This window comes from Prunus persica, chromosome G4 (genome assembly GCF_000346465.2).
Source record: "Prunus persica cultivar Lovell chromosome G4, Prunus_persica_NCBIv2, whole genome shotgun sequence".
NCBI lineage: Eukaryota > Viridiplantae > Streptophyta > Magnoliopsida > Rosales > Rosaceae > Prunus > Prunus persica.
In genome coordinates this window covers 14,822,577-14,893,495 of record NC_034012.1, presented here as the reverse complement: position 1 = coordinate 14,893,495, position 70,919 = coordinate 14,822,577, and the positions used below count along the sequence as shown (strand labels likewise).

Here is a 70,919-nt window from a genome sequence, read left to right as displayed (position 1 = left end):
TAAATGTGTCAAGAATGCTCAACCCAAACCCAATCTATTTAATAAACGTGTCATGTCGGGTTCGGGTCATCTTTTATTGTGCGGGTTTCGAGTCGTGTAACGGGTTTATAAATAATAACATGCATGTTACGAAACTCACAACTGAAAAAATTTAAATTAAAAAAACAGAGAGAGTAGAGAAAATATAAGGAAAAGAAGAAAAAAAAAGATAGAGAGAGGAGAGAAGGAAAAGAAAGAAAAAAAAAATAGAGAGAGAGAGGAGTGAAGATTGAAGGAAAGGAAGAAAGAAAAAAGAAAGATGAGAGAAAACTAAAGAGAAGGAAAAGAAAGAAAAAAAAGAGGAGAGAAGAGGAAAGGAAAAGAGAGAAAGAAAAAAAAGGAGGAGAAAGAAGGTAAAAAAGAGAGGAGAAACACAAAAGAAAAAGAAACATTATAAATATCAAAAGGCATACAATAAAATTACAAAGTTATTTGTAGCATGGTGAATAAGATGTTTGAGAGAAATAAGGGTGGTAGGGGTTTGAAACCCCTTGTATGTGTGCTGAAGTCTCCATTTCTCTTCAGTTTTTAGCGGGTTAGCGTGTATTATACGGGTTGACACGACCCGTTTAATAAACGGGTTAGACAGATATTATAGCAGGTTAGCGAGTTGACCCAAAACCTACCCGTTTATTAAACGAGTCAGAACGGATTGATCCGAAATTAACTTGTTTTTTTATCGTGCAAATTAAACCGACTAATTTCTCATGTAGGTTTTAAATCGTATATCAAGTCGTGTCCGAATTGCCACCCCTAAGGAAAAAGGCACAAGCATTCGCAAATGTATATGTGATCCACATTGCCTAATGAGTGGGTGAGTGCGTAGATGCAACGTGGCCCAATATGAAGCGGTGGTGACCATTCAAAAACTTCTTTTCTATTGATACCCTTCACTCCTATTCTAATAGGACAATTTCTTGGCAGAAAGGCAAGGATTGTTGCACGTGGAATGGAGTTACTTGTGAAAAGATGACTGGTTATGTGATGGGTCTCAACCTTGGTTCTGGCAGGCTTCAAGGCAATATCCATTTCAATAGCAGCTTATTCTCTCTTGGCCATCTCAAGAGGCTAGACCTCTATGAAAATGATTTCAGAGGTTCCTCAATTTCGTCCAAATTTGGTGGCTTTGTAAGTATGACTCACCTTGACCTCTCTGACTCCAATTTCAGTGGCCTAATCCCTTTCGAAATTTCCAACCCTTCTAGTTTCACTCAATCAGTCCCTAGCTGATGGCTTGAACAGAATTGTTCAAAACCTAACCAATCTTAAGAAGCTTCAACTGTCCGTTGTTGACATTTCTTCAGTGGCACCTGATTCCTTCAAGAATATCTCTTCTTCTCTGCCAACTCTTGGACTCTTTGATTGCCACTTGCAAGGAAAATCACCAGAGAGCATTTCCACCGACCAAATCTTCGTCTCGTAGATTTAAATTATAAGTGTTTTCAAAAGCATGCCTAAGCGCGCTTCAGAGCGTGCGTCGGAGCGAGGTGGAGGGAAATCGCCTTAGGCGTATGGATGTTTAGCTTGTTGCACGCTTAGCGTAGCAAGGCGTGGTGAGGCGTGGCGAGGCATGCGTGGCGAGGGATGGAAGGCGCGAAGAAGCGCCGCTATCTGCAAGCCAGAGCGCGAGGAAGAAGACGACCTCGCTTGAATTATTTTTTGTAAGGGTTTGTTTTAACGAAACGACGTTGTTTCATCTAGTTACTTAAGTTTTTTTTAACGGAACGCACGTTTTGGGTGTTTTTTTCTTATAAAGCAAACATCATGCCTTTTAACCCCCCACTGAAACAAACAATACTTCCCTTTTATTTTTTCTTCTAAATAAATACATTAATGGATAATCTGCATCACTTTTAATTCTCTCCATCAATTTTAATGGACCTATCTGTATATCCCTGTATGTAATTCTCTTTGTACTAGATTCATGTTAGTTTTTTATTATATACATATATATATATGTTACATATATATATATGTTAGTTTTTTATTTTATTTTATTTCCAAACAACACAATATTCATAAAATCCACTAAAAATAATACTCAAGTGCACACATAAATGCCAAATATTATAGCATTTGATGTTTCATGATGAGGAGTGGGATGCATGAATTGAGTTTTTCTTTTGATGTTGAATAAGTATTTTATGTTTTGGGATTGATTATTACACTTGAATGATAATTAATACTTATATTTGATAGAATATTTTGGCTTAATAAGAATTAGTAGTACAATTTATCCATATTCTATTATTTATAATTTATTTATTAAATTAAATTAATGTTCAAAAGGCTTACGCCTCATATAGCGGATTAAAAACGCCTCCCCTTTTAAAAGTACATAACCTCACAGGTTATTTCCCCAAGTCTAACTGGAGTAGTCCACGGTTCTCTCTCGGAGCATTTGGAATCCCCATCTTGCTCAGTCCGTAGCTCTCTCTTTCGAGGGCTGGTGACGTGTTTCGAGCTTCACCTGCTCGTTTCTGTGGTTGATAAGCTTATCTTTTGTTTGTTGCTCAATTGTGCATTTTGCTGTTTTATTTCAATTTGTATTGTATGTTTTTAACTTCTGTTTCTCTGTTGGTATCAACATCTGGGACAATCTTGGTGTTCTTGTTCATGTGATATCACAGATTAGTTATTCTGTTGTGCTTCCTTACTGGATTGCTGGTGTTGTAATTCGAACACCATAAACTTATTTGATTCTTCGTCGTTCGAACATCTTTATACCTCAACTTTGAGATGGTCCCCGTCCGTTGGTTGTTTGAAATCGACAAATAAGGAAGCATTTTAAGGCCAGTAATGGCTGAAGAGCTGAACTCACCAACCAGGCCAGCATCATTTACAGTGATTGATGTCAAACAGCCATTACTACAAGCTATCCTAAACCAATTCAGGGGGCATCCATTGGAGTCAAACGTCTTTGAATCCATGAAACAAGAACTTTCCCATAAGGGTCTGCATTACTCCTTGTCTGTATAATGTATTGACGTATATGGCCAAAATTTACATGGAAAGTAATAGTCTATACAGGAACCAACTTCCTCAAACACAGAAAATATGGAGCCAGAAACAAATTCGAATTAGAGAACAAACAGAAATAGAAACTTCAATAATATCATTACAAAATTAGTGAAACACCCATTCCTAGACACGAAACTATAAATATACCCTACGCAATTTAAAACATAGAAACACACCCAAAATAAACCCAAAAATCAACAATTGTATATTTTTTAATTTAATTAATAAGATGAAATATCTTTATTACCCTTTTTAGCATTAAGTTAGTTTTGGATCTCGTTTGAAGCCTCCCTCAGGTTTGAAGCATCAAGCCCTCCCTCAGTTTTGAAGCCTTAAGCCCCTCTCCTGCTTCAAACCACCATCTCTCCTCTGTTATCTCCCTTCTTCCCTCTCTTTGCCTTCAAAGTAAACCAAACAGTCTCAAAGCCATGGACCAACACAAGACCGACGACAATCTCCGTTACGTAGGTGGCCTCACACGTGTTCTCGCCGCCGATGCCTCCATTTCCTTTGCAGGTTTGTTCCATCTGCTTCAATTCGTTATTTTCATTTTGATTTTTGCTTAATTTACTTGAATTTCTACTTGATTTCTCTTTCGCATGCACCAATCCCGACGGATCGCCGATTTCCACCGACGATATATTCCAAAATGGCCAGATCTGTCTTGTGTTCCTGATTTTCAACCTGGATCTCTTCTTCGCAGATGCCGACAACAATGATTTTTCCATAGCCAAAGGGGCTGCCGCTTCCTCTTCCTCTCTGCAGCCGCCATTGAAGAAGCTCTTCTTTGAAGAGCGGAATACGCCGAACTCGGCAATGTCGTTTTAGAACTCAGAAGGTGGACTCAGGTCCTGATCCATGAGAGCAACCAGCTTCTGAGTTTGATCATCAACACCTTTTACAATTTGTTATGTAAGTTGATTTGTAATGTACAATTTGTTATCTGTAAGTCGTATGAGCAGTTGTTAACTTCCAGTAAGTGGTATGAACAGCTATTATATTGTTCATACCCTGCAACTGAGTTAATTTATATAACATAGTATTAACAGTGTACTTCTATGACATAGTATTAACAGATTTTCAGTAACAAAGCACGCTCTATATTTTGCTCTATATATGGCTGTGCACTTGAAGTTTATGATATGCAAAATGTGATTTTTACTAGGACAATAGTTCTATGACATAGTATTAACAATGTACTTCTGTGACATAGTATTAACAGTGTACTTGTTTTTTCCTTGTAAAGGTATTTCCTTTTGCCTTTGCGATTGTATCTGGTGAAACTATGGACAATTGGAGGTGGCAGCAAAGGATATCGAATCTCTTGTTAGGGTTTTTTGGATTTTTTGAATGAAATGGTATTTACAATGTTTTTGTATGAAATTGTATTAAGAATGTTTTTCTATGAAATTGTATTAACAATATACTTCTATAGCATGGTATTAGTAATGCACTTTTATGACATGTTATTAACAATGTACTTTTATGACATGGTATTAACAATGTACTTCTATGATATGGTTTGCAGAGGTTTGATGGAGAATGAAGGGTCGTGGGGACAGACCTTTGGTTTTCGTGATTTTTTATTTTATTTTATATTAAGTTTGGGTTTTTTCAAAAAAAATCTAATTTGGGCTTGCTGAGCTTGTTTTGGATTCTTTTGGGAATTTTGTGTTGGGCTTATTTTAAGTTAATTAATGGCAGAGATGTAATTTATAGGAACTTCAATACTAATTTTATATGTAGTAAATGGTTTTTGGGTGTGTTTCTAAAGTGCATTCTATGTAGGGTTTTTTTATAATTACAGCCCCTATTTTGGGTATATTACTAAAGCTCCCTAATATCATTCGACTTGGAAAAAATTTGTTAATTCAGAATCACATCCTCAATTTCTTTATTCTTAGAAATTAAAGAATTGGTAATCAATTAATTACAAAGTGGAAACTCTAACCTATACATCATATCATATACAACAAATAACAGAGCCAAGGTGGCCTATAACCTATGCTCAGTTTCTATACTTCATGAACAAATCTCGCCTTCCTCCCACCAGATTTCTCCTTCCTCCCAATCTCCATTCAAAAAGGCTTCCTCATCTTGACCTTGCAACTCATCATCCTTGCTTGAGGTATACATCCAATTTCTTAAGAGGCAATCCGAGGCTGACCTCTTCACTGCCACAGCCGCACAGCATCTCCAGTTGTTTGAGATCCTGTAAAGGGTCCTCAAATTGCACTGACTTCTCCATATTCGAAATGGTACAGCGACCCGACTCCCTTTGCCTCATCCTCTGCATCGATTTTCTCCTTGGTGGAGAATCAGGTACACCCTTAAGTATCTTATTTGCTTTCAATATTGTACCTGAAAAACGTAGCTTCAGTACATGAATTCGGCTAGCCTTACATGGAGGAAGATTCTCTGAGGCCTGATCCATGGCATGATCAACAAGGGTGGGCAAGTCATCTTGTTTGGTTGAATCAACTGACTGAGAATCAGAAACCTCAAGCCGTTGACTTTGAAGAACGGTAGAAGGAGAAGAGGTCTTGCCCTGTTTCAGTTTGGGTGACACTGCCAAACCCTTGACTTTGGGCAGAAGAGGAGGACAAAAAGACTTTCCACTTGCTCTCAAAAACACCACTGAGATGCTTGGCTGCTGCACGCTCAATCCTCCCATGCGGATAATATCTTAAAGCATTTGACAAGCTAAGCCTCACATCAGCCGCAAATCCATCAGCGTTGGAGTAGACACCCCTCTCCAATTTGGATTTCACAGTACAAAAATCCATGGGCCTCCAGATGTCGTGGAAATAACCCTGCATATTCTTGGCAGGCTTCTCAAAGTACCTACTCACATGGCGGAGGTTCATCAGATAACCCAAAATTTCAGAACAATCAAAATCAAAACCTAGTTTTTGCCTCTTGCTCTTCTGGGTCTGACAGAGACCATCAAACCCCAGCTCCTCCGATTGTCTACGCTTTCTAGCAGACGAAGCCAAAGGGATGGTCTTGCCCTGTTTGGGTGAGAAACCCTTGCGCAGAGGAAGAGAAGCAGTCGCCTTTTCATCCACGGCTACTATCCGTTGGCTCTCCAAAACCCTAGAAGACCTCTCTCTCTTCTGGGTCTAAAACCGAAACTCAAACGGAGCAACGCCATCCCCCAATTGTTTACGCTTTCGATTTCGAGTAGACGACGCCATTCTCGATTCTCTGACTCCAAAACCCAAAATTCGCACAATTCTCGGACAGTGAGTGAGAGAGAGAGAGAGAGAGAGAGAGAGAGAGAGAGAACCCGCTCGCTACTTTTTAAATCCAAAAATCACAAATCGTTGCAGAGAAGCAGAGAGAAAGAACTCGCTCCTTCTTGAACCTAGAATAGAAAACCACTCGATCGTGGCAGAAAAACAGAGCGATAACTCGTTTCTTCTTAAACCACTCAACCCAACACTCGGAACAGAGAGAAAAAGAGAGAGGCGAGTTTTGGAAACTAAGGAGTGCAGTGCAGTGATCGGGGTTTAGGGTTTGCAGAGAAACAAAGAGAGAGAGAGACGAAAGAAGCAGGGGAATGTATGCGTTGTGGCGCTAACGCTCTTCTTTTTTATGTTCAAAATGCCTAAATGAAGGTCGGTGATGTGCCTTGGTGGTCAAGCTCGGTGAAACTTGTATCCGTAAAACCGTGACAAAGTAAAACCCACGTGGAAAAATGAGAATAAAAAAAATTATTTTTTCTTTCCTATTCCCAAATGGAGTTAATATTAATTTAAGGAAATTTGTGTTTACACACAAAAAAAAAAAAAAAAAAAAAATCAGGAAAGTTTGTCTATGATAAAATAAAAAAAAGAAGGTGAAAATTCAAAACAATTAATTATGTAAAACTTCTGCCATGGATGGATGATAAAACACCTTGATAAATTAAAGAAAATCAATCTACCTAAAACTTCTATCAGTGATGGTAATAAAACATCTTTTACTGAGAAAATGGATCAAGTTCTTTTCAATTATCAAAGAGAACATTTAATGAAGTACTAGTAAAAATTAAATTGCATAATTTGAAAAACAAAAAATCATGAATTATTTGCCATCAATAACCCGACTTAAATATTTTTTATTATTTAAAGGTAAATGAATAATTTATTAAAACCAAAGAATCAAAGACAAAAGTGTCACCATGTATATATGCAACTTATTGATGATATCAGTTTCTAACGTATTAGTGAAAAATAAATAAATAGTTTCCAAATTAACCTAGATACAAAGAAAAAGAGAGCAAGATAAACTTAAGCCACAAAAGATAAGTAAAAAGAGAAGATCATGGGGTTCCTAAAGATTATAGGTATAGAGACACTCACTTAATCTCCGAAGACATGCTCGATTTTTGTACTAATTACTTAGTTTTATTATCGGTGAGGACCTATTAACAATATATCATATATATACACAATTGGTCCAATACGTTCCCAAGGAGCTCTAATTCTAATGGCATTGGGGTGGTTGGTTAGAGAAAAGATAGACTACCTAAGTCCTAGCATAGTCTTTGTGGATAGTTGATTATATCTCTTATAGTGAGCTGTGACTTTTTATCTTCTTTTTTTTTTTTTTTTTTTTTTTTTGGCATAACCGCAATAGTAATGTTGGCTAACTACATTTTCTTCTACTTTTCTACCTCCCACCTTTGTCGATTACCATTGTCACCATTTTCAATTCTAATAGCCAATGGCTTATTTATTTGGGGTCGTGATGTATTTCTTATTTTATTCCACAACTATTAAAAAATAGGTGGAAATAATAACCATGGCCCCTGAATTTTGTTCCACTTTGCCGTCCGAACTTTCAATTTATTTTTTACCCCCTCAACTTAAAGTTTGTGTTAATATTCCTCAAACATTCAGCTTTGTTACAGTTTTCTGCTAGTTTCCATCATGTGCAATGCACATGACTAATTTTTGGGGCCATTTACTTCAATTGATGTCTTAATCAAGCATTGACTTCAATTTTCTCAACCACAAACCTTCATTCTCGATTAGATACGCAAGTCATGAAATCGGGTGAGAGGCTCGAGTCATACATGGTGAAGATGAGTTAAAACAAGTTTGAACTAAAAAGGACAAAAATGAGCCTCAATTTGATGGATTAATGGACATAACTAAGGATAGGAGGGGATTTGAAAGTTTTAGGAGTTTTAAACTAAATTGGAAGTTCAAAGGGCAAAGTGGAACATGACTTATAGTTCAGAGGGCATTGCTCAATTTTTCCCCAAATAATATAAATAAATTACAAAATTATCACCTTTCCAACGAACCCTTGCATTGTGAGACTATTATTTCATTGTTTATGTTTACGTTGTGATTTGGATTTTTCTTTTTTTCTTTTTCTTTTTTGGTAGAGTTATGGATGGATTTAGAGTTGCTAAGTGCACCAATGAAACTGTCCCTTGTGTTGTGCCTATCTTTTTCTTTACTTGTTTGGTGGTTTTGAAATTAAAAGGGAACTAGGCCACTGTTTATATATTCAGGATTAGGGATGGCATAAATTCCCGTCGGGTCCCTGATCCTAACGGGGGAGATTTCGGGGTCAAACAGGAATTGGGTACCGGAATTCCCGAATTTAAAAAATTCCCAACGGGTACGAACCGAGGATGATATTAACGTCTTCGTCCCAGAACCTGGCCCGATAATTATATGTTTCTTTTTAAATAAATAAATATATAACATAAGAAATCTCCTCTCTCTCTCTCTCTCTCTCTCTCTCTCTCTCTCTCTCTCTCTCTCTCTCTCTCTCTCTCTCTCTCTCTCTCTCTCTCTCTCTCCATAGCACTGACCCTCCCACTTCCTATTCTTGTAACTATTGGAGAGTTGAATGCCCTGGGCAATGTTGATTTGAGTGAAAATCGGCTCTCTCTCTCTCTCCATAGCACTGACCCTCCCACTTCCTATTCTTGTAACTATTGGAGAGTTGAATGCCCTGGGCAATGTTGATTTGAGTGAAAATCGGCTCAATGGAAGCATCCCTCTGGAAATTAATGGGACTTTTTCGTTGAAGGAGTTGAGATTTCTTCTCTAAGAGTAAGCAATATGGTTCATTAGTTCTGTATATGTATGTAAATTAATTAGATAATGTGTCACACCAAGCACGGACCCACAATTCAAAGATGATTAAGGCTAATTTTTAGGCCAATTTTTTCTACCGGAATTTTTTTATTGAAATTTCTACAAAGTTTACTTTATTTTTCATGACATTTTCCATACAGTAGATAACAAGCATATCAACCAATAAATTATAGATAGTAATAACTTAACAATAACACAACTTCTATTAATTAAAAACAAAGAACTTGTTTGATAGTATCATCCATTGATCCCTAGATTAGGCCATCTCCAACCTATGAGGCCAAACCCAAAAAATCCCAAATTATTGCTCAAAACCTCTCCTAAGGCCATCTCTAACCCAAGGGGTGGAAACTCAAATTATGAGTTTTGAGTCCAAAAATCTTCTCCAACCCATGTATTTTGGGGATGGAAATTTGAGAAGTATCAAATGTGGGATGGAATTCTAGTCCAAGTATTGCCTGGACTGGTATTTAAGTGGGCCCAAACTCTACTCTTTTTTTTTTTGGCTTGGAAGCCCACATGAAGACCAAAGTAAGCTGGGCCGGGCCCCACGTGAAATGTTTTATGTCTGCCCATCAACAACTGGGCCCCGTGTGAAATGTTGGCTTGTGCAAGTTGATACCAACAACGGCTATATTTTCAAAAGTTGTGTTGTGCTGTTTTTTTAAATTTTTTAAATTATTTATAATTCCAACAGCTATATTTTATAATTATCCCTTTGTTTTCCTTTCTCCTTTTTATTTATAATTATCGTTTATTTTTATTTATGATTATCATTTATTTTTTAAAATTCAATGATAAACCACATAATTTATTAAAATCACACAACCACTTTTATAATTTATTCCAGGCATACATATGGTGTTGTACTTGTTTTTATTTTTAAGCGAAATTCTATTATGTTTTGGATTTTTAATTTTTTTAGGTAAAAATGTTTAGAAAGTTAAATCACGAATATTGAAACAAAAATAATGTCAAGAAAAATTAACGAGAAAAAAAAATTTATGGGTTAATCATTCTTAAACAATTTAATAAAATTGCAGACTCAAATTATGAGTCTGCAAGGTTGAAGAAAAAAAAAATTGAGTCTTGAAAATACATGAATAGTTGTATTTTGGACGGTGAAAATTTGAGTTTAGCCACAACATGGTTGGAGATGGCCTAACCCAAGAAAATAAAGGGGCCAAAATTTGGGAAAACCTAAACTTGGGGCCAAATAGCAGTCTGGCTATTGCCTGGACCCAAAAAAAATTTAGTGAAGCCCACCTACTGCGTCAGCAACCCATGTGCAAGCAATCATCGCTGGGCCGGCCAACAACCCATAGCTGGTTATTGAAGATGCTGCCTTGCCAAGTGTTGGCTTGTAGTGATGTTATTTGTTTATTGGTTTATTTTTAATATGCTAATATTAACTTAAATCGACAATATATATTAAATCTAAGCCATTTTAAAGTAAAGAAAAAGATCTAACGGCTAAAATTTAAATCCAGTGATCAAAATAATATTTTAAATTAATCTAAATCAAATCTAACCCCAAAACTCACCCCAAACTCTATAAATACCCACTCATTTATAAAAGAATATACCAAAAACATTATATTAGTGGAATTTCAATTTTTTTTTTAGGTCAGATTGTTCAAAAAATAAATAAATTATGAAGTTATTTAAAAAGATAAAATGAAGAAAAGTTATCCATAAGAAAAATTAAACTTAAACCATTCTTAAACAATTTAATAAAGTTGCGGATTTGAAATTTGAGTCTGGGCAAAACCCAAATAGTTACTTTTTGGAGGGGAAAATTTGGGTTTAGCCTCCAATGGGTTGGAGAAAGCCTTACATATCAGTTTTAAAAAACCTCTAATAATTTTTTATTTTTTTACAAGCAAAAACGTAATCACAAGAAAAATAAGAGTACAATAAGAAGAGAGAAGATAAAGAAAACGAAAAAAGAGAAAAGAAGAGAGTTGGGTTAAAGAGTCACAGATGTGCAAAGAGGGAGGAGGAGAGAATCTTCTTTTTTTTGTTTTTATCTTTTGTCTTGAGTAATAAAACTGGACTAAGTAAGAAATAATTGGTTGAGGAACTTTTTTTCTTCAGAAGTGATGGGTTAGGTCGGGCTTCAGCCCTACCTAGACAAGGCTCGGACCGTGCATGTGTCACATTCAATTTGCATATAGCAATATTTTGTCACATCAGATAATTCAAATGACCTTTTTGTCTATTACAAGTCAGCTCACAATCTATTAGGTTTGGTTTTGCAGACGAACACATATCAATTATGGATGCAAAATAGGAAGCATCATGAGAAGTATTTATCTACTTGGGTTCAGCTTGGTTATTTTTTAGTTTTGTCTCTATTTTTATATGAGTCAGACCAAACAGGCTTGAATCGGTTCGGCTATGGTTTCAGTTTGGTTTAGAATCGAGAGAATCCTGAGCTCTCTTATTCCTCCTCTCTAAATTTATGTTTTAGTTTTATTTTATGGGGAACTAACTCCCTAGCTAAGGCTAGGGAGAAAGCTTTTAATATGAGTGCGTAATTTTATTAGTTTGATCTGTGAATTTGTAGTTTTTGTTCAAATGGAATTTGTAGTTTTCTTTTTAATTAATTGATGTATGTTTGATAATCTATTTCATGGGTTCAATCAGGTTTTTCCCATGTGTAGTAAAAACTTTCATGCTTTTAAAATAGGAGAAAATTACTAAGATTAATAGAATTTTGACGAATATTATTTTTTGATAGTTTGTTGCCAATGGTACAAGTTATGCTTAGAATAATTCTAAAGGAAATTAAAAAGAGCTTTAATTATTTTGAACAACTACAATGGAAAATATTTTTTAGATCAAATTATTAAGAGTTGCATGCTTTTGTTAAAAGTGGAACCCCAATGCCTTAGTGTTTTAATCAATTGAATTTTCTTTAAATCAAATCTTGTTTAAATCTACTTTTCTATCTCAATTGTTCTTTTTCAGCTATGTTATTTTCTTTACACCGCTCTTTTTGGATACAACACTCGAACTTCTAGCCTGTACAATTGCGAGTTAACAAGATGCCATCTTTATATAGAGTCTCATTCTTCGCTAGGGTTTAGGGAGATATTCCTATTATAAATCAAGGATAATTGACTAATTAGATCAGATTTAATTAGCACAATTGTTTGACCTAAAGAATATTCTCATATCCACATGTCACCTTGTGATTGGTTGTCAAAATTCATGTTACCTCATATTTCTTTTGAATCATACTCATATTGAAGTTCCCCATCACCTTTTTTACCTCAATCAAATCCTTCTCCCAAAAATTCTATCTCTAAAACTTCTAATTTTTCTAGTTCTACCTCGCATTTGAAAGAATTTGTTGCAATCTACCCTCTTTTCTTTTTTTTGTCATGTTTGTTCGATTAGCATATTTGTTTGATGTTATTGGCATTGCTGGAAAACTTGTTTTCCTTAGATCCATCACATGTTCTACAATTGCTTGAAAGCTAGATGCAGTGGGTTTAACAGCGGCGCTTCTTCAAGTGGTGGTTGTAGTATTCATTTAGGCTTATGGGTAGTTTTATAGGGTTTTGGTTGTTTTGGTTGTTTTGGTTTGTGGACTCTACTTGATATCATGCTCAATCATAGTGATGTGTGCTATGTAGTGCGGCTTTTGTCTTTTTACCATGTTAGTTTTATTGTTCAGGTGGGGTTCAAATTTTGGATGTTTTGTTTATGTCTTAGTTTTATTATTGAAAATGATTTAATAAAGTTGCTCTTTCATTAAAAAAATTAAAAATTATAGTGACCAAAAATATAATTTAGCCTATTTAACTTGTTGCATTATTAGAACAACTATCTTTGCACTTAGGGCCAAAAGTTGAGAGAGAAAAAAACCTTAGCCACTAGGAAAAACTCCATGGAGGGGGGAGGAGGAAGAAAAATCACTATCTCTCCTCCCCTTCTTCTCTTCTCATCTTTTCCTTTTAGGTTAGTGAATAAGTCCACTAGGGCATTTTGAATAAGAAGTCCTTTGTGGTAATTTCTTCTGAGCCATCCTCAGATTGAAGTTCTCCATCACCCATTTTAGACTATGTTCTCAATCAAATCCTTCTCCCAAAATCCATTTTCTAAGACTGTTCATGTTCTCTTTTGGTTTTATGTCTTCTTTGACGGAGGTTGATGTAAATCATTCAATTCTTCTTTGGCAAGGTTATTGTTTTTGTTCATTTGTTCGCTATTATGCATAGATAGATCATTGGAAACCATCTTTTCCCCATATATGTTACGGATGCGGTGGTGGATGTGGCCGTGAGGGCCAACGCTTCTTCAGGTGATGGTGGTAGAATTTATTTAGGCTCATAGGTTGCTTTATGGTTTCGGTCATTTTGGGTTTGTGGACTTTGTTTGGCTTTATGGTTAATTGTAGTGATGTGGGCTAGTAATTTTAGTGTGGCTTTTGTCTGCTCTAGTTTTGTCTTTCACATGTTAGTTTGTTGTCCTCTTGGGACTGGTACTTTAGATTTCTTGTTGCGGCTTATTTAATGAAATTTACTTTGATAAAGAAAAATAAAAATGAAAACTTAAAAACTTAAAAACTTCTTGTATTATTTTCCTTGCCTACTACATATCCTTGTGAATCTACCAATCTCGTGGAGCTCTCAGGGGCTGCATTATTTGCTAGAAAAAAATGAGTAGCTTCTATATATTTCTTAAACAAGCTTGAACATAATGAAAATTGAAGGAACCAGTTGTGATTTCACATGCATAGCAGTAGAGTGAGTGGATGCCGTCAAGTTGCAGGATCAATCACATGTTTCTTCATGTGTTTCATAATTCTGTATATGCAAAAGATTTATATCACAAGAAAACACAAACCTACAAGGGCTACTAATTAAAGTTTATATATGTTTCCAAGATTTATGATTAATCTTCCTAATATTGCTCCACGTGACCTCAATCAGTTTTAGCTCAGTGAGAAGGTTTTGTTTCGACTTGAAGTGGAAGTAAAGAAAATCGATTCCTAGAGCTTAGTTGTTAGAATGCAGTCAACACCTTTGAAAATTCGTCGGAAACTACCCATCTCACATCTCTGCATGAATTTCTTCTGTTCTGTTTTTCTAATATTCTTTTTGTTTTTTGTTTTAAAAAGAAAAGAAATTATTGTATTCATAAATTAGACACAAAAATCATAAGAAAAAAGGGCCAATACAAATACCCACAAAAGGTTAATACAAAGATAGAAGCATAGTAATGTTAATCCAGATACATAAAAACACACTGACAACATCAAGCACACAAGATGTATCTCCACGAATAACCTCATAATAGGGAAATGAAACTTTAATTTGATCCGGTAGTTTTACCTTAATTTTAATTCAGTTGTTTGAATCTAAGTCCCACATAATTTCAATTGGGTCAAAATCTATGATTCCGTCAATTTTTAGACTATGAAATCATGTGCAATTTTGTCAATTTCTCGTTACAAATGATCGTTGTACTAATTTGTTTGAAAGAGTTAACGACGCATATGATTTAAACGTGACTCTGCACTACAGAAAGATAAATAAAATTTTAATTAAGATTTCCCGTAAAAATTTGCTTTTATAATACTAGGAGAAAATTGGTCGGACTTGTTCATTATTGAACAAGTTTGATCAGCAGAACACTTTATTCAGCCACAAAATTATATCAGAATACTGTCAACAACATGAAGATTTTGAACCATTCACAAAGGAAGGGGATTTCTATTGACCCCTCGCAGATTTTCTCTACATCCCTAAATGCTTTTTTGTTGTTTGATAATATAGGTTGGATGGATGGTAGGGCGTATTTAACGGGATGTCAATAGAATTCTTCAACAAAGAATGATCTTCTAGCACCTATAAATCAACGTCCACAATGTTATGTGAATTAGATTTATTTCATTGTCACTTCGATTCCAAATACACAAGCATGCTATAGTACTATATAAAACTCAATGCAATCTTTGCAAAATTATTCTATGTACCAGCAAAAAGCATCAGTCACTCACACAGAAAAACATGGTGAGGGTAATTATAATTTTTTTTTTTTGGGTAAAAAACCATGGTGAAGGTGATTAGAGATAGACTAAGGATTTCAAAATGGGGTGGGCTAGATTTTAAGTACGGCTAAACTTTATAAGGAGACTTATGGAATTAATCATAATATTATAAAATTTTAATTTAAAGACACATCATTTTTATTTTATTTATTTAAAGAGTCCAATTTTACACCAACAATGTCATCAACAATTGATTATATATGTTTAAAATTAACATTAATTGACAACTCACGACTCATATTGCAACTTATTTAGTATATGTGTTTTATACTAACAATAACAAAAGAAAAACACTTGACTGGGCTATAGCCCAGTTTGTACACACTGCAGGTCTGTCCCTGAGGGTGATACGCCATTCTTTCTAAGTCTAAATTGTTCGTAAAAGCTATTGTGAGTTATTTTGAGAGAATCTCGACGGTATAAAAGCTATTGTGAGTTATTTTGAGAGAATCTCGACGGTATAAGGAAAACTTTATTAATAAAATGAAGAATTTCAACGGAATTTTTAATATTATTAACAAAGCTATTGTGGGTTATTTTCTTAACTTTCTATCATCTTTTTCTTTTTCATTTTGGTCTTTAATTTCCACCTCGTGAGCGTGACAATTAAATTAAGGACATGTGATTTGATTTACTGCTAGAAACATCCAGACCGTCAATGTCGACTTATGTGGAAGATTATCAGATCCTCAACCCTGATGTATCAAATTTGACTTCGGATTGAATACAAAATACAAAAACAAAATGGAAACCAATTCTGAGTTAATAATGATAAGATCTATATTCCATAACCAATTGGAGTAACTTTCATTTTAGAAATTTACTATCACTTCACTTCGATCTATATCTATGTGGAGGTGGCTTATCTTTCCAAATCCAATCTGATCAACAATTACCTACTTATCCTTAAACGGCTCAATCTTGTTTATTATCTCAATTAATCAGGATTAACCCCCCTATACATACCTACCTACTCCTTCATTCACTTTTAACCGCGGCTCACCTCCTATATATACACACACCTCTCTTCAACCCTATTTCTTTTCATCACTTTGCTTTCGTTGTTTTGTGCTTACTTGTTTTTTTGTTCCCTCACGTTTTCTTTTTCTGCAGAAAAATATTTGCTTCTGATAGCCTACAAGGTAAACCATCTTTCTCTTTCCTCTCAACTATTTCTTATGTGCTGAAATATATGCTTGAAGCTCTAATCTTTGACTTTTATTTTCTGGGGTGATCCGAGATTGTATATATTTTCTTTGTTAATTTGTATTTATAATTGAGTTTCCAAAATAAGTATTTTCATTGGTTTTTGAGGCCTTTCCAAACTTTTTTATATTTTCATCTTCTTCTTCTGGGACTAATATTTATTTCTTGCAGATGCCGAGTGAAAACCAAGAGCAATCTGACAAAGAACCGTTCGTCGAAATCGACCCCTCGGGGCGATACGGGCGGTACAACGAGCTCCTAGGGTGCGGTGCAGTGAAGAAGGTGTACCGGGCGTTTGATCAAGAAGATGGCATAGAGGTGGCATGGAACCAAGTCAAGCTACGTAACTTCACCAATGACCCTGCCATGATCGAACGGCTCTACGCCGAGGTTGGGTTGCTGAGATCCCTGGCAGACAAGAACATCATCACCTTGTATAATGTGTGGCGGGACGCAGAGAATAACACCCTCAATTTCATGACAGAAGTTTGTACAAATGGGAATCTGAGGGACTATAGGAAGAAGCATAAGCATGTTTCATTGATAGCCTTGAAGAAGTGGTCAAAGCAGATCTTGAAAGGGCTTGAGTATTTGCATACTCATGAGCCTTGTGTTATCCACAGAGATCTCAATTGCAGCAATGTCTTTATCAACGGGAATATTGGCCAGGTACTGATAATTGACTTCTTCAATTTTATTTCATTTTTACCTTTTTTGGGGTTTTTTTTTTTTTTTTTAAATATTCAGTTTTGTTAATATATTTTTTAAATTTATGGTTCAATAGGTGAAGATTGGTGATTTGGGATTGGCTGCAATTGTGGGGAAGAACCATTCAGCGCATTCAGTGTTAGGGACTCCAGAATTTATGGCACCAGAGCTATATGAAGAGGACTACACTGAAATGGTGGACATATACTCATTTGGGATGTGTGTGCTAGAGATGGTGACCTTGGAAATTCCCTACAGTGAATGTGACAATGTTGTCAAAATATACAAAAAGGTAACCTCTGGGGTAAGACCCCAATCCTTGAACAAGGTCGAGGACCCAGAGGTGAAGGCATTTGTTGAGAAGTGCCTCGCCCAACCTAGGGCTAGGCCTTCTGCCACTGAACTTCTCAACGATCCATTTTTTGATGAAGTCGAAGAGGATGATAATGAAGAAAATGTTTACTCTTGATCAATCATGGCTAAGTAATTATGTTGTTAGGTGTGTTTAATTGACTAGTTAAATATCCGTTAGTGCTAATTATAGTTTTTTTTTTGTTTTGACTCCATGTACGAATCGGGGTTGGTTTTTAACTTTTGAATTGGTTCCTCTTTTTTAGAAGGGAAAATTATATAAAGATAGAATTTTGGGATCATGGTGTTGATTTTGTACATAGGATTTTCACATTACAAATTAATTGTTGTTGTTAGATGAAGATTGGGTTTCTTTTTGTGGTTTTGCTTGAATTGTTTCCAACCTATGCCGATTTCTGTCATATATTTTTGTGCAATCAAAATAGGTTAGTGGATGGAGGTACCAATTGTTTATCTATATTTTCTTTTTCCAACTCTTCACAGAAGTCGACTCTTATGTAAAGCGCCTCCTGCTTTTGAAACGTTTGCTTGTAGTGTTGAATCAAATTAAAACAAGCATGGATTAAATCTTAAGTTAGATTATTCAAGCAAAGTCAAAGAAAATAAATTAAAATTGAAGAGTAATTAATGAAAAAAATTAGTGAAGTCAAATGTTTGATTAAGCAATAACCACAAGCAAAAGGGATTTTAAAATTTGAAAAAGGGTCCCTTGGCGTGAAGCAAAACACAATGATGAACAAGGTTAGTGGGTAGGGGTGGCCAATTGCCCTTTTTCCCCTTGTGGCCTTTGCTGTCACACACACACTTTGTCTTGTTAGGAAAGACATGGCAGTGAGTTGCTTCTATTTCTTTCCAAGCAAAAGCAAAAGGGTCGGTCTTTGCATCAAAATATAATTCATTAATCTTATCCGATTTCTGAAAGAAGAATTAAAGATCAATAACCCCTGAAAAAAGAATTAAAATATCAATAACCCCATTGTGCAACCCTTAAAAATTAATAAAATCAAACGAATTGAAATTGATTGTATTTGTGGCCAACTATATGGTTGTCCTACATGAGGAGACGTGCTGAATAATGTAAAAATGTCATCATCATCCTCTTCATTTAGAGTTCTAGATTTATGTTTTTATTGTTACAGTCTTTGGTTTAACCAAATATGCTTTGTTTGATGCGGCAAATCCGTGTTGTTGTCCTGGCTATTCTTGGAGACATATCATATTTTTATTTATTTATGATGTTTATGTATCCCCTTGGAGTTGTTTATCCACATAAAAGTCTTAATTTTTAAAGGCTCAAGTTTGACAAGTTTATATTGTACATTCTTTTGAAAAAGGTGTGACATTCATACCGTGACATAGTGTTACTAATTTAACTATTATAATATCGGTAAATAATATTAATATATCATGGAATTATATATGTGTTATAACATAAGTGGATTGATACCACAATGTGACAATGTGATCGTAACACATAAGAATTCCTTGTTCTTTCATTAGATTTGTCTAGGGTTGGCACGGGTACGTTGGAGCCAATGTACACCCAAACGACCAAAAAGAACACTACAGGTGCAGCCACTCTTCGGTTTGGTCAGCTCGGCCGTTTTTTCTGGTTATTAAGCCCTCTCATCGCTGTAATCTTTAGCTGTCCTCCTTGGTCTGTTTGAACTTCATATGCTTTATTTTAGGCATAATTCTAACCTTTTGCCCCCAGTGTTGTTGCTAAAATCTCAGTTTACTCCATGTATTTTAGACCGTCTTATTTTGCACCTTTACACCATGTATTTTTATTCAAGGTCTCACTTTGCCCCATTCTATTAATTCCATCAATAAAATCTTTAACTTGCTAATATGACATAAGCACATCATCAATTTAGCCATTATATATTTTTTAATTCGATTTTAAAAAAACATATTTAAATAGATTAAAAAACCTACAGGACGTAACTGACAGACGTATATGGCCCTTGAAGAAGAAGGGATGAATTCTCGACACTCATGGTCATCGCTGGCGTAGCCAAATAACCTGCGGGATTGAACTGTGCCTGATACGATTTTTACCATCCACGCAAATAAGGTTAAAATCACATAAAATACTTGCGAGAATATAAGGCTATTGTGGTATAGATGCTCATGCAAGGTAGTTGTCCTCGAGGACTATTTAGCAATTTATGTAAAAATAATTTCCAATTAACTACCTAAAATTAAAAATTGAGAAAGATGATTATGAAATTGTTTTATACTAAAAATAAATTTTAAACAAAAACAATTACGATTGAAGGAAAGAGTTTTAAATAACAATTTATAAAAGCACTAGGGTTTCACCATCACCTAGCAATCCTATGAATTTTTACCAATTACATATGATTCGCACATGCCACTTTGAAGGTTAGGTTTTCCTAATTTGAATTCTACTTAGAACGTATATCCAACATGCAACCTGTCTGGACGTTCGGATCAAATCTGAACATGAAAATACTCATTAAGTTTTGTGAAAACCCTTTGAAAAACCATGCAACCCTTAAGACGTGGTGTTCATCTTAAGTGAAATTACAATTATTGAGGCCCAAAAATTCCAAGGTTGGGCCCAAATATATTTTCGGCCCAGTACAACACCAAGCGGAAAATTCTTATTTAAGCAACATGCCACGCTACAAGTTTAAGTGGGCCCAAGACACGCGAATGTCTAGGGCTTGCTGAGCGGGTTGTGGTATGGATGGTTAGGAGCATTCACAAGGCCTATTAATGGGCCAAGAAGTGGAAGTTTTGGGCTTCTTGGGAACACCAAAACTCGAGCCCATTTCTTGAGACCAAACATATGGGTAAGTCTGAGAGAGAAGGAGTAACCCAATAGCTTAGGAAAATATCCAATGGCTTGCAAACACTTAGAGAAATCCCACAGCAGCCAAAATATCCAGCACCTTGATCAAATAGGTTGTTTTCAGCAGCTTGAGCAAACTCACAGGCCGCTGAAAACAAAATACCAATAGCCCAGCCCAGCATCGTGGAAAATATCTAGCATCTCTGTTAAAACCAGATCGAAGACAAACCATCAAAACCAAGCAAACCCATGTGCTGATCACTTTTTTTTACTAGCACCCTTACCCATTTTTTCCTCTTCAAGCTTTGGTGAGAAAACAAGAAACAAAAGTGGGTAGCGCCTCACCCACATGGAGGAGTCCAGCTACTTGAGGACCTTGGAACCCCAAAAAGTTGCGTGCCTATGGGTTCATTCTAGGGAAATTTCACCAAACAAGATTAAATGGAAGAAAGTGAAGAAAATGAGGAGGGAGGCATGACAAAATTAAGATTTCCAGCGCCTATAAAAGGAGCCACTTCCTATCTAGCAAAGCAACTCACCTTGGTTGCTGCAAGCCTCTCAGCAACCATGATAATTCATCCAAGGCAAGCATCCCCTCTTAAACCCTTCAATTTCATGCTTTGTTTTTCCTTCAATTTCATACCTTGTTCTTCCATCTTCCTCCTTTCTCTCTCTCAAAACCCACATCTAGAGAGAGCAAGCATCATCTCTCATCTCTCGAACTCTTCGATTTCAAGCCTTATTCTTCCATTGCTTCCCATTATCTCTTCTATCAAATCACCTGGGAGCCTGACGAAGCTTTCGTCAAGCTGCTGGAAATATGCTAAAGCCACCCATGCTTTCATCTTCTTCCTCTCTTTCCATAAACACACATTCATAGAGCAATCATCATCTCTCATCCCTGAAACCCCTGCAATTTTGAGCCATATTCCTCCATCTCCTCTCATCTTCTCTTCTGGAAATCGCAACTCTCTCTCTCTCTCTCTCTCTCTCTCTCTCTCTCTCTCTCTCTCTCTCTCTCTCTCATGCTAAACTCATGAATGCTCAGCTCCCATGCCACAAGCTTCTCATGCCAAGCCAAGAATTTATCTGTAAACGACTGTTGGTTTCGTTGGTGAAGCAGATCATAGTGTTTCCTAAGACTCAGCTGTCCTTTCGAAACAGTCTTGGGGTCTGATCCTTAAACTCAAACTCAAGGGGAAGTTTCATACATTTAGCTATTTACAGTAGCCCAGGCCCATCAGTAGCTGCCGGAACAAAAAAGACCCCTACAACAATTATTAATCACAAGAAGCCAGCATCAATTTCAGGGAACCTTCCGACCAAAAGTGCATCCAAATACTTTTCTATAAATCCTAATGGTGATCAGGCATTAAGACAATTAGATAGTTTAAAACATTGATTAACAATTCAAAGTATGCATGCAATCAATCATAAGCAATTAAATAAAAATTACACATTCATGCTAAGGTTCAAGGCTTCACCCTGGCAAAAGAAAATTAGTTACGCATATTCATAACTGAAATCATGGAAAATATTATTAAGAAGGAAAAGAATGAAAACACTTTAAAGTCGCAAAAACTTCAAAACCCTAACAATTGCTCTCCACAATGTCACATTCAAAAGCCAAAAAGAAGTCACCAATATTGAGGTGAAAACCAACTTAAATACACCCTACAAACAAGCTACCCTCTCCAGCTTTTCTATCCCCACGAGAAAACTAATTAAAATAAAATAATACTAGGACATAAAGTCCAAATTGGACTAGGAGAATCTGCATTTAAACTGCCCAGCCACGTTTTGGTCTCAAATCTCCTCCAAATCAGGCCCAAGATAGCTTGTTTTAAAAATAAAAACATTCTGAACGCTTCTCCAGAAGGCCACAAACCAATCCGAGGTCATTTTTGGCTTCAAAGTGCAATAAAATCCCAAAACATCACTATTCCAGCACCGCACACTGCTCTTTTATTTTATTGTCAGAAAATAACCGCTTAATAGAAAAATCTGAAATTTCAATACGATCAAGCTAAGTGACTCGCGAACGCCCTCCAACTAGAATTACTCCAAAATTCGTCCATTTGATTATATTTTGCTCCAGAGAAAATCGAAAGTCCTATAGTGAAAATATAATTCAAAGTATCAAAATTCTTCTCAAATATTAATCAAAACATACTAAGAATATGGTTCAATATATAATATAAAATCTACTCATCAGTGCCCAGCCCCACCTCATTGTTGACTGTCTTGTCTCTTGTTTTTCTTCATTGAGATATCCAACTTATAGGTTGTTTTTATGTACTTATACAAAACTTTTTGGTTCCTATGTTTTGGACCATCCACCTAATCTTGGTAGCTCCGGAACATTGATTTTTACCCACACCCTATCTATGTTGGCCCCTAATTAATTATGAGGTCGTATAAACTATGTAACCACTTGACTTCCCTAAAGCCAAAAACCAAAAATAAATAACAGTCATTACCATAAATTAATCATTTCTACAAAGATAGATTATAGACATACCCGTCAAAATGTATCATCCAACATACTTAGTGCCCTGAACTTCTAGTCCTCCAACTGAAATGACTGTACCACAACAATAAGCAGCAAACCAACCGGTTCATGTAATTTTGTGGCTCACGAATTAGTCAAATTTGTTTTATTTTGTAATGGTTTTGATATCGCATTGAACATAACGAATTAACAAACACTTCTAAACATTGGTTATCTCACACATTGAAGAAAATACTTATGAAACTTTGTAGTATACAAAACATGTCCTCATCTGACATAGTAATTTGCAAGCCTATATACTTGCTTTGAGATGCCTTCAAGACTTTTGGGAAAAAAGTGAAAAAGAAAAAAGAAACCGTAGTTTATCTCGGTTCATCAGTTTCTGATGAGTCCAACAAAGAAGTAGAGCCAACAAAAATGCTGGGCAGGAGATGTTTCAATCTGCTTTTGAAGGGGCTGATATGCATCGGGGTTTTTTCCTTCTCGATCGCAGTATGTATGGGCGATGAGTCATCAGAATTTGAAGCTTTGCGGCAATTCATTAGAGCTGTTGATCCTCAACATGTACTCAGCATTGGCTACAATGTGCCTATGCGGGGAAATCCCTGCATGCATAAGTTGAAGGGTGTGAAATGCAACTCACAGGGTACCTCAGTAACGGAAATCAGGCTTGAAAATCTGAATCTTAGGGGCATACTTGATGTAGATTCACTATGTAAGCTCCCAAATCTTCAATATGTTAGCTTAGCAAGAAACCAAATCCGGGGAACTATTTCTAACTCAATAGTGCACTGCACAAGGCTAACCTATTTGAATCTAAGGAGCAATTTTTTGAGTGGGAGGATACCTAAAAAGGCTCTGAGTAAAATGAAAGATCTAAGGAGATTGGACATTTCTGACAATCATTTTACTACCACCAGCCCACTTTTGAAAGAGGAATTTCAGCATTATACATATGTGAAGAAATCAAGGAGATTGCAGAGAAATGATGCCTTGAAAAACCAGGAAAAGGCTATGGAGTCGGTGACCATAATGGCAGCCTCAGATAGCCCAACTATTGGGAATCCTAAACCTCCCGGTAAATCGTGGTACAAGAGATACAAGTTCATGATACCATTAGTTGTTGGGATTGGCTTCTTTCTCTTGTTCACATACTTTGCAGGGAGGAAGGCGGCGAAGTTAGCTGCAGATAGGGAGATTATGAAGTCGCTTCGAGACTCACCACACAAAATGCCTCTTCCTAAGATTCAAGAGGAAGAGAAGCCATTAGAAAATTGCTCAGAGCTTGTGTTCTTTGTTGAAGAACACGAGAGCTTTAAATTGGAGGACCTCCTTGAAGCCACAGCTGACTTGAGAAACCAGACCTTTCGCAGCAGCCTTTACAAGGTAATACTCAAGAACAATGCTCTATACGCAGTCAAAAGGTTGAAGAAATTGCAGGTACCCTTTGAGGAGTTTGGCCAAACAATGAGACAGATAGGGAACCTAAAGCATCCAAACATTCTACCTCTTATTGGTTACAATTCTAGCAATGAAGAAAAACTTCTGATCTACAAGTTTCAAACCAATGGAAGTCTGCTAAACCTGCTTGAGAGTAAGTTGAGATCAAATATTTCTATACATTGCAATGCATCAACTAATCAATATATACACATACACAAACAGAACATTCATTCTTTTGGCTTTTATTCACAACCCAAAACAACCTATAGATTTATGCAAAATAAAAGGAAACTTTGAATTTAAGTGAGGGCAAATACATATATTTCTCATAAATTTTGAATCACTTAGAATTTACAAGGCCCTTATTTACTTCCTACATTTTGATTATGCATGCCTTTGATTATCTGCAGGCTACATAGAGGGTACGAGGGATTTTCCATGGAGGGTTCGGCTATCCATAGCGCGCGGCATTGCAAGGGGCCTAGCCTTCATATATCAGAGATCTGATGAGTGCATCCCTCATGGGAATCTCAAGCTCTCAAATATCCTCTTGGATGACAACGGGGAACCCCTAATTAGCGAATACGGGTTTTCAAGATTCTTCGACCCCAAGAAAGGATGTGTCATTTCCTCCAATGGTTACACAGCCCCTGAGAAAATGTTATCAGAAAAGGGTGATGTTTATAGCTTTGGAGTGATCCTTCTGGAGTTGTTAACAGGCAAAACAGTGGAAGGAACTGGTATAGATCTTCCTAAGTGGGTCACTGCCATGGTTAAGGAAGAATGGACAGGAGAGGTTTTTGACAAGGAGGTTGCTAAAGCTGCAAAAGAATGGGCCTTTCCTCTGCTCAACATTGCCCTAAAATGTGTATCAGCTTCCCCCACAAACAGGCCAACTGTGGCAGAAGTTTATGAGAGGATTGAAGAGGTTATGCATGACAATTCGAATTCATCGGATTGCACAACCGAGTGCGGCACCTATCAAGACAACTGCTGCATGCTTCACTCCATCATACCTGAGACCTGGGACAGTCCTGGATCAAATTACTAGTTGAAGGTTTTACTTTGTATGCATATTTTCGCTTACGTCGATATCGGATTGTAGATGATCACACAAGCCTTTTCTCTACATTCTGCATAAAGAAGTAGCCCGTTGAGTATAAATGATCTGTGTATTTCCTACTGCTAGATAAAAAAAAATGCAGCAGCCAATGTATTTATTAGGTACACTACAAACTTATGAGCATGTCAAGCTGCATTTCACGGTCATGCATCTTTGCATATATATCGCAAATCGAAGACTACCTGTGTATAATACAAGCAGACCATAGTTGATCCATATTCATATTCAGAAGTGCTTACTACGTAATTATATTATGTGTATATAGCTACAAAGAAAAAGAAAAAAAAAAAAAAGGTTAATTGTTAATGCTAAAACTTGATCAAGGAGGGTGAAACCCTCAAATCACACAAGCACGACATAATGTGATTACATCCGCGGTCGATAGCTTTTGTGTTTCCACTATATGAATTAAGAGAGTCACAATTTACATAAAATGAGACAAAAAATGAGAGTGAATGAAGAGAGACGGACAACCCCTTTTAAGGAAAAATAAATGGGCCCTTCCACTTGTGGGCTTGGACCAAAAGTTTGGAAATCCACACACAATTATTAATAAGAGAGTAAAGCTTCCAAATTTTCAGTTAAATACACCGACTACCTATTAGTTTAGTGGTACTTCTCTTCTCAATATTAGAAAATGTTTCAAATTTGGACCTCCTTTTGAAAATAAATAAAATAAAATTCAATCGAGGAGGTTTAACATCATTGTTAGATACCAATTCTGCAAAATGAAGAATCTAAAGTGCAAAGTGATTAGTTGCTAACAACCACCTAAGTTGCTGCATTAAGCTTGTCTACTCATAGCTTTGAGCTTACACGGGACTAGGGAATGCCACTTTTGTAAATGGTGGTTTTTGGGCCATGCTACATGTGGCCAAGGTTGCATAAGTAAAATAGCTTTTTCATAAGGCTTATTTTGGCCCACCATCAATCAATGTATTTATTTAGGATAATATTTTCTGAAGTTGGAGAGTCACCATCCATTTAAGATCAGACCAACCAATAAATAGCAGTCATTCAAAAGCTGGTTAAATATGTGCATCAACAAGAAGACGGAAACATGGAACTCAAGTGGCTCAGCAATCAAATTTCACCCCTCGCATATTGTACTGGGAGTCCATCCTAAATACTGAAAACAGCATATGCCATGAGAAACTTCAACTTGGAGCAAGATTTGATTAAGTAGTTTTCGAAGCAAAAGCTATTGGTGTATGTGGCTCGATACAATACTTATAAGTCATAATATGCGAGTTTTATATCGAAGAATACAACGATAATTTACAATTGAAATATAGGTAATTCAATATAAATGTAAATCTTACATCTCATTTTGTTACCAGTTAATTTTTTATATCGAATCATGAAAAAACCCTTTTTTATTATATAACTTTTTAATTGTTACTTCTTTTTTATTGAAGACAATGTACTTGATAAAAACTGTTAAGATTGAAAACCTACTCTCTTCCAAGATTTATGACATGTACTGAAAGGGACATGGTAGAAGAAGCCTGAAGAAAAGTCCCAATTACAATTGATATATCATATATCATATATCATATATCATATATAAAGGCAGCCCAAGTCATTGGCGTGAGGCTTCCTCATCTATGATCTTGACTAACAAGCCATATTATGATGCTTGGGACATTTCTTTGCTTTCTGGGTTGTATTTGGTCACTTAACATTGTCAACATATCAGCATCCAGAAATTATCTTCGGGACAGCCCAAAATAGGCCCTTGTAATTCTTATATTCTAGACATAAACTTGCCTATTTTTCAACTTCTATGAAAAACCAAAATTTGAATATAGGTTCATAATTATCCTAGCATTATAAAATAATTACAGACCATGCCATCTACCTTATTTGTCAAATCCCTTATTTTTAGCATTTATATTTAATTTCTTTGAATTTTGGAACCTATTCTTGGGCACTTATTTTTTGAAAGTAAATTTAGGTTTTACCCATAAAAAAACTTTCACTTTTGGAAAAAGCCAAAGCTTTTTCAAAAAAGACGGAATAACCTCTCAACTTTCAAACCAAAGACATGCAAATGTAATGGATTTCTTATGAAATCAAAAAATAAATAAGGGCAATTTTGTCCATTTTTACTTCTTTTAAAAATTTTCTCTCTCCTTTGGGCTTTTCCAAAGTCTCCCTTTTTTGAACCTGTTCTTTCTGGGTTTAAATACTTAATGGCAGTTCTCCAAGATTTGAGCATAAAAAACGTTTTAATCAAAAATAAATTAATGGACACATACCAATATACATAAATAACCTAATACATATAAAAATATTATAGCGAAACAAACAATGGTAAAATCTACCTAATATAAATTATTTTTATTCCCAAAAAAGTATTGATCAGGTACTTGTTTGTTGGAAACTTATGGTGATACATGCCCAAAAAAAAAAAACCAGCATGTCTAATACATGATAGGTAATTTGATAAGGACATATTTATGTAGAAAAAATAGGTACATATTTCTTAAACTTAAAAAAAAAAAGATAGGTACATTTACCCTATATTAGATAGGTAAAAATATATAGGTAAACTATTTACCTATATGCACCTATATATTTCAGGTCCTAATTTACCTAGATTATATAAGTAAATTATTTACTTATAATTCTTTTATGTTCTTCGCTAAGACTATGCATATTAATTTACCTAAATTTTTAAGTATAATGATTTAATTTTATTTAAAAATACAATTTAAAATAAGTACATAATAATTTTGAATCTAAAGAAAGTGTGCATTAATCCATAAACGAAATTTTAATTAAAGAGAATTGGTAACAAGTGATGGAATGAAAATTGAATATATTGTAAATAATAAAAAATCTATGCCAAAAGAACACAGAGAAACTAAATTGGTTGTCAAAGAAACAAATAAGAACATTAAATGACACTCCAAAAGAAAAATAAAATTGAATATATTGTATTTACCAAAAAAAAATGAATGTATTGTATTTACCAAAAAAATTTGAAAATATTGTATTTACCAAATATATATATATATATTGCAAAAAAAAAAAAAAAATCTCACTCCAAAAGAACACAAAGAAACTAAATTGGTTGTAAAAAAAAAAAAAAAACAAATAAGAACATTAAATGTCACAAATTTGAAAAAAATTAAACATTAAATTACACCAAATTAATTGAAAAATAAAGTCAATAGTATAATAATAAATCAACACAATTAATTGAGGAAAAGTAAACTGTAATGAGGTGTATTTTTAGAATCTAAAAAATATAATAAATTAAATTTGTAGCTTAATTAGGTAATTGACTTAGGTGGATCCCAGTCATCGGGTTATAAAATTCAAAGTTTTATTTATAGAAAAATAACGTGATGGATTGTAGGTAAGAACAAATGAGTTTCAAGGAAAAAGATAAATTTACTATAATTTTATTTTCTATTTTTAAATTTTGTTTTTTTAAATTACAAATGTTTTTAGTATTAAAGGTCAGTCCATTTAATAGTAATTTTAATTTTAATCTTCCACCTCCTAGTTTAGACATATTTCTCTTTTCCATCTTGAAAGATATTCAAATTCAAATCCTCCGTCCTTTTATAATTAAATAAAAATACTCGTAAAAGAAAGAACAGTTACAATAAAAGATTTTATTAAAATTTGGGAGTGCTGATAGAATTATCTTTTGAAGGTTTTAGTTTATAACGCGAGTAACTCAAAATTGAAGGCTCTTGTTTCTCATTATTCTGAGTGTACAGCTATATTTGCCTTCAATATCATATGTCATTATTAGATTTTCTTTTTCTTTAAAAACACATTTTATTAATAACATGATTTGACGCCTCCAGCTTGGATCAGGCAGGCATTTAGGCAACTCATCATCAGTTAATTTATTGGCCCACTAGCCAAATACCAGTGGGTCCTACATCCAACCTTTCATGTGAAATCATCTTCCCACTTCTGCCTTATCCTTCACTATTCCTCCCTTAAAAAACAACACTCCACAATGATCATGTTCCTGAATTGATACCCTAAATTGTATTATGTTAACTTCTAAATTGTATTTAATTACCTGCTCTTCCTCTTTAAGTACACATGCAATAATGTTCTTTGCCATTATGCAACTACTCGAAAGCAGCTTCTACGAGGATGAAAAATTATTGTGTACGTTTGATATACCGATGATTTAACGTAAAGGTATCTATTTTATAATACATCATAAAAATTAATATCTAACTTTCAATCCTAAAATGGTGAATCAAAAGCTTTCGGCACTTGTTATAATTTCAATTTGAATCCAATGGACTGAGGTAGATGCAAATCTATATGAGACATCAATTATTTATTTATTTTCTACGAAACCACTGGTTTTTATTTTATAGGTATATTTATTTCCCCAAACTAATTCTTTTCCCAAACCAAATTAGGTGAAACATATCTGTTAATATTTAATCTTATGCGTATACTATCAGTCTAACCATTCCAACAGAGTTGTTCAAATAAAATATTTTTTTGTTTTTTTTTTCCTTATAGTTAAATTATATATAATTTGGTGAACAATGTTTGGAGAATATCTTTTGTGAAAGAAACAAACATAGGGAAATTTCCAAAACAGATTGCTTTCTACTTGCACTATGTTGGAAAAGTCGAAATTGAATTCTTTATTTCACTTCAAAATTGAAATTTATTAATTATTTGGGTAAGTCCAATAGTATTTTAGTTGTTTTTACAAAAATAAATAAATAAATAGCTCAAAATGACTTCTTTTTTTTTTTTTTGTACCAATAACAGCTCCTTTTATTTTTTACATATCATTGACAATTACATTTCTCTATATATTTGCTTTGTGAAAATGGTAGGGAGCCTCAAAATTCCTTTTAGTGTTCCAAACGTACAACTTTTGAAGTTGATATATATTGATGAAGTTGGTCAATGTTTTACCGATACAAGCGATATTGAGAAAGGGGGAATTCGAGTGCAGGACTCCAACTGCAAGAGTAATTGCTTTTAATCCTTTGAAGTTAGCTGAGATTTAATTTTGTTACATGTTACACATAAACAAATTTTGTTACATTTAACTTTATTTTCTTTTGTGGTCTCTATTTAACTCAATCTGGTTGAACAGATGGTCAACCTGCTGTCCCGTCTCTATATGCAAATGCCACCTTTCTGTTTGTATCTAATTTTATGGGTTTTCAACTTTTCAATAGCAAATGGATTTTCTGTTTTTGATCGTGAGGCTGATCTTCTGTGTGGTCACGCCGACTCTTATCCTTTCTTCCAGTCCATCATCCATGCATAAATTAGGATATGCTTTGTTTTCTCTCTCTCTCTCTCTCTCTCTCTCTCTCTCTCTCTCTCTCTCTCACTCTCCCCACCTATAGATTTTTCTTCTATGAGAATCACAAAGCACAACAATGTAATTGCATGTGGTCCTAATGCTCCACAATTAACTCACACAAGAACAAAATGGGCCACAAGGGGTGACATTTCCATACTTCAGTTAATCTGCAACTTGAAAATGACAATTTATGAAGAATCTTTGCTCTAATTTTGCTTTTCCATGCAACTGTTTGGAACAGAATTTGAGACCCAGAATGTTAAAAAATCCAGGGCTCTAGCTACTACACAGTTTGCCCAGTTTGGGAGAAATGATGGGAGTAAGATAAATGATGAAAAAAGGAACAAATTTCAACCTCAACATTCATGCTTGCAAGTCTTACAAGAGCAGCTCCTGAAGGGAAGCTACTATTCAGCATTTACAGTTTTCAACTCTCAAGTGCATAGGCAAATTGCAACCTCTATATTTTGTTGGGTTCATAATGGTAAAAACAAATTGGCTTCAACTTGAAGTAAAAAATACCTACTGATTTTTCGTTTTCACTTCAAGTCTGCAAGCTACAATGCGAAAGGAACAATTTTGCTTTACAAAATTGAAAATGTACAAGCATATTTTCCATTATTTTGTTATCATGGTAGCGTTGGCGCTTTGACAAGTAAGGTTCATACACACGTTGGCAATTCTAATATTTTTTTTGGTTATTGTCAACATTTGACTTACGATCACACCGTAATTTTTGGAAATGTGAATTTATTCTGAAAACTCGTTAAATTTTAAAAAACACTTGAAGCACGTATTTTTCATATTCCAACCAATGTGATGATGTTTTATTTGTTCATGTCTGGAAACCATAGAGATCTTATTTATTCATAATAAATAAGAAATTGTGATAAGTTAATGTCCATCAGTCATGATCTCTTGGACTACAGGGGTCCAAGAGATTTGTGGTCACTCACCGTTGGATGTAAATTCAACGGTTCACTCACTCTTGCACTCCTTTTAAGAAACTTTTTTGAACTATTGGATTAATATCCAACGGTGGGTGACCACAATCTTTTGAACTCCTGTGGTCCAAGAGATCGGGACTGTAATATCCAATTTGGATCCAATATTATTGAATCATAAAAGGTATATGCATAATTTACTTAATTTGGTCATTAAAGATCCGTTGAAAACCTTTCACATGGGCAATTTTGTCAAACAACTATTGTAGACATTTTATGCTAAAAAACGAACAGCATGTTTCAAAGACTAAAAGGTGCAAAGGTCTAATGTTAGTGTTTGTGCTAACTTGCAATCCAAATTCAACTAGTTAAGCAGCTGCATTTGAACTGCTTTTTTTCTTTTTCATGAATGGAGATTTAGGGATTCGAAATTAGGATGAATGGAGATTTAGAGATTTGTAATCGGGACGTACGTTAATATTAAAAAGAAAAATACCACTAAATTAAGAGCTACTTGATAACGGTATTTGAATTGCTTTGTATTAAAGGTGTGGTAAAAATTGTCCAAATATTAAAAGAACAAAAATGAAAACCCTTTTTTATTTCTTCTAGCAAAAGAAACATCCGCTGTCATCTCTCCTTGGCTCCTCCAAATATTCTTAGACCAGTGGATTGTCAGTCTATTTATAAAAATTGTCCCTTACCTATCTATCTGAGCTTCAAATTCTATTTCTTTTTTTATATTTAAATATATAAGGGAGGAAGTGGAATAGCCACGAAAGATAGAATAGAAAAGGGAGAAATAAAGCCTGTGTATAGAGAGGATGACCACCACATCCTCTGTTTTCATTACATATATTCCACTGGTTAGATCTTAGTTTCTATCATTTTCTCATCTGGGTCCTCCTCGAATGGTAAACTTTTCATCCTTTTGATTTTTTTTTTTTTGTTGATCTTCTTTTGAATTATTCTTCCATGGGTCTCTGATCCACGAGAACTCTGCTCAATTTTCATTTGTTGGGGTTGTTAGGAAATTCGTTTTGTTGTTCTGATTGGTTCATGAAGGATCTGATGTTCCAAGATTGAATTTGACGTTTCCTAATTGTTGTTTCAATCAGAGCACTATCTGGGTTCTGTCTGAATTTTAGACAAGGTAATGGCTTTTCGTTTTTGCTTGCTTTTATCCACATTTGGATCTCTTTGTTTCGCATTTTCTATTCAATATCGAGTCGTTTGAAGTTTGTCAAAGTATATGATTGTGGACCATCCATGTAATTTGACAATACAGGATTGGCTCCAATGATAAAGCTTTAGGCTTTCCAATTGAATTATGAAATTTCTTTGCTGGATTTTCAACTGATATTGAATTGTATATCTTTGCAAGTGTTGTTTTCAGTTGAATTGAATTGGGTTATTGAATTTATCATTGTTTGTTACAGAAAAGGATGGAACCAGATCTTGGCAAGCTCTTCATTGGCGGGATTTCCTGGGACACAGATGAGGAACGGCTCAAAGAATATTTCAGGAAATATGGAGAGGTGGTGGAGGCTGTGATCATGAGGGATCGTGCAACCGGTCGTGCTCGTGGCTTTGGTTTCGTTGTCTTTGCGGATCCTGCAGTTGCAGAAAGAGTCATTATGGATAAGCACATGATCGATTGCCGCACAGTGAGTATCACAACTATCTTTTTGCATCACGGACTTAGTTGGTATTTTTCCATTTCGTTATAGGATCTTAGTTGCAATACTGAAATATGTCGTATAACCTTCCATTTTTAAAAAGGATCGTATTTCAAACATGACTATATCTCTCTCTAGATTTGAATCAATCAATTCAAAATGCAATTTAGTTATTTGGAATCTGCATTGAAGGAAAGTTGACACTTACGGCTACACGAATTCAAGATGGCACCAATAGTTTTGCTCAGTTTTCTGTTTTCAATCTTAGGTGGAAGCAAAGAAGGCTGTTCCTAAGGAGGATCAGAACATTTTAAACAGAACTGGGGTTGCTCATGGTTCCCCTGGTCCTGGACGCACGAGAAAGATTTTTGTTGGAGGTTTAGCCTCCACAGTCACTGAGAGTGACTTTAAGAAGTACTTTGATCAATTTGGTACAGTCACTGATGTTGTAGTAATGTATGATCACAACACCCAAAGGCCAAGAGGCTTCGGATTCATCACTTATGACTCGGAGGAGGCAGTTGACAGAGTTCTGCATAAAACATTTCATGAACTCAATGGTAAGATGGTTGAGGTCAAGAGGGCAGTCCCTAAGGAGCTATCTCCAGGGCCCACCCGGAGCCCTCTGATAGGATACAACTATAGTCCAGGTAGGACCAGTGGTTTGCTTAACGGTTATGCTCAGGGTTATAATATGAGCCCAATTGGAGGTTTCGGCATCAGTATGGATACAAGGTTCAATCCACTTTCTAGTGGTCGTAGCGGGTTGTCTCCATTTGGCACTACTGGATATGGACTGGGTATGAATTTAGAGCCAGGATTGAGCCCAACCTATGGCGGGAATTCCAACATTGGCAATAGTCTAGGATATGCACGGATGTTGAGCCCCTATTATAATGCCAATTCAAACAGGTATGCTACCCCTATTGGATATAATGCAGGTAATGGAAGGAGCGGTTCTGTAGTAAGCTCAACTAATCGGAATGTCTGGGCAAACAGTGGCATCAACAATAACATAAACCCTGCCAGTACTGGGGGTTACTTGAGTTCTGAAAATGGGGGCTTTGGAGTTGCTATAGGAAATAATGATTCAAATTGGGGCCCTAATTCTTTTTCAACTCAAAGTAGAGGCAGTGCTTCTGGATATACTAGTGCCGGTGGTTATGGTAGTGGAGAAAGCAGCTTTGGGTTGGGAGGAGGAGGATACGGAAGAAACAGTGGTACTGGGGTTGCCCCAACATCATCATTTCCCACATCAACCGTTGGTTATGAGGGGTCTTATGGGGACTTGTACCATAGTGATTCAGTTTATGGTGACTCAACTTGGCGCTCTACCAGTCCTGAGCTAGATGGTTCTAGCACATTTGGTTACGGCCTGGGTGATTTACCTGCAGACATCAGCGCCAAAAGTTCTGGGGGCTATATTGGAAGTTACAATGTTACCAGTAGACAACCAAATAGAGGTAACTATCACCTTACAACTGAATTTTGTAGAGAACTGGTTAATTCCAAATGAACAACTATTTTTTCTGGAATATGAAAGATTTGATTGCTTACTGTTTGCACAGTTACTTCTATTATTGATTTGAAGATATATCTTTATACATTGAGAATGATTCATATTTGAACTTTATGAATGTTTAAACCCAACATGGAATAATTGTACCACCCCCTTTGCTACAATCATACCAATGATATGGAGTACATGGTATACATTATGTGCATATTTATGTCTACAAGAGATAACTGTTCTTAGTTATGGTTCGAAAAGAACTCTGAAGCTTATTTTGAGTCACTCGTATAATTTTGCATATGAGGTGCTGGTAGATGTCTAACACTTCCAGCACCCAAACGCACAATTTTAAAAGTCGATTTGGATGATGTCTAACCCTTCCAGCACCCTCCCAGTAACTTGTAATCATGCACATTGAAGTTGGCTAAAATTGTTTTGTTTACACATATAAACAAGTTTGAACATTTATGTTTACTTGTGAAATTAATTATATGCTGATAGTTAAATGTTGACTCATGGAATTCAGTTTTTTCTAGTATTTTTTTTTAAATTTGATAAATATGTACTTCAGGAATTGCTGCTTAGGTGATTTGTTGGGTATCAAGAGGTGATGGTAGGTGAAGTGAAACCAGTCAAACACTGAAGGATTGTGAATAGTATACGTCTCTCTTAGTAAGATTTTCAGCTTATAAGGAAACTGATCATATAGTTCTAACGGGGTTCCTTGATTTGAAGTATACATATCAGAGAGCAATTTCATGGAATTTTGTGTCAGGTTTGGGATTTGCTTTTTTCCTTGAAAGCTTAGGTTCCTTTCTCAAAGTTTGATTGAGGTGTAAAATCAGATTGCGGATATATACTCAGGAAGACGGTTTCAATTAATGTACCTTGCATCTCCAGCGAGACCAGCCAGCATTAGTCTGTTGAAAGAGATAGAACATTGATTTTTTTTTTTTTCATTTCATTTCTGTAAGCCTGGCAAAGTTGCTGGTTCTTATGTTTCTTCTGGGATTTGCTTTTCTCTCAGATTTTATGTAAGGTTTCTGATTTACTAGTGTGAAACAATAGAGGGATGCCCAACTGGGATCCCCGTCAAATAAGTTACTGAACATTTTGATTCATTGTTTTTAAGTGAAGTTGTGTGAAGCGTCAGATATTACTCCTGTTTGTGATTTTTTTTTTTTTATATTTATATTTATAATTTTATTTATTTATTTTTTCCAATTAGCTCAACCGCTAAGGGGTGCATTAAGAATTTTCTCTCTCTTCCTCCGTTAGCATCACAAAAACACATTTAAGATGTTAAGTATAATGATTACATGCGGGTTTGTAAATGATAGGGTATTTTTTGAAGTGTGTCAATGTGTCAGGGATGAGGATTTTACTGGGGTTCTTGGGTAGGTTAATTTATCATTCCCCTTCTTTCTTCTCACTGCTGTTTAGTTTTCTCTTTTGGGTTCAATGCTGTGGAAAATGTAAATAACTTAAAATTTGCATGTGGCATTGAGACACGGCCTGGTGGCCTAAATTCAAGCTAAACTGTAGAGTCTCAATGAATCAATGATTGAGATCCTATTAAGGAGAGCTAATTTGTCCCAACACTCAGTCACCTTTTTCTTCTGCTTTATAGGATTCCTTTGTTTTTTTCAATCGGAAAACAAGAGAAAAGATGTCCTGCTCACAGCCGAAAATGTCAATAAAGTGGACAATCCCATTGCACCCCTCAAACCTCTTTTCTCATCTGTTCTAAGCCTCTTGACCTCCGCAGAACAATCGTGAGGTGTGTATACCGCCACGTGTCGTGTAATGTGGAAGACTCTGGTGCACTGCTATGCACAGACAGAGCCGATACAAAACAATGAATGATAGAGAGGTTATGTTCATACCTCTGGAACAAGGCCGCTTAAAGATAGCAAGGGGCTCGTAACTCATGTGGTTAAGAGTATTTATCCCAACATTCGAGGTGTTAAGTTCAATTTTCTCCAATATCGGTTATATAAAATAAATACAAAAATACAAAAAGGGATCCCTTAAAGGCATACATAACTTGAGATGGAAGTAGAGAATACGAATCATAAAATGCCCTCACCGTAAAAGGCTCAATGAATTCTTTCTGTCATGCATTACATTGCCAATCAGACAGAAAAAGTCACAAGTTGGACCATTACACCCAAAAAGAATACGCGGTTAGGCAATCTTTTTAACCATTAAGAGTTTATTATATTGCACAACAGTTGTCAAAATCAAGAGTATGCTTAACTTTTCAAAAATGCCACTGATGCTGTTTTGATCCAGAAGATATGGCTACTTTCTTGTTATATAGTTTCTAAAGGTCAAAAGAGTTCCTGCTCTAGCAATGGCAACAAACCAGAATCTCAAAGATCTCCAATGGGCTCTGGAAGCCATCAAATCAGAAAGCCTCAACCTACACAACATCTCCTTCTACCTTTCTCAGCCCACTTCTGGCTGCTACCAGGAAACAGAAAGCTCCATCAACATAAACATTTCAAAAGACAGCCTCTCTTACTTTTCACAGTTCCTCACAGTTTTGGGAACAGCCAAAACCAACCAGCTGCTTCTCAGAAACTTGGAGTTCCACCAGATTGAATGGGAACTACAACAACTTCGCAATCTTGCTGTGTTGCTTGAGAGTTGTTCAAACGTCAAGCAAGTTGTGTTCAAGAGAAACAGATTTGACAAACAACGCCTGTCAGAGTTGTCTGAGATTCTGAAGAGAAATAGAGTGATCAAAGAGATAATGTTTTCTGAATCGGCTATTGGGTCTGCTGGAGCTGGATTTCTTGCTTCTGCTCTTAAGGTGAATGAGAGCTTGGAGGAGCTACAGATATGGGAAGACTCCATTGGGTCAAAAGGCGCAGAAGAGCTCTCAAAGATGATTGAAGTGAACTCAACACTGAAGCTGTTGACAATATTTGACTCGTATTCGATCACTGCAACTCCACTTATTTCTGCAGTGTTAGCAAGGAATAGGACTATGGAAGTCCATGTTTGGAGTGGAGAAAATGGAGAAAGAAGTTCTAAGGTGGTTGAGTTTCTACCTGAGAATAGCACACTTCGAATTTACAGGCTCGACCTTTCAGGCGCTTGCCGGGTTTCCTGTGCTCTCGGGTGGAACTCAACTGTCAAGTCACTCGACATGACTGGTGTCCGGCTGAAATCAAGATGGGCTAAGGAGTTTCGATGGGTTTTGGAACAGAATCACAGCCTCAAAGAGGTAAACTTGTCCAAAACTTGCCTGAAAGATAAAGGAGTTGTGTATGTAGCAGCTGGACTCTTCAAGAATCAGAGTTTGGAGAGCTTGTATTTAGATGGAAATGCGTTCGGAGGTATAGGAGTTGAACATTTACTCTGTCCTCTGAGCAGGTTCTCTGCCCTGCAGTATCAAGCAAACATTACTTTAAAATCCGTCACATTTGGAGGTGGAAGAACCAAGATTGGAAGGGAGGGACTTGCAGCCATTTTACTGATGCTGACGACCAACGAAAGTTTGACTCGGTTAGGGATATATGATGATGAGAGTTTAAGATCAGATGACTTTGTTAAACTCTTCAAAAGTTTGGAGAAGAATGCTGCCTTGAGACACTTATCTTTACAGGGCTGCAAGGGTGTTCAAGGAGAGTTGGTCCGGCAGGCAATCATGGAAACATTACAGGTAAATCCTTGGATTGAAAATATTGATCTTGCAAGAACACCACTGCAAAACTCAGGAAAGACCGACGGGATTTATCAAAGATTAGGCCAGAATGGGAGGCCTGAACCAGAAATGGATTTGCTTAAGGACATGCCACTTACAGTACCCAAGAGTTGTAGAGCATTTTTCTGTGGACAAGAATATGCAGGTAACTCTGAAGTTAAAGTATCTAACTTTTGTTTGTAAATTTTGATTGTCTTGAAGCACATGTTGTCTCCTAAAATGTTTTCGGATTTCGAGTTGCAGGTAAGTCTACATTGTGCAACTCCATATTGCAGAGTTTCTCTTCTTCAAAGATTTCCTATGTGGACCAGGTAAGATCTCTAGTGAACCCAGTTGAGCAAGCTGTTAGAACAGTTGGAATGAAGATTAAAACTTTCAAAGATGAGGACACAAAGATTTCAATATGGAATCTTGCTGGTCAGCATGAATTCTATTCTCTCCATGATCTCATGTTCCCAGGGCATGGTAGTGCATCATTCTTTGTCATCATATCCAGTTTATTTAGGAAACCAAACAACAGAGAACCAAAGAACCCAATGGAGATAGAAGAGGACCTTCAGTATTGGCTCAGGTTCATAGTCTCAAATTCAAGAAGGGCTGTGCAGCAATGCATGCTACCAAATGTAACAGTCGTACTCACGCACTATGACAAAATCAATCAGCCATCACAAAACTTGCAGGTTGCAGTTAACTCAATTCAGAGATTGCGAGACAAGTTCCAGGGATTCGTTGACTTCTACCCAACAGTGTTCACAGTTGATGCAAGATCATCAGCATCAGTGAGTAAACTCACTCATCACCTTCTAAAGACAAGCAAGACAGTTCTTCAAAGAGTCCCAAGAATCTATCAGCTTTGCAATGATCTGACACAAATATTATCAGATTGGAGATCAGAGAACTACAACAAGCCAGCTATGCAGTGGAAGGAGTTTAATGAGCTATGCCAAGTCAAGGTTCCATCCTTAAGAATTCGATCGAGACATGACAACAAAGAGAAGGTGGAAATGAGGCGGCGGGTTGTTGCTACTTGTCTTCATCACATAGGAGAGGTAATTTATTTTGATGAACTGGGGTTTCTAATCTTAGAGTGTGAGTGGTTCTGTGGTGAGGTGCTTGGCCAACTAATAAGACTGGATGCAAGAAATCAAAGCTCCACAGAGAATAATGGATTCATCAGCAAGAAGGATTTGGAGAAGATTCTAAGAGGAAGCTTACAGAGTCCGATTCCTGGAATGGGTTCAAAGGTTTTTGAGAACTTAGAGGCCAGTGACCTTGTGAGAATGATGCTCAAACTGGAATTATGCTATGAACAAGACCCATCAGATCCTAATTCCTTGCTCTTGATCCCCTCAATTCTCGAAGAAGGAAGAGGAAAGCCACAAAGATGGCAATTAAGCAGCCCTGAGTACCTTTATGCGGGGAGGCATCTTGAATGTGATGATTCAAGCCACATGTTCCTCACACCAGGCTTCTTTCCTAGATTACAGGCAAGAGTTTCCCCAATCTTCTTTGTTACTTGCTCCTCAAGTTTTGTTTATTTTCATCTTTCAATTATTTTAGATTTTATGAGTGACATTATCCTAAAGTAACCTAAGTACAAACTGATAAGATAGCCTAGCTATCTGCTTTGAATATCTCAACTTTAATACCAAAATTGTCATATGCCTAATGAGTCATGTGAATTGCTAAATACTGTATACAATATTGCCAAGAACTGAACTGGAGTCAAATGTTAAGGCAAAGCTTTACTCTAGTTCCAAATAATGCACCGATGCATGTGCATTCCTGTGTTTATCACAAACAGCAGTGCGGGTTCATGTACCTTGGGGCTAGCAATTCCATGGCTACAATGTGAAGAACATTCCACACAGTTATATTTGATTCTGTCTATGTTCTTATCAAACTTCATCTGTTTGAAAACCCAGGTGCATCTGCATAACAGAATCATGGCCTTGAAGAACCAACATGGAGCGACTTACAGTCTTGAGAAGTACCTAATCTCCATAAATATAAATGGAATCTATATCAGAGTAGAATTGGGAGGACAGCTGGGTTACTATATTGATGTCCTCGCATGCTCTACCAAGAACCTGACAGAAACCCTTAGGTTCATCCAGCAGCTTATAATACCAGCAATTCATAGCCTCTGCCATGGTATCACCTTGACTGAAAATGTGATAAGACCAGAATGTGTGCAAAATCTCACACCTCCCAGATACAGGAAAACACAATTTGCTTCATTGCAACAATTAAAACAGGCATTGCTTTCTGTTCCTGCGGACAGCATGTATGATTACCAGCACACCTGGGATCCAATCTCCGACTCCGGAAGGCAAATCCTAAGAGCTGGTTTTGATTTGGCCCGAGACCTCCTATCAGATGATGACTTCCGTGAAGTACTGCACCGGAGATATCATGACCTATACAACCTTGCTCAGGAACTGCAAATCCCAGCTGAGAACGACCCGGATGGACCAGAGAATGCTTTATCAACAAGTGACCAGCCTGACAAAGTTGATCCAACTTTTGGTGGAATTGCCAAAGGGGTTGAAGCAGTTTTGCAGAGACTGAAGATCATAGAGCAAGAAATCAGAGACTTGAAACAGGAGATCCAGGGGCTGAGATATTATGAACATAGACTCCTGTCTGAGCTTCATCGCAAAGTCAATTACCTTGTGACATACAATGTCCAAATTGAAGAGAGGAAAGTACCGAATATGTTCTACTTTGTTAGAACAGAAAACTACTCAAGGAGATTGGTCACCACCATGATTCCTGGCATGAATGCTCTTCGACTGCACATGTTATGTGAATTTCGACGAGAAATGCATGTTGTTGAAGATCAGGTAGGGTGTGAAATGATGCAGGTTGATAACAGGACCGTGAAGTCTTTGGCACCATACACCACAAAGTTCATGAAACTGCTTACATTTGCTCTCAAGATTGGAGCCCATCTAGCCGCTGGCATGGGCGAAATGATACCTGATTTAAGCAGGGAAGTTGCCCACCTGGCTGATTCTTCCCTCCTTTATGGAGCAGCAGGAGCAGTTGCTGCCGGTGCTGTCGGGGCTGCAGCAATTGGGCGTGCAGAGGGAAGGAACAGAAGTAGGGCTGCAGAAAGCTCAAGAGATATCCAGCAAGATCAAAGAACAGCACAACAATGGGTTCTGGATTTCCTAAGGGACCGGAGATGCTCAACTGGAAAGGATATAGCAGAGAAGTTTGGTTTATGGAGAGTGAGGTACAGAGATGATGGTCAGATTGCATGGATCTGTAGGAGGCATATTAACCTCAGAGCACATGAAATAATTGAAGTGCCACTTTGAAAAACTTTGCATCTAAATGTTTATGATAAATAAAAGTCATTTCCCCTTTGATGTTTTCTAGATAAAAAGTCATTTTCCCCTTCAATGTTCAGACTTTTGAGTCTTGCTTTGCAGTATGGACTTTTGAGTCTTGCTTTGCAGTATGGTCTTTTGCTACTGAAGTTTATATAGCAAGTATTAACTGACAGAATGGTGTTTTTGGCTTTCTTAGACCATGTTGTCTAATTATACTTAACCTGATATTAACATAATTAAACCTATAATTTTCACCTACATTATAATAGGCACAAAAATATCAACTTGTACAAGAGATTTATCAATTAAGTGCAGATTAACTAAATTTGTCCAAGTCATATTGATGGAGATGGATAAGATCTGGTGGATTTTTTTTTGCCCTTTTTAGAGTAGATCTGGTGGATTCTAAACAAATCATGTCAATGTTTTGGCCTTACAAACTTTTTGCTGTAAATCACCATGTGAATGTGGGATCATAATCTGAGTCATGATTATAAACATCATGGGCCCTAAATAGTTAGATGGAATTTGATTATCTCAATAATTAAAGGTTCAAATAAAAAAGCAGCTACAAAGGGGAAAGATGTCATGGTAGTTCATATATACTAATAGCAAGTTGGTGATAGAACAAAGCTTTAAACAGGTACAAGTCAAGATTTCCTGTCATCTAAAGCATCTCGACATACAAAGGGAAACAACACAATACATAGAACATTATTACATTTCATTACTAGTTATCTAAAAATCTAAAGTCACCTGTGTCTTCCTCTGAACCTGTGAAACAAAAGTTCAGAAGAAAGCCCTACTCCCATAAAACACACGGGAACCGCTGTTCTTTGGTGTCTGCATTTTCTGATCAGTGCTCGAATTTCCTGAACTGGTTGGTGATTCAAGGTCCAAAGGAAGCTTCATTTTTGCCAAAGACTCGGTGAATTGCTGCATGCTTTTCATGTACATGTCTACAAAATCCTGCTGCACCACCTGCTGCTCAGGAACAGTGACAGTGACAGTAGGTTTTGCAAATGCATCACTTGGCACCCCATTAGACGAATCAGTCTCACCATCTTTATCCACTTTTTTCTCTCCTGGGGCCGATATTTGTTCCTGGTTTGGAGATTCTGAAGCTGATGGAGCATCACATGACTCTGAGCTAGCCTGGACTGAAGGAGATGAAGCACCATTAGTTGACACACTGCTTGGGGGAGAATCAAGCTTTGGAACCTGGATAGACTCAAAAGCAGTGGTCGAGAAGCTTTCTATAGCATGAACACCCACTTCTGAACTAAGCTGATTTTCAGTTTCAGCAGTGACCAAGCTCTCAGAGCTGTGAGACTCAAATTCTGAAGATGGGATCTTAATATACTCTGAAACCATTCTCTGGTCTTCATTGTCAATGTTCGGATCTGGGAACTCTAACTTATCTAATTCACAAGGAAGCTCGGCTATCTCTGAGTCCTGCACAATAGGATTTGAGGCCAGAGGCATTACGTCTGGTGAATCTCCAGCATATGAGAGAGACAATTGGACAAACCCTGCTGGGGAATGAAACAGATCAGTTGAAGAAAGAGAGAACTCTTTCTCTAACTTCCCATTCTTGACGAGGACCTCTGACAAAGGAACCAAAGCAAACCCCAGCAACTGATCTTCAAGATAATTCTTCACCCTGCTCAGCATCCAAATCTCGCATTTGAGGGAGGAATCAACAGTCCGGACATTGAGCTGGACATTGTCATTGAAGACTGGATTTCTACCACCACCATTAATGGTTTTGGTGGAGACTGTGTTTTCTGGATCACTTGTCAGGCATAGCTTAGCATAAACATCTTGCTTGTGGTATATGCAGATGTTGTGGATGTCCCTGGCCTGATGAACGTAAACCTCAAGAACACCAATGGAATTCTCTGAATTACAAACCATGGCTTCCTTTCTATTGGCATCAGTTCCATTGGATGAAGGCCCAGCGGTACGGATGAAGAAGTTGGATTTCTGCTTCTCAGGCACAGCAACAACAGAGCCTTTGAATGGAGACACAACAGATTGAGGGGAAGCCATGAAAACACCCAGGAAAGGAACCTGAAAAGGCACAACAAAGATCTTTCTGAAAAAACTCAAGTAACTCCAATTTAAGATTTTAAGTAGAAAGCTTTAACTTTAGACTCAGATAGTTAATTCGGAAGACCGGCTCAGGGATTAAGCAAAATTGAGGACAAATTTATATATTATAACAAAAAGCCAATTCCAAAATAGAAAACCCTAAAGCATAAATTAGAAATTAGAAATTTGGCTAAACCCTAGGCCTCAAGTCCAAGCCAAATTGTGACCTTCTACGATACGGGCCACCAGACCCACAAATCTAAATCTCAGAATGTCCTGAAACTAACACAAATTATCAAAATTTAGAATGCAGACGCCAAACATTACAATAATGAACTTTCAGAAAAACCCACAAAACCCAAACCAAAAAATTAAGCAACACCAGATACTGAAGAATACAGAAACCCAAAACTTCGGCCTGATATAGAAGTAAACACAAATTTCTTGTAAATCGGAGACCAAAACCCACGTTAACAAGTTCAAGGCCCAGACACCGAACCTTACCTTGAAATTAAGCAAAGCTAACTCAGAAGAACTGGTGTACTAACACATAATTATCGATGAAACTATGTCGTAACCAAGAAATCAACCAAAAACAGACAAAACCCAGAACTGAGAACCAAACCCACAAAAACAAAACCAAGATTGAGCTGAGATGAGGATGAGTGAAATTCTCAAAACCCCCAAATAAACACTTCACTAGTGAGCTTCTCCAAAACCCACAACCCCAAAACTTAAAAACAAGCAAGCCCTTTAACAATAATGCAAGATATTTACAGAGTCCAATAAAGATACCTACTTTTCTACGGAAAAACACCACCACCGGAATCCAAGGGAGTGAAACAGGGAAAGGAAGCACAGTGACCCAGATCGTGCCACAGGATTCTAAAATCAAACCCTTTAAAATTCCACCTTTGAAACCTTCAAAAAGCCACATAGAATTAACCAATTGCGATAAAAATAAAATAAAAAGTATCTTGACAATATAATAAAGAAAAGCTGAGATGGGTTTGTTTGTTATCTTTTCCCCTTACCTTTGGCTCTTTAGCTCCAAAGTCAAATGGATAGCTTGAAATCTGTGGCTCCAATTGACGATCCGTCCAAGACTCAGTTCATCAATCGAGACGATACTGTTGTTGCTCCTGCTAAAGAAGCAAACTTTGTGAAGCTGCTAGTACAAAGTAAAAGGGGACAAAGAAGGAAGAATAATAATCTAATGGAAAATTCAGCTGTGGGTTGAAGCTTGTCGGAAAGCCTCTGTAGTTGTGTACTGCACGAGTATATATATATATATAAATATCTTTTCCAGTACTCTTTTTTTTTTCTTACTTTTTTCCTTTTTCACTTTGAGATTTTTATTGTGTTTTTGTTTTTTTTAATGATCCAAAGGAGATGGGCTTGCAGAAACACCGTCCCACGCGTAGGTCATAGGCAGACCAATCAACGAAGATTTGAGTGCGCCTGTTGGTGGGACATGAAACAGATGACTTGTCTACTGTGCGCTCTCTTTTTATGGTGATTTATGTCAGTCTCCGGATGCTTCCTGTTTGATGTGTTTCTCTTTTGCTTTCCTCTTTTGTGCTGAAAATGAAAGTTAATTGTCCATTTGGGAATTTTATTGCCCATCAAACTTTAGCTAGTGACAACAATAGGTGAGATGAAATAAAAAAATTACACTTTATACGTTATTTTTTGAGGACAATGATTTTATTAATCCAAAATTGTTCTTAAATTACTAACAAAATCAAACACATACACCAAATTGAGCAAAATCAAATCACATTGACCAAAAATTAAAGGAAAATACTTTCCTCCTTATCAGGTAAGTAAAAGTTTTTATATTTTTGCCAATAGTAGTTTGATATGTGTGCATAAGTTTTTTTTTTTTGTTGGTATTTTAGATGAATTATTTTTGCATATATGTCAAACTGTGATTCGCATGAAGAGGAGTATCTCTTTACCATTAAGGAGGCAAGTAGTATCCAAAATTAAATGAAGGCAAAACATGTGATAAAAAAATGCCTTCAATCTAAAATCTCCTCGCCATACATTAGAGCAGTTTAGAATATCGTTTTGTAGAAAAAAAAAAAAACACATGCATATAATTAAATACATGGATATCGCACTCCTCCCAACACCGTATTAAAAAATAATGCAATGGGCTTGCGGCTCAAGTTGTTAAAAGCATTTACTCATGTATCCGAAATCCTAGGTTTGATTCCCTCCCTCTTCTAATATCGCTTGTATCTAAATCAAAAGGCAACATTAAAGGCATGTTTACATATCAGTAATGGGTATGGGGGGAAAGTGAATGATTTCCATTCTTGACTTCCCATGCGTTTACTTGCAATCAGGAATGTAAAAATAAGTGGATCCCATCTCAAAATCCGTAATCACATCCCCTCAAAACTAGGTATCAGATCAACTAGGGGGGAGTAGTCGATATGATTCTCATTCCTGTTTTCTCTTGATAACTTCCAAAAATACCCTTACCACATTACCATAATTTCAAAACACTCAAACCCTAAAAAAAATAAAAACTCACGCCATAAGTTCCAAGACGCTCCAACCCTAAAAAAAATAAAAACTCAGTTCTAAGAAGTTCCATGTATTTAATCGTATGAAGATTATGCAAGTTATTATTATTTGATTGTTTACTAGTTACGTAGGTGAAAGATAAATATTTATTAGAGTTTATTTTTTCGTTTGAAATTGGCTCTGGGCAAATGTGTTATTAACATTATTATTGAACTGGACTCTTGTTGTTCATCTTGCTCAGCATATTGATTCCTCATGTTTATACCGCCTTACTGGTTTGCTGCAGGATTAGTTTGGTCTCCTTCGCCAATTTGAGAATTATATATGTGTTGTAGTGAAAATGTGTAGGGCATTTTAGTAATAAAATTAATTTAGATTCTAATTCATGAAAGTTAGTAAACAATAACAATGGGAATCAACCTCATTCCTTTGCTAATTTCATATGTTTAGTAAACAGCTTAATGGGAATGATTCTTCTCATGCCGATTCAGTAGTTTCCCGATTCCTAAATTCTCTGATTCCTTAATTTCTCCATTACTGATACATAAACATGCCCTAAGTCATCCAGAGGATTGTCACAACTAAATACTATTACTTGCATTAAAGGTGGAAAGTTAAAATTACTAAGGAATTAAAAAAATAATGAAATTCAAAATGATAGAAACTAATGTTCTAGTATTTGTAAACTTTATTTTTGGGTTTTTAAAAATTTAGGGGGAGGGGAGGCTATCTCATCCCAGGGTCAGGGCATACCAAGACCTCTTTGAGGACTTACAAAGAGGATCTTAGCCCCTTTTTAAGTTGTTACAAATTACCCCCTTTTTGTTAACTTTATTCTTTGGCTACCCTAAAAGCATAAATGGAATTTAAACAAGAAATATAACGTTTATCTTTTGGTAGACATGTTGGTGATGATGGTGTACATGGTTTTCATTTATTAAAATTCCACTATTTCAATTGAATTTAAAGTTGTAATTTATGACTTTCAAAAATTCCAAACTTTTTTCACATAAAATTTCTAAATTTTGTTACTAATGAATCGAAACAAGAGAATTCGTGTATGTCAATTTATAAACTCTCACTTTTATTCAAATTTCATGTTTATTTATCTTCTCCAAATGAAAGGTTACCGAAAATACTAAATTGAGTTTCTTTATTGTATCTGGTAGGAATTCACGAACTTGAATAATCAAGATGCGTGGCTTCACTATTGGATCAATAGAAGGCCTACACAACTATGCTGCAGAAAGGGCTCAATAAAAAGACAAACAAGGGAAAGGAATACGACGTGGAAGAAAGAACATCCTCCGATTGCAAGAAAACAAATACACGTGTTGTAAATCGAGGGGCTTGATTAGTATTGACACAACAATAGTCACACCTTTTTTATTGGATAATGAAATAAACAAAAACTAAAAAGTGGAAAGCCTTGTTGTTGTGCTCTTAAGCATTATAAATTAGTTTAATTTCTTTCATGAGCCATCCACAATGATAAAAGAAAAAAAAAAGAGAAAAAGCAGAGCAAAAGGCCTCCACTAAAAATGAAGAAAGCATCAACTTTTTCAATTTTTGTTTGGATAATGAGAAACGTTATTTTCTTAAATATAAGTTTTTAACCTTACTACAAATTATTATTGAAGAATACACACAATCCCACATCGAAAACTTAACAAAATAGAAAATCTCGTATAATTAATGCTCAACTTCTAATGACATCGATTTCTTTTATATAAAACCCCACACGTACTAAACAGATAATTAAACTCAATGCAATATCGATGTTGTTAATGGTGAGCTACAAAACTGTCCCTCTCAAATCTTAACAATTATATATACAATACAATCAATCGTTTGCAAACTATATCATATATTAGATAAATTTGAAGTCTTTTTGTCTCATACGTTTTTAAATTCAAGATATTTTGAGTTTATAATTCGTTTCATGTTCACTTTCACTGTAACCGACATTCTTTTTCTGGTCTATTTCTAATATCTCCCTTTGGTTTAATGGGCCATATAGGCCATAGCATGCCTCTCATAGGTCTTAAATTTTTTGTTGGGTAACGGCTTCTCATAGGTCTTTTGTTGCATTATTCAAACTAAAGTTCCCATTCCGAAGCCAAAACGGCAAAAATCAGTGACTAACTAGGGTGAGCTCGTTTGATTTTATTTTTTTTTCAATTCATGAAATTCTTTTGATGGGGTCACCAAGTGACCACTATTCAATGATCCATAACCATCTCTTTGACAATATACAATCCATCCAAAGTAGAACTTTGAAGAAAAACCAATGCAATTGCCTACTAGACCTCTCCTTTTCCAATTTTTTTTTTCCTCAAGGGTGACGTTTGGGGAGAAAAAAGAGAGTCTCCTCTTGATAAAGATGGAAGAAAACCCATCTATCTTCTCCCTCATTGAGTCATTTGTCTTTTTGTTTGCCTTTATTTTATATTTTATTTTAAGAGTGATGTGGATGGATGAGACTGAGACCTGTTTGGATATAATTTCGTGAACTAAAGTGTGGGTCGTTTGTCATTACTCATATGCACAGACGGTGTTTTTAGCTTTTGGGAGTATGCAATGCCGTAATTGACGTATGAGGCTTTTGAAATGTGTTCTCATACAAACAATGCTAAAGATGCCAAAGTACTACCTTCATACACTAAAATAATCTTCAACTAATCCCACCACTAAATTAGCTTTTCTGTCAACAAATTGGTGAGTTCAAATTTGATTTTTGTTAGGTATGGTTATTGAGATTTATAATAAAGTGATACTTTTATCGTCCTCTTCTTACGCATTAATTTCATCTACTTTTTTTCTTCATGTTCAGTATTAATTAGCGCATCTGCAACTGTATTAGCAAGACATGTGACTTCTAGATAAAACATGGGATGAGTAGATGGTGGAAATAGCATTACTCAATTTGATATAAAGATTCGTTTGCTATGGGGAGAAAGAAAAGGTAAACTGTTGAACTCTTCCCGTTGGCTTAAGCCTTTAACTTTCTTGCCTCCACTAGTTACCAAAGAAGCTGTAGTTTTTGTGTACAAGTTGAGTTGCATTGCATGACACTCTGACAGTGCTAACAAAAATTGAGGTCCATCTTTATGTGCTTTGTCAGGTGCTGCTTCTTGTTGTCTTTAAAGAAATTAATGTCAGCAAATCTTGACTCTTCTAGAGATCAAATCCAATAATATATATATATATATATATATTTACAGGAAGTTTCAGTTGAGGGATTCTTCAAAGAAGTTTATTTGAGAGACACTTTTGTATGGTCTACTTCGTATTATATTTTACTAATTCAAATCATGTATTTTGTATATACTCATTCAAAGATCATCTCTACCACACAAAAAAATTATTTGAATTCGATATCATTTGACCACTCAATTGAATTATTGAAATTTTAGTACTTTTTTGAAGCATCATGTTTATTGATTTTGTAGGACACAATAAGATATCGAAATGGTTTCCGATAAATGGTTTAGATCGTTGAAAAAAATTCGTAAGGAATTCTAATGGGTGTCATTTATTTGAAAGATCTCTCAACAAAAGGAGTGTACTATTTATGTATGTGTATATATATATATATATATATGTGTGTAGATAAGTTAATGAATGAAAGATAGAGATGGAGATGTTGAAAATTGTGGAAAACTAGTGGTGGCCTTTTATCACAGTTAGGTGTTCATATTTATTTTAATGGCAGTCTCTTTGACTTTTGAGTTCACGTGGTACAGGAGGTTCTTCTTCTACTCACCTAATCCCACACATTCCTTCCTAATTGAGTATATAATTTGTACAGACATGACCATTTCATTAAACAAGTTGCACAACATTCCCGTTTCTCTTCTCGTCTTGCAGCAGCAGCACACCACGCATGCAAATTGCATTTGCCTAATATTCAAATAAACTATCATTTCGAAAGTTCAGTTTGGAAATCACCACTCACGCAAATAAGGCTTGGTTTTAGGCTTAGTGCTGCACTAATGGCTCGACTTTTTTGTTGTTGTTATTGTATTGGCGGCGTTTTCTTAAGCCCACCTCGCAATCTGCAGAAAAGGTGAAAAAAAACAACAAAAACAGAAAAAGTAGCAATTGCAAACGCTTAGTTATATCTGTTTACATTATCATACATTGGCTATTGGCCAAAAAGAGAAAAGAAAAGAGAAGAAAAGATTAGAATATATATAGGAGTAACGACTCCATGTCATAATTTCTATGCCCCGCAGAAATCACCTTGAACTTACCTACATGAAATACAAACGCCATAACTGTTAGGAAAGTTACTAAAATAAAATAATTTGTACACATGCAACTGTAAGCAGGCAATCAATCACACACCTTATACTTAGTTTGAAGTTGTGTTGGCAAACATTGCGTTTAAGTCTAACTCTTCCTGCTCCTTATATTGTATGTGATTAAGTATCCTATTGAGCTAAGATGTCTTAAATATAAAAACAAGGATCTCTGCTTTTGCAAGTGGTTATATACATAAATTGGAAGGGTCTCTCTGCTTATGTTAGTAATGGAATTTTGTTAGTATGGTACCCTTACATACATAAATAGGGATTAAGTACCCCATTTAGCGATTGTGTGATCAAGGGCTTGCAGAAAGGAGAAGACTTTTGTGTTGTTCATATGGCTACACGGGTTAGTGTTTTTAGTTGTTTATGCAATTAAGTTCTAACAACATCACCTTAAACATGTTTTTCAGTTTTGTGCTTACTCATATTCTAGTATGGCTTGGGGTTTGATTTTTACATGAGATAGTAACTAGTTGTTTATAGTTTTCGACGATATGATTTTTGTTGTTGTCACAGTTAGGAAAGAGAGGGAGATTTTTTTCACATACATTGAATGTACCAACAGTGTACAAAATCACCAACCAAACCCACCTTCCCCTTTCACATTTTCACGAAATAAAAAAAAGGCTCTTAGATATATGGGTCCAATTTCAGCAATACAGTTTGATTGCAGGACAGTAATTGTTACCTATTAATTCCAGTCCTAAAGCTCAGTCATGTGGCCACCTAAGCAAATAGTGTGCCCACCAATTTTAATGGATTTACGCTCCTGCCATTATATACAAACAGAAAGTAAATGAGACAGATCCAAATTGTTATAAAATAAATGAAGCCCACATAGGTAAAATTAAGTGGGAATTAGTGGAGATAAAGTTAGTAGGTATTAGTCAAAAGATGGGATAATGATGTTGGGGATAAATCATTATGTCTCCATTAAGAGCCATTTGCTTTGCCTATAAATAGGCATTATATTTGCTTGTAAACACACATATAGAAGAGGAAGAGAATGAAGAATGAGGGTGAGTGAGTTGAGAGGAAAGAGAGCAAGAGAGAAATTCTCCAAGAGAGAAAATTGAGTGAGCCATACATATTGTAAACACAAAGTTGTAGCCCTATTATTTTACATAGTGGAAAAGTTACTGCTGCTGCTCTCCGGGGATGTAGGCATATCCGAACCTCATTAAATACTGTGTCTCATCTACTTTACGTGCAGCTCAATATTCGCACATATCCCAGTCATTTTACAACACGTTATCAGCACGAGAAGCTCTCAGGTATAATTTTTGTGCTGCACTATTATTTATACTACTAACCATTGTATATAATATATATATATATATATGAAAAGTTGATGGTAATATAATATGCTATATCTATTCACTTTTATATTACTAACCACTAACAAAAATGGACCCTTGGTAATACTAAACATATTATCAGTGGGAGACCGTTACTAATACTAACATTTTTCTTATTTTATTCGGTGGTGGTTTTAACCCCTTATTTATTTTAATTATTGTATGGTGTAGTTTTATTACCCATACGACAATATTTATTTAAAAGGGTGGCGCAGGATTATCGTCCACGCCTTTCTTTTTATTTAAAAGTATGATGAGGAATTAACCCTCATACTTTATGAATTTACTTTACCGCATATTTACTTTTACTTAAAGTATGATGAGGAATTAACCTTCATACTTTATGAATTTACTTTACGGCACATTTAATTTTATTTAAGATATGGTGCGGAATTAACGTCCATATAGCAAGTAATTTATTTTATCGCACATTTACTTTTACTTAAAGTATGATGAGGAATTGACCCTCATACTTTATGAATTTACTTTACCGCACATTTAATTTTATTTAAGATATGGTGCGGAATTAACGTCCATATAGCAAGCAATTTATTTTATCGCACATTTACTTTTACTTAAAGTATGATGAGGAATTAACCCTCATACTTTATGAATTTACTTTACCGCACATTTACTTTTACTTAAAGTATGATGAGGAATTAACCCTCATACTTTATGAATTTACTTTACCGCACATTTACTTTTATTTAACGTATGGTGCGGGTTTATCGTCCATACAAGCAATTCATTTACCAATAATTTAATTTACAAACAATTTATTTTATGGATTAATTGTGTGGTATGATGAGTTTTTTTTTTTACAAGGATACAGATCAAAACTAGAAGTTTCTTGATCCTCATCATACAACTACATCAGGACTTGAAGATCCTTGATGATGATATTGATATGAGAGCTGGCAGTCTCTCCAGTACTATATTTGTAAACATGTGATCGGACTTGAGGGTCCTTGATTCTTGATATGTAAATAAGGACATTGGGTTCCTTAAATGATGTAACAGTATTATATTGGTTAATAGTGCCGTACACATGAAAATAACTGTATTGGCAAATGTACTGTACACATGAATAGTGCCGTATACATGAATAGTGATGTATGCATAAATATTTACCATTTTGGGTAAACTGCCACTATTCAAAAGGGAACCTGCAGTTCCTTAAACTCATGGATGAGCAATTAAATGATATGCCAGAAGTTCCTCAAAATATGGACAATTATGTAAGGGCTTGAAGTCCAGAAATATGTACAGAAAATTGTAAAAATGTCCATACCATGAGAATATGTGATTTTGGCCCGAAGTTCAAAATCTAAGGGGATTGAATGTCCATACCATGCGAATATGTGATTTTGGCATGAAGTTCAAAATTTAACAGTGTTGAGAACCTAAAATTCCAACAGTTAAATAGACAACCCTTGAGGTATTATTGCAGATTGTGGCACGCCACATATTTCTTTGGCATAAGAAGATGATGAATTTAATAAAGTTCGATTTTGCTATAATCGACACCTCAAGGAAGAAATATATTTTGTGAATTTCGGTTGTTAAGAATACACCGTGAAACCTTAAATGATGAATTGAGACTCCCCACATATTTTGTTATATCTGGGCCGGAAGCACATGGATTCAAATATATGAGAAATCCCGAACTTGAGGTTGTGGGTATATAGTAGTTAATGCTCTTCACTACTATATTGTGATATTATCATGGCTCTTACTCAATTCATATTTCATGTCCATTTGAAAAGGGCAAATAAATTCTGAGTTTATGTTTAGCCCAGGCCAAAAGTTCCATACGTTGAAATATGAAATTTGGGAGAGTCGATGTGGTTATTTGAACCTATAAGGCACAAGGTTCCAAACCGTCATTTTGAAAAGACGTAAAAACCACAGATGCAAGTTTAAGAATGTGCGCAATTATTATTACAGGAACATACAACAGATAGATTTTTTCCTGCAATAAAGGTGCAGGCCCTGTAAAATCTATAAAAATACATTATGTTCTAGAAGTCTCTGAAGGAAGAGGACGGCGCCTCTTAAGCTTAGCCATGAGCCTCTCGTGGTCTCCCAAAATTCTTTCATTGGAGACCTGCAGCATGTCTAGCCTTCTCAGTGTATCAACAGAGTACGAACTCACCAGTTTCAACAAGGCATTATTCTCTTCTTTAAGTTTCTCAACCTCCTGTTGAGACTCATGAAGTATTCTTTGGAGAGACGAATTTTCAGTTGTTAAATTCTGAACCTCGTTTGCTCTAGCACGCAAACGATCAGCCATGTTAGAAACAGAAGCAGCACTCTGAATGCTAAAAGCCATTGAGTCATCAATAGCCTCTTCCTCTGATCTCCCTGTCAACAACATTTCATCCATTGGAATAATGAAATTCCTAGCTACTATGACAGCAGTAGCATCATTCATCATCACAGAATCATTAACTGTGAGATGACGATTTTGGGATACAAAGGATGGACGCCAAACTTTGGCGTCACTGGTTGTTGTGGGAGTATCATTTAAATTGAAATAATCTGGGCAGGAAGAAGAGGAAGCCATTTTTAAGAAGGTTTCGAAGAAAGTCTTAAGAAAACTAAAGTTTCAGAAAATGAAGGAAGTTAAGTTGAAACGCAGTTGCTCCAAGTTTTGCAAAGGCAATATCTATAAGAGGAAATATGGCTACAGTTTTTCAGGATCCCAATATCTTTTCGGATCCCCATATTCTCTTTTTCTTTCCAGATTCCAAAACTTCACGTGGCCTCCATTAATGTTTGTCGGCACTTTCGGCGTTTTCAAAGTATTATTTTCGTCAAAAGCCGATCTTGCTTTGCGGATTTCACGGAGCTACTTTTTCAAAAGTATCCCGAGAATCTCGCAATTTTCTTATGGTTAATTTGAAGTTCACCGGTTCTACCTATTCATTGTATTTGTGTATAAATGTGATACTAAAGAAATTTTCTTTGCAGAAGACATCCAGTTTTCTCCATACCTAGTGATGCGATATCTACTTGTTTTTCTTATCAGTGAGCACTTAATATGCCCGAGAAGCAAGACTATCTCTGATCATCCATTCAGGAAGCGAGACTATCCCTGATCACGTTCCCGCCACATCAGGGAACTGTAAAGGCAACCTTATGCTCTAATCTCCGGAAGTTCTTTTAGACTAGAAGAAATGAGAACTTGTTGTTTGCTCCCACCAGCTTCCTTCCTTGATTGCTTACCTTACCTTGCAATCAATATCACATTATTTTTGCATTTTTTCTCTTTTTATAACTCTCTGTTCATAAGAGATTTTATTTCTTTAGAATGAACATCTGAAGAAAGAATCCATAAAGTGATCCTAACTTTGAGGGTTATTTATTTTTGACAGAGAAAAGAGTTGTGATTTTGCTCTTGCAGGATATAACTAGATCATCAAGCGCTACATTATATTTACTGGGCTGATATGAGCTTGAATGATACTTAAGAAAAGTTTCTCCCACCTAAGGATGTAAGCAATACTTGTGTTATTTTATGCTTATATACTTATTTGATATTTTATCTTGAAAGGTAACCAAATGGGGAGATAAGTCTGTTCCAAAAGAATGGCTTGTATGTATCCATGAATTATTAATGCAAATTTTACAGATTGCAAGTTGGATACATTGATAATACACTGCACAGATTAAAGTCCCATAAGAATAGAATATGGGTATAGCAGTGATCAATATGATGCACGCCTGTTGCGTAGCAAATGATGTGGATTGAAGTCCCGAAAGGACAATCCTTTGACATGTCAATACTGATATTATGCACGCCTAATGCGTAGCAAATTATATGGGTTAAAGTCCCATAATATGGGTTAAGGTCCCAGCAATTAATTGACATGAATGTATTAATTTGTGGCATGCCTTCAGCATGACAGATATATGGGTTCTAAATGTTCCAACTCCCTAAATGGAGATTATCCACTCCCTACTGCTAAATAACGCTCCAATGGAGGTTATAATCCACATTCTCACATAATTAAAGCCCCCTGAAGTGGCTTGGGTACCCAAGAGCAAAGAAATGCTTATAATTGATGCATGCACGTGCAAATGAGAATGATGGGATCATGAATTGATGAATGACAATTTTTGGCTTTGGAGTAGCTACTCAAATCATCAATGGGCTGTGTTAATTGGAACCACGTTCAATTATTAAATGTCGACAATATCATTGGCCAAAATGGAATGAGGTAATCCCATTATAGATGAGAATGAACGTGAAAGAACAAACCCACAGTACGAACCCCAAAAGATGTTAATATTGAAAGTTATACTTGGGTGTTCGGAATAGAAGGGAATATACCTACTTTGTATGACACAATATTTTTGGAATAAATAAGGAACGTTGGATTTTCTCCATATTTATAGATTCAATTGTGCCCCTATATTGCACATTTACGGAGACCAACATATTATCTTTAAGGGGTATTAAATGCACAGAGCATATTGCCAGAAGCGATTCCCTAAAGATGTATAAATAGCTGGATTAAAGCTATATAATGTGTCATAAAGTTTAATTTCTTTAAACAAAATCCTTGAAAGGATTGAAATTGCATGAAGCAAGTCCCTGAAGGACATGTGCCTGAAGTACAAAATCTGTACTCAATACTAATGTGCATAAATTGTCTCAGTGAGTACATGGATTATAATGTGTTTGCAACACATTAAAGCTTCTGAAGAGTTCAAGAAATATTTGTCTCGACTTAAGGATCGAGCATTATGCCAACGAGATTCTTGCTTATACTAAGAAAGTATTGAAGCATTTTTATGAGGATTATCCGTTGGATACTTTAGTGATTTTCCGAAAGTATATTGGACCGGACATCATATTTTCAAGATAGGGCTCAACTCCATCACCATCATTTTGGGATGATGTGAGGTATATTTGATGCTATCTCCGCATAACACCATGTACGGGCATATAGCCCAAGTTTTGTTGAAAACGCGGACTCTGAAAATTTCTATGATTTACATAGAGATAGCTCACTGGAAATATATTTACTTACTCAACTACGAGAATTGTTAATGGCTACATCCTCCACTCACTCCGAAAGATTCTCACTCCAAAAGATAGTCATGAAGACATCAGGAGAAGATATTAATCAGGGGGAGCATCCAGAAGTATGCTATACAAATTGTTGTACTCTTCCTTCCATCAGTTTTCTACCTCACTAGGTTTTCTCCAAGCAAGTCTTTAATGATGCAACTAACATATCACATGTGGTCTTCAAGGGGGAGTGTTATAAAATAAATGAAGCCCACATAGGTAAAATTAGGTGGGAATTAGTGGAGATAAAGTTAGTAGGTATTAGTCAAAAGATGGGATAATGATGTTGGGGATAAATCATTATGTCTCCATTAAGAGCCATTTGCTTTGCCTATAAATAGGCATTATATTTGCTTGTAAACACACATATAGAAGAGGAAGAGAAGGAAGAATGAGGGTGAGTGAGTTGAGAGGAAAGAGAGCAAGAGAGAAATTCTCCAAGAGAGAAAATTGAGTGAGCCATACATATTGTAAACACAAAGTTGTAGCCCTATTATTTTACATAGTGGAAAAGTTACTGCTGCTGCTCTCCGGGGATGTAGGCATATCCGAACCTCGTTAAATACTGTGTCTCATCTACTTTACGTGCAGCTCAATATTCGCACATATCCCAGTTATTTTACAACACAAATCACATATCTAACAGCCCCACATCGCAGAAATCCCAAAAGTCATGCTCCTTCTTTGCCAATTTTCATTGATTTTTTGGTACTCTCTGAAACTGTACCTATGCTATAGGTACATTGCAGAACATGAACATCACATCCCACGAAATATATTACAGAGAGAAACAGAGAGTTGATGAAAATGGGGAAGTTAATGTTAATGGTGGTGTTGTTACTGATTTGTGGAGTTGTGATTTTGGGTGGTGCCAGCGGCCAAAGTGCAAGCAACGTTAGGGCCACGTCCCATAGCTACAACCCAGAGCTGATGAATTGGGATTTGAATGCAGCAGGGGTTTATTGCTCCACTATATCCAACTTTATTTGCTGGCTTATAAATCTCTAATAGACAAATATCATAACTGGGTTTTCCTCAACTTGAACTTCTTGTGTAGGTAATCTCTGAAACTATACCTATGCTATAGTTTTTCTACCGCAATCTGTCAGTGGTAAGAACTATCACTTTGAATTATCAAAACCTTTATGTATATGGACTCAAATTGAATTATTTGTATATGTTTATTAAATGGGGGAAAAAAGAGAGAATTATATGGGTGGAACAAGTGCTTCTTAATAACGGAATATTGTTGGTACAGTATGCATAATTTGCCCAGGCCTGGGAAAAGCAGATAAAAATGTACAATAAGAAAAAGAGACTTCCTTTACTCAAAGAATAAGAAGCAAAAGATTTTATTTTACTTTATCTTGTTTTTCCAAAGTTAGGAAGGGGGATGGGGAAAATTCATGCACGGATATCATAGGGATTTGAACCCAGAACCACTTGGAGAGTACACCAAAGGTTTGGACCAATCCAATTAATTCCTTTTTGCTTTTTCATTTGTCTTGCAAGGTTTGTTAATAGGTAAACTCGAAATTTTTGAGTTCGTGCTTGACTTCACAGACTTTTTCATTTTTCAGATTGGGCCAGGCCTCACCGAGGTTTCAAATATCAAGGTCCAACACACGTATGCTTTAGGGCCACATATTCGCAACACATGTGTTTGGTTGGTAAGAAAATGGGTTTGGGAATGAAAAAACATTTACTTTCTCATGTTTTTGTAAGTCCAAGTTTGGGAAATAATTTCTTGGCTCATAGGAAAATTTTGGGCTGGGGGGGAGAGGGGAAGGAGGGGAATAAAATCCTCCATCTAACTTGAGTTTCATTTTTCCTTCCCAAAAACCAAAATAAGCATTAATTATTATTATTTTTTTAATGATGGGTTTGTCCCTATTAACAAATAAAAATACCAAGGCAGCCCTTTTTTTTTTTTTTTTGAATACCAAGGCAAGCATTAATCACACTATTTTTGCATATTTATAATTAGGAATATTATTAGAAAACTAAATAAAGTTTGTTTCCAATTTCTACACAACCTAAACATAAGAAAGGGGTGACCATGGTTCGAGGTGGTCAAGAGTATGAGATTACTGACTAAAGACTCTTCAATTGAGATGGGCCGAAGACTTGCCAACGAAGGATAGCATCCAACAATGTTTCGTCTCACTGGTCCTCTCATGCTAGAATTTGCTTATAAATACACTTTTTTCGGGAAATAAAATGCATTTTTCTAGTTACTTCCCGATCATTACAAAACATGTATTTCCTATTTCCTAGAAAAATAGGCATCACCACATATAAAGTGTTTTTTCCTATTAATTCCTTTTTGTGAACCAAACGGGATGATAACAAGTTGTTCAAATACCCACATGCCGGTTCAAATGACAAATGCCCACATGCATCCTATTTAATAAATTGAAGGAAAAAATTTAGTTTGAATTACCAAGTATCTTAATTGTCAGCAAAATATACCCACTAGCTAAGCCCAAATGTTTCATTGTTAAAGAAGCCCAAACCTTTTCACTTTTTGCTTTGGGTTACAGAAGCCCAAGACTTTTCTGAGACCAAGTTATTCTATATATTTAATTTAACAATGAATTTCGACCAGAAAAAAAAAAAAAATCAACAACCGACTTTGCCGAATTTATAGAGAAAGTGCAGCTGCCCTTTTTTTTTTTTTTTTTTTTTTTTGTTGTTGTTGTTGTTGAAGTGTTGTGTTGTGTGTGATGTGAATGGTCATTACGTTAATATATCAAATATCAGCTGGGCAGACACGTAATTTTGGTTAGTTAGGGCTTTTCATGTAAAATATCATTTTAAGGGGCGCGCCTGGGCTGTCGTGACAGCTACCGCGAGTCTGACTAATTATCAGCTCCAACTTTTGCTCCACCGGCCATAACGGCTACTTTATTTGAACTATCTGATATATTGACGAATTTGTCCTTTAAATTAAGCTTTATTTAAAAGTTTCTTATGTGTAGATGAATGTACAAATGTAATTTTATACATGGGCACATCATAAAATATATTCGTAATTATAGCAACCCTCAATCAATAAATAAATTCGTGGAATAATACTTGGCTTCTGAATTGAAGACTGAAATGAAGCTGTGACTCAATTGCGAATATAGATATGTCAAAACAATTAAAAAATAATTTGAAAATTTTAGACTAAGGTGGTCGAATGGGACTCCTGCCTCTTGGTGTTACTTTTCATATCCAAATTCGTGTATCAAAACCAAAACATAAACAAGTAGCTGTGTAGTCATCTAATAATTTGTATTAAAAGAAATAATATTCTCAAAAAAGATTAATATGAATTATGTTTTTTTGAAGTATAAGCGATCGTTTTAACTACATGAGGAGAAGAGTTTTCGTCTACAAGTCAATGTCATTTTCAATTGAGTTAGACCCGTTGGCTTGATGATATGAATTGAAATACTCTAGATAATTTATACTTGTGCATGCAAGTGTTACGTAAATGTATTGAAAAGAAAATTAATATTAAATTAAGAGCTAGTTAATAAGGAACAAAAATTAAAATCACCTCTCAGAGGGGTAAGATGGTCAGTTCAGAACTAATCCAAATTGAATTACATGAAGTTTAAAAAACCCTAATCAAATATAAATCATTTCTCTCTTTCTCAACGGTCATCATCCTCCTTATCCACATAAAATAGCAACTCTCTCTTCCCTCTCTCCTTCAAACATTTTCAAATTCAAATTCTGTACAGCGCTTTCTCTCTCTCTCTCTCGTGCTCGCTTGATCCATCGATCTCAGAACAATGAGGACCAAGAACAGCAACCCAGCAAGCACCAGCGAGTCTCGGTTCTTAGGAAACATTTCCACTTCATCGCTTCGAAACCTCCTTCCCAGATCCATTTCCACAAAGCCCAGCAAATCCATTTTCAGCTCTCGAAACCCTCCCTCTAATGCCGAAAATACCCCTCCCCTCGATCCTAACGTCCAGACCAAGTACGCAGAAGACGACGCTGCTTCGGCAACCAAGCCAGTGCTTTCCGATTTATCCAAATCTCGGATCACCGAGGTCGCCCCATCGGACGGCCAGAAACAACCCTCCGCTACTCTCGACCCACCGGTGAAGGTATTTTTGAAATTTTGTTGATATTTCTTGTCCAATATAGCCTTAACTTAGTATTTCGATATCTGTAATGTGGATAATAATTATGAATTAGAAATTTACTTTTGGAATTGTTTGATCTTCAGAGAGAGACTGATCCATCCGACGGTGACGGTGACGGTGGAGTCCTGCCACCTCCAGACCCATCAGTGAAGGTATTTTAAAGTTTTAAACTTATAAATTTTCATATTTTTAATTTTTAATTTCTTATTTTCTTTGGGTTTTCGAAATTTGTATAGGTTGTGGCGAGAATTAGACCTACTAAAGATGGTGAAAATTGGGGAGATCGGACGGTTAAGAAGGTTTCTCCGCGTACATTATCCGTTGGGGACCGTACATTTTCATTTGATTCGGTTTTTGATTCAAAATCCGGTCAGGTATGGTTCTCAATTATTCTACAATTGTATGTGTCAACCCCCTGAATCGAAAATTTTGGTACAAACAGTATGAAAATCCATTTTTAAACTCTGTGTAGATTAATGCTCTGTTTGGTTGCATGGAAACTGAAAGAAAGAACAGAAAATAAGTGAAAATTGCTAACTTTTAGATGTTATTTAGTAGAAACTAGGCAACTAGGCCTTTTATACAGACTAAGTAGGTTCCTTGGAGAAACTTGAAAAATATGAAGAGTGAAGAATTGGGCATTTGTTAATTTTCTCTGCTTCTAAATCTAAGGGCAAGTGCATTTTGATTCATGAGTGCTGTTTGGTTTCTACCAGGAAGATGTTTTTCAGAAGGTTGGTGTGCCGTTGGTTAAAAATGCCTTAGCCGGTTACAATACTTCAGTCTTGTCATATGGACAGGTATTCATTCATATCCATAGATGAAAGGTACTTCATTTCAAGTAGGCCAATTTTGTATTTGCTTTGTGAATATTTTTCATTGAATTCTCTTTAGAGCGGAAGCGGTAAGACATACACGCTATGGGGTCCGCCAAGTGCCATGGTTGAGGATTCCCGTCCTGGTAGTTGCCAGGGCATTGTTCCTCGCATCTTTGAAATGCTGTTCCGTGAGATTCAGAAGGTATGTTTTTTGGTTTCTATTTTTTTTTAATGGAAATGAGGAAAGTAGGCGTGTACTGACATGGTTCATGAATGTTTGCTTGGGACTATTACATGTAGGAGCAAGAGAACTCCGAAGGGAAACAGTTAAATTACCAGTTCCGTTGTTCTTTTCTTGAGGTATACTTATTTTACTATTCTAAATTCTTTTTGAAACACATAGGGTAGGATTCTGACAATGTGTTTTGTTAATACTGTCTTTATCACAGATATACAACGAACAAATAGGAGATTTACTTGATCCAACCCTGAGGAACCTTGAGGTAGAGATCTTCTATACTGTTTAGTTCTTTCACTGATGTTTTTTTGTTCCTTTTTTGGTTCTTTAGTACATGCCTAAGATACAAATGGGCTTTGCTTTAAACTGTTGTAGATCAAGGATGATCCCAAAAATGGAGTGTATGTTGAGAACCTGACTGAGGAGTATGTGACTAGCTATGAGGATGTGACACAAATTCTGATTAAGGTAGGATTTGTATATGTGCATTCTTTTTAACTGATAACTTTTTTTTTTTTGGTTCTGGATTTTTCCGTTGTACTCATCAACTATTCTGTTCACGGAACAGGGGCTTTCAAGTAGAAAAGTTGGAGCAACTAGCATGAACTCTAAGAGCTCTAGGTCCCATATTGTTTGTACTTTCATCATCGAGTCATGGTGTAAGGTATCATTGCATATGGAACTCTTTATAGTTCAAAACCTTTATTGTTTCTTTAATGATTATGTTTTGTGTCTATCACTTAACAGTGCTTAATTACTTTATTCTGCAGGAGACCTCATCCAAGTGTTTTGGTAGTTCAAAAACAAGCAGAATGAGCTTTATTGATCTTGCTGGCCTAGATAGAAATAAAGTTGATGACTCAGGTAGACAATGTGCAAGGGAAGACAAATATGTAAAGAAGTCCTTGTCACGGCTTGGGTATGATTCCATAACCTTTATATTCCATCAGATGCCTTGTTGTAGACAACTTACAGGGTAATAGTATTGATACAGTACAAGGAAATGCGTTCTTAATGACATTTTAAGAAACAAAGTTTGCTATCATCACTTTTACATTCTTAAGCATCAAATAATTGTTGTGTAATGAAGTTAGAGTCACACAACAATATAATTTATGGAAATAGCACAAAACTTTGTGTAGTAAACTTTTTTGATCAGTTGTCCTCTGGCCAGTGCTGCAACTGTAATGATTAATGTTGTTATTTTGGTACAGGCTTTTGGTAAATACTCTTGCAAAGGCGCCTCAGTCTGGAAAATCTGAAGATGTGCCATATAAGGCTTCTTGCTTAACTCATCTACTGCAAGAATCAATTGGTGGCAATTCAAAACTAACGGTCATCTGCGCTGTCTCCCCAGATAACAAGTATTTGACTCTAATCTACTAAATTCTTTTTATAATATAAAGTTTGATTTACTACTGATATGCCCAGATACACTTATGTACATACATGTGGCCATTGTGTTGTCATTTTTTTAGGAAGTGTGCTTGATAGGTTTTATAGTATTCTGAAACATTGCTTGTGCTTCTTAAATGCAGAAATGATGGTGAGATACTGAGAACACTAAGGTTTGGAGAACGAGTGAAATATATTAGGAATGAGCCAGTAATAAATGAAATAACAGAAGATGATGTCAATGGTCTGACTGATCAAATTCGTCAGTTGAAGGTACTAAGTTCTTTGGAGTTCTATTTGGAATTCTGCCATGAAAGCTGAAGGTAATAGGAATTTGATGTTAATGAAATGTGTGTTTGCAGGAAGAACTTATAAGAGCAAAGTCTAGTGGCTCATTTGGGAGTAATAATGGATATTTTCAAGGGCGAAATGTACGTGAAAGCTTGAATCAATTACGAGTGAGCCTGAATCGCTCTTTAATTTTACCCCACATAGATAATGATTCTGATGAAGAGGTAAATGTGGATGAAGATGATGTAAGAGAATTACGTCAGCAGCTTCTGCAGAATTCTTCTGAAGATGTAAGAGATTATTCTATCAGTAGAGATTCTGTTCAGTTTGGTGGAAGTTGTGATACAGACTTGGCCAGTGAAGATGATTTTCATAGTTCAGACGAAAAGGAAATGGATCTGAATGAATCTCAGGATGAGCTTCCTCTTCCTTGTAAGGACAACTTTGACTTGGCAGATAACAGTGTTCTTACCACCTCAAAGGCTATCAATCCAGCAATCAAAAGTGGTGTTTCAATCAGTTTATGCTGTCAATCTCCGTTCCTCCAAGACCCAACATTGTCTGAGTCTCCAAAGCTTAGAAATGCACAAAGAAAAAGTGTCACCTTTTCATCGATTTGTTCAGTCAATCAGAACAATATATCAGATAATTCCAAGTTAAAGTCAGATGTATTGAGACAGTCACTTAATCAGAGTGAACACACTCAATCCTCTTTGCGGTCAAGCAAGATATTTCCAGGCCCCACTGAGTCATTGGCTGCCAGCCTTCAGAGGGGCTTACAGATCATTGACCATCACCAGCAGAACTCTGCACCTAGCAAATCCTCAGTCTCATTCTCCTTTGAGCACTTGACACTGAAACCTAGGCCAGAAGTTGACAGAGCTAATTCTTCAGCTCAGACAATACCAGAAACAAGGCCATCCATAGATGGACCATCTGCCTCTTTACTTTGTGCATCTTGCAAAAGAAGAGTGTTTAAAGATGATACCAATGATGCCCAGGATAGCTTGAAGACATGGACTGTAGCAGTTAATGAAGCAGGAAGTTCTAACCAAATGACAGAGGTGCGTTAAGCTTACCTGGACATTAAACTCAGGAATAAATTGTGATATGGGAATCCTTCCTAATTTCTATTTTCTTTTAATCAGCATGCAATGGAAAAGGCTGCAAAGCAAGAGGAGCTTGAGATTCGTTGCATGGAGCAAGCAGCTAAAATTGAGCAGTTAAATCAGCTGGTAACTTTTTTTTTTTTCTTTGGGTTTGAAACTCAGTGAATTATTATGTCTTCTCCATAATTTCAGATATTACATTTCTGAGAATCTGATTTATTGTTTTAGGTTGAGCAATACAAAAGTGGGAAATCTGATTCATCTGCAGAAAATGGTAAAGAAATGATACCATATGATGAGTTCAAAGATGGAAACAAGGTAGGTTGGAACGGTGTATGTTATTTCAAACTTTTGGAGGTTTTAATGGTAACGTCCTAAATGTGGATGTTTTACATGTTCCTGATGATTTTTGCAGCTTTTGAGGGGTAGTTCTGTTGATATTCTCCAACCAGAGATTATAAAGGAGAGATGTGAAATAAAGGAAATCCAGAATGAGTTGGATCTTGGGTATGGAGGTGCAGATTTTGATCTAAATGAGAAGGAAGCACTTCTTAAGGAGGTTCAGATGTTAAGGAGCAAATTGCAGTCACGTACTGATGCATCACCCAACAAATCTATTGAGAAACTGAGATCCTCTTTATTGTCACGATCCATGCAACTGCGAAAAAGTGGTACATATGGAGATAACACCGAGGAAGAACTAGAGAGGGAAAGACAGAGATGGACAGAAATGGAGAGCGATTGGATTTCCTTAACTGATGACTTGAGGGTAGATCTTGAATCCAACCGCCGGCGAGCAGAGAAGGTGGAGATGGAATTGAGAATGGAGAAGCAGTGCACCGAAGAGTTGGATGATGCGCTTCATAGATCAGTGCTTGGGCATGCTCGAATGGTTGAGCACTACGTTGAACTACAAGACAAATACAATGACTTGGTGGGAAAGCACCGTGCAATCATGGAAGGAATAGCAGAAGTGAAGAGGGCAGCGGCAAAGGCTGGAGCTAAAGGTCGTGGTTCTCGTTTTTCCAAATCCCTTGCGGCAGAGCTCTCTGTACTGAGAGTGGAAAGAGAGAGGGAGAGGGAACTTTTGAAGAAGGAGAACAAAAGTCTCAAGATTCAACTTAGAGATACTGCAGAAGCTGTTCATGCTGCTGGAGAACTCCTTGTTAGGCTTAGAGAAGCTGAACATGCGGCATCCGTTGCAGAGGTAACTCATATTTTACCCTTAAAGACTCTATCTTGTTACTCTGGATATAACTCATAAATGGATCAGATTATAATAATGCGAGTGTTGGTGTCTCATTTGTGTTTGTTCCTCTCTTTTCCCATAAACACAGGAGAATTTTACGAGTGTGCACCAAGAAAATGACAAGTTGAAGAAGCAAATTGAGAAGCTTAAAAGGAAGCACAAGATGGAAATGATCACCACGAAGCAGTACCTGGCAGAGAGTAAATTGCCAGAGTCTGCTTTAAAACCACTATATCGCGAGGATTCTGTCAATTCACAAAACACAGTCCTAGATGATGATCAGGCATGGAGAGCAGAATTCGGAGCGATATATCAAGAGCATTACTGACTGGCTGAAAGTTGAAATCCACCAGGAGAGCTGGCCTAAGGGAACTTCTGCAGACTTGCACTGGAACCTAACTTTGAATCATTTATCAACTTATCTGAATGAGACCCAACTTGGGTTCATGCAATATACAACACTATTATGAATTCATTCCGTTTTCTTTTTTTTTTCTCTATGCTTTTTGTATGAATCATTTTGGATTCATTATCAATTTCAATTTCTACTAGCATGCTTCAGTGTTTGATGTGAGTGTTAATATTATCTATTCTTAATTCTTGCTGAAAATATGTTTTCATATAAGTTTTTATGAGGACTCGGTATGGTGAAATCTTTATTCTTAATTCTTGCTAAACTCTTGTAAAATCGTTATAATTACAAAATAAACCACCCGAACAAATATTAATTTTACTTACATATCTCCATAATTTATGTTACACAAGGTGTAAAACAATCAATTGTTATATAAATATGTAATTATAGAAAAAAATTATTCGGGCCCTTGTTTTGGAGACCATGGTGCTTTCAATTGGTGCCCCTTTGGTGCTTACTGATGTCAACCATCCAAAGAAAACAATGATAAACATGAATTTTGAATTTGGGGTTTGGTACCACCAATGACTTGTTAATTTCTTCCAATATAGCGAAATTTCAATGTCTTGTGGCATACAAGTACATGAAAAACTTCTAAATGAAACACTTTCTTTTAACAACCAAGGATGGTTGACACAGACTGCATTTAAAGTTGCAAAGACACTTCAAAAGTTGAATAAAAAAGTGGCAGAAACATTTGAATGAAAACTTTCGACCAGTCATCCCTTTTAAAAAAGAGTATTGAATCCTTGAAGCTAATAAGAAAGTTTGTCGAGCACCAAGGCAAGGTGTAATTGACTAGATTTTCAAGTGTCCATGCGAGGAGAAATAGTTTGTCTTTGGATCTTCTAAGACATTCTATAAGATGGGAAATAAAAACTCATAATGTTTATATAGATATATGTTCTGGTATCACATGAAAAGGATGGCATCCACAAATCATATTGATTTCATTTGGATGCCAATTTGATACATTCTATATCATGTGTTAAAAACAAGTAAATGGTTTTAAAATCACTATCATCGTAGCATTATTAATCTATGTTTCATAACATAGGATAATAAATACGACGTGTTATAATATAGGTGGATTGATAACACCACGTAACAGTGTTACGGTTATACTGAAAAAATTTCACACCCCTATAAAAACCCCCTCCCTTAATCCAACTTTTATTGGTTCATGGCACATGGACCAATAAAAACCTAACTCGAACTGTCTTTAAAACACAATTGATAAAAGATCTTGACCATATATATTGATTTATGTTTTTTTTTTCTTTTCTAGATCGTAGTAGTGAAATATTAATGTAAATGATTGTCTAAGGCTAGTGACGCCACCTATCGGGCCAATACAGGCAGCGATTGGTCCAATGTAGGTGGCTTTTGGGCTTGAGATGCTGGTAATAGAAATACCTTTCCATCAACCCCTATGCAGGTGGCCCTTCTTGCATATCTCTCATCGACTTACTAGACCTGGGTGATCGAGGATATTGAAAAGATTGTACGCACAAAAAAAATGATCACTCATCCCACACCCCGAGTCGAATTCCGATCATCGATACATCGGATAAGTGATCAGAGAGCGAGGGGGAGATGTGAAGTGAAATAGATAAAGTGTAATTCATCTGTTTTCAAGAGGAGTAATCCCACTGTTCTACCATTTATCTAAATCATAAGTTGACACACGATTCACATAAGTTGATTTTGTGGTAAACAAAACAACAAATTCTCATTGGTGAAGTCAGGGTGTCATCATATAGGAGAACAATTCTCTCTTCCCATCCACAAGGTGTTAATGAAAATAGCCAAGAACCTGGCCCCCCACATTACGTTTAACAGCCTCTTCGTGATCCAGCACCCCTTCGGGAGTAGTAATCACAACATAACCCCACTGCATGAAGCGAGAGAAAGACCATTTAAAAAAAATTCCAAACACAGACCTTCCCAGAAATAATAAAATGGACAAATAAGAATCAAGTAATTTTGACATATCTTTCGACATCAGGAGGTTAACAAACCTGGCGGGTTGGAAGCTTTTGCATTTTGTACTCTTCAATATCCTTTGCCTTGACATCCTGTCTGTAAGTAAGAGCTCTACAATCATTAACCCTGCCTTGTAGTTGAACTGTTATCTTCCCCACTCTATGTGGATCAAAAACTTGAAAATCCTTGATATAACCTAAAGAAAATGAGCCAAGCGCAAGCATTGCAACACGCAACAAATTAGCAAATGAATTTGGACATAATATAGATTTTTTTTAAAAAAATGCATGAATGCAGTTCCGTGTACCACTTAAAGAATACCATATACCCCAATTCAAACAGCCCATCATCATTTACAAGTTGCCTGTAATGTAAATTTTCTAATACCCATTTCTACAACCATCACACAGCACAAATTTATTTAATCCACTATAACCTTGAACTATCTCATCCAAGCATTCCTCATTATGCCCTCACATCAGAATGAAGATAGTATTATCTGTACGGAGATTCTCCAATAAGTATTTTATGTCAAGGATTGGTTACATACTCCTAATCTTGGCCGTTGAATTGCACTCATTAAATGTATTTGTAGGCCCTTAAAAGCAATCCAACAGCCGAGATTAGAAGTATGTAACCAATCCTTAACTTAAATACTTATTGGAGAATGTCCCTTATCTGTAATTCGTAAATGGATCACAAATTGACATTGAAATCCATGACACCAACAAAACTAATGTAAATGACGGCATTTGACATAGCGATAAGTTTAGAAATATCACATATAAAACATTATATGTGCACTAAAGAATAATTCCTGGAGCTCATACCAACAAAGTTATAGAGATCCTTAACACTACAAGTTTACTGTTTTCAAAACCCCCCCACCGATATAAATTTTAAAGCAACCCAGATTCTTAAAATAAATAGTAATGCATAAAAGAAGGCTGATTTATTATTAATTAACAAAATCCATATAATGAGGAGAATGGATTTACCTCGATTTTTCATGATTTTGAGGAAAGATGACATGACTGTGGAGATAGGTTGCAACTCCACCGTAGCTTTCCCCCTTCTCTCCGCATTCACTATTGTTCGCAATGCATTATTCAGTATCATTCTCCCCATCCTTCTCTTTGAAAAATCTAACCCTCAAATCCCACGGACCAAAGAGAAGGCTCTGTTAAGAACAAAATTTTATGGCTGTGACCAATTTAATAAAAAAAATAAAACACAAGTTACACAACCAGATCCTTATAGGCTTACAAGAATGTAGAGACGAGACTATCAATCGGAAAATCTGGAAAGGGGAAACTCAGATATGATAAAAAGAAAAGAAATTTACCTTTTTGGTTTTGGCCTTTCCAGAGCCAAAAACAAGGCCGGAAGATTGGGTGGCACTGCCGAACAGGGTAGTGTGCGACTGTAGGAGCAAGTGAGACTGTAGGAGTCTTTGAGAGACGGAAGAAAGAAATGAAGAAGAGAGGAGGGGGCAAAGGAAGGCCTTAAGGCTGTTTTGGTTCACACACGCATTTCACTTGGGTCTGGTGGGCTTCCAGGGCTGAGGTGGGCTAATGAAGAGTGTTGAACCTTTTTGAGGGTTGTATTTGGAGACGGTGAGACCCATGATTTGTTTATTTTTTAATGACAACAATACCCCTTTCTCTTGTCCCAGTTGACCGCCGCCTCGTGGCGGAAGCACCAATGACCTCCTCTCCATTTGCGACCACCATCGCCCTTCCTTTTTGTCTTTATTTCTCGAAGTCTTCTTTTATTCTTGTAAATAATGATTTAAAAGTATCTGAAATGTCAAATATGAATTATCGAATTTAAATTTGATGACTTATTAGAAGGTCAAGTTATAATTGTTGAAATAGACTATGTAGTAAAAAGATTGGTATAGCCCTACCTAACACACTCAAAAATCTCGTGCCAAAAAGTATAGAAGTTATGAGTCACCGTCAA

General features: G+C 36.1%; 7 protein-coding genes across 12 annotated transcripts; 5 read left to right on the top strand and 2 right to left on the bottom strand.

Annotated features, from left to right (window-relative positions):
* Positions 16,077-17,886, top strand: LOC18780977 (probable serine/threonine-protein kinase WNK11). Its single transcript, XM_020563105.1, has 3 exons — positions 16,077-16,370; positions 16,606-17,103; positions 17,219-17,886. The coding sequence occupies exons 2-3, from the start codon at positions 16,606-16,608 to the stop codon at positions 17,609-17,611; spliced, it is 891 nt and encodes a 296-aa protein (XP_020418694.1). The 5' UTR covers positions 16,077-16,370; the 3' UTR covers positions 17,612-17,886.
* Positions 23,346-25,341, top strand: LOC18778787 (probable inactive receptor kinase At5g53320). Its single transcript, XM_007214184.2, has 2 exons — positions 23,346-24,441; positions 24,701-25,341. The coding sequence occupies exons 1-2, from the start codon at positions 23,346-23,348 to the stop codon at positions 25,339-25,341; spliced, it is 1,737 nt and encodes a 578-aa protein (XP_007214246.2).
* Positions 32,303-36,032, top strand: LOC18780102 (heterogeneous nuclear ribonucleoprotein 1). 3 transcript variants are annotated; one of them, XM_020563102.1, is made up of 5 exons: positions 32,303-32,591; positions 32,796-32,830; positions 33,117-33,344; positions 33,625-34,819; positions 35,441-36,032. In XM_020563102.1, the coding sequence occupies exons 3-5, from the start codon at positions 33,123-33,125 to the stop codon at positions 35,452-35,454; spliced, it is 1,431 nt and encodes a 476-aa protein (XP_020418691.1). In that variant the 5' UTR covers positions 32,303-32,591; positions 32,796-32,830; positions 33,117-33,122; the 3' UTR covers positions 35,455-36,032. The 3 variants fall into 3 exon arrangements, with proteins under 3 accessions (XP_020418691.1, XP_020418692.1, XP_007212015.1); XM_020563103.1 differs by having other exon boundaries at positions 32,743-32,830; XM_007211953.2 differs by having other exon boundaries at positions 32,708-32,830.
* On the top strand, positions 37,046-42,001 carry LOC18780041 (protein TORNADO 1). Its single transcript, XM_020563092.1, has 3 exons — positions 37,046-38,729; positions 38,828-40,071; positions 40,510-42,001. Exons 1-3 carry the CDS (start codon positions 37,226-37,228, stop codon positions 41,908-41,910), a joined length of 4,149 nt encoding a protein of 1,382 aa, XP_020418681.1. The 5' UTR covers positions 37,046-37,225; the 3' UTR covers positions 41,911-42,001.
* LOC18781084 lies at positions 42,495-45,296 on the bottom strand. Of its 3 annotated transcripts, XM_007213230.2 has the most exons (3): positions 45,054-45,296; positions 44,819-44,940; positions 42,495-43,998 (listed from the first exon to the last, which is right to left on the bottom strand). In XM_007213230.2, the coding sequence occupies exon 3, from the start codon at positions 43,975-43,977 to the stop codon at positions 42,715-42,717; it is 1,263 nt and encodes a 420-aa protein (XP_007213292.1). In that variant the 5' UTR covers positions 43,978-43,998; positions 44,819-44,940; positions 45,054-45,296; the 3' UTR covers positions 42,495-42,714. The 3 variants fall into 3 exon arrangements, with proteins under 3 accessions (XP_007213292.1, XP_020418693.1, XP_007213293.1); XM_020563104.1 differs by lacking the exon at positions 44,819-44,940; XM_007213231.2 differs by lacking the exons at positions 44,819-44,940; positions 45,054-45,296 and adding an exon at positions 44,524-44,789.
* Positions 60,891-67,158, top strand: LOC18778983 (kinesin-like protein KIN-12F). Its single transcript, XM_020563093.1, has 17 exons — positions 60,891-61,414; positions 61,537-61,605; positions 61,690-61,827; positions 62,170-62,253; positions 62,348-62,473; positions 62,572-62,631; positions 62,721-62,774; positions 62,885-62,977; positions 63,078-63,173; positions 63,280-63,428; positions 63,724-63,873; positions 64,048-64,177; positions 64,267-65,259; positions 65,344-65,430; positions 65,533-65,622; positions 65,720-66,511; positions 66,642-67,158. Exons 1-17 carry the CDS (start codon positions 61,094-61,096, stop codon positions 66,879-66,881), a joined length of 3,672 nt encoding a protein of 1,223 aa, XP_020418682.1. The 5' UTR covers positions 60,891-61,093; the 3' UTR covers positions 66,882-67,158.
* LOC18778828 (40S ribosomal protein S15a-5) lies at positions 68,563-70,515 on the bottom strand. 2 transcript variants are annotated; one of them, XM_020563106.1, is made up of 4 exons: positions 70,300-70,515; positions 69,953-70,157; positions 68,990-69,150; positions 68,563-68,862 (listed from the first exon to the last, which is right to left on the bottom strand). In XM_020563106.1, exons 2-4 carry the CDS (start codon positions 70,080-70,082, stop codon positions 68,764-68,766), a joined length of 390 nt encoding a protein of 129 aa, XP_020418695.1. In that variant the 5' UTR covers positions 70,083-70,157; positions 70,300-70,515; the 3' UTR covers positions 68,563-68,763. The 2 variants fall into 2 exon arrangements, with proteins under 2 accessions (XP_020418695.1, XP_007212224.1); XM_007212162.2 differs by having other exon boundaries at positions 69,953-70,134; positions 70,300-70,514.

Excerpts from the sequence above, each read along its gene's own strand:
- LOC18778983 (XM_020563093.1), top strand. The coding sequence starts at position 61,094 with ATGAGGACCAAGAACAGCAACCCAGCAAGCACCAGCGAGTCTCGGTTC. Across the intron at positions 62,632-62,720 it reads TCCGTTGTTCTTTTCTTGAG|ATATACAACGAACAAATAGG; the intron begins GTATACTTATTT and ends TCTTTATCACAG. Across the intron at positions 63,174-63,279 it reads TCATCGAGTCATGGTGTAAG|GAGACCTCATCCAAGTGTTT; the intron begins GTATCATTGCAT and ends TTTATTCTGCAG.
- LOC18780102 (XM_020563102.1), top strand. The coding sequence starts at position 33,123 with ATGGAACCAGATCTTGGCAAGCTCTTCATTGGCGGGATTTCCTGGGAC. Across the intron at positions 33,345-33,624 it reads ACATGATCGATTGCCGCACA|GTGGAAGCAAAGAAGGCTGT; the intron begins GTGAGTATCACA and ends TTTCAATCTTAG.
- LOC18780041 (XM_020563092.1), top strand. The coding sequence starts at position 37,226 with ATGGCAACAAACCAGAATCTCAAAGATCTCCAATGGGCTCTGGAAGCC. Across the intron at positions 38,730-38,827 it reads CTGTGGACAAGAATATGCAG|GTAAGTCTACATTGTGCAAC; the intron begins GTAACTCTGAAG and ends TTCGAGTTGCAG. Across the intron at positions 40,072-40,509 it reads GCTTCTTTCCTAGATTACAG|GTGCATCTGCATAACAGAAT; the intron begins GCAAGAGTTTCC and ends TTGAAAACCCAG.
- LOC18780977 (XM_020563105.1), top strand. The coding sequence starts at position 16,606 with ATGCCGAGTGAAAACCAAGAGCAATCTGACAAAGAACCGTTCGTCGAA. Across the intron at positions 17,104-17,218 it reads TCAACGGGAATATTGGCCAG|GTGAAGATTGGTGATTTGGG; the intron begins GTACTGATAATT and ends ATGGTTCAATAG.
- LOC18778787 (XM_007214184.2), top strand. The coding sequence starts at position 23,346 with ATGGGCGATGAGTCATCAGAATTTGAAGCTTTGCGGCAATTCATTAGA. Across the intron at positions 24,442-24,700 it reads TCTGCTAAACCTGCTTGAGA|GCTACATAGAGGGTACGAGG; the intron begins GTAAGTTGAGAT and ends GATTATCTGCAG.
- LOC18778828 (XM_020563106.1), bottom strand. The coding sequence starts at position 70,082 with ATGGGGAGAATGATACTGAATAATGCATTGCGAACAATAGTGAATGCG. Across the intron at positions 69,151-69,952 it reads CAAAATCATGAAAAATCGAG|GTTATATCAAGGATTTTCAA; the intron begins GTAAATCCATTC and ends CATTTTCTTTAG. Across the intron at positions 68,863-68,989 it reads AAAAGCTTCCAACCCGCCAG|TGGGGTTATGTTGTGATTAC; the intron begins GTTTGTTAACCT and ends CGCTTCATGCAG.
- LOC18781084 (XM_007213230.2), bottom strand. The coding sequence starts at position 43,977 with ATGGCTTCCCCTCAATCTGTTGTGTCTCCATTCAAAGGCTCTGTTGTT.